This window comes from Balaenoptera ricei, chromosome 12 (genome assembly GCF_028023285.1).
Source record: "Balaenoptera ricei isolate mBalRic1 chromosome 12, mBalRic1.hap2, whole genome shotgun sequence".
Lineage (NCBI taxonomy): Eukaryota > Metazoa > Chordata > Mammalia > Artiodactyla > Balaenopteridae > Balaenoptera > Balaenoptera ricei.
Genome location: NC_082650.1, coordinates 25,214,242 through 25,286,330, shown reverse-complemented (window position 1 = coordinate 25,286,330; position 72,089 = coordinate 25,214,242). Strand labels below are relative to the sequence as shown.

The following is a 72,089-nucleotide window of genomic DNA, read 5'->3' as shown; positions in this document are numbered from 1 at the left end:
TGGAAGCTTGGAGTCTTAACCACTGGACTGCCAGGGAAGTCCCTAGAATTACTAGTTCTAAGACTAAAACTTGTCTTATAGTTCATCTGTTCCAATGTATTTTTTATTTTTGGAAATCTCCTGCAAAGGACCTGGCTTACTCAGTCCATGAATGAAGAATCATTTGAAAAATTTCAAGATTTACTAAGCTAAAGATGTTTGGAAGATAGCTGTTTAGAAAGCAAATGCAAGGGTCTTTTTTATTTGGAATAGCAGACCAAAGTGAACCGCAAATCAGTAGAACAGTGATGCGGTAGTGGACACACCTGGGCTCTGATGTCATGAGACGCCAAGTTTGGCTCCTGGGATGTTGAGGCTGTCTCAGCTCTTCCTTCCTCACTTGCAAACATGTGGAAAGTACTGCCTCCTGGCTTGTTTTTAAGGCTAAACTGGATAAATATTTATGAAAGTAGATGTTATATAGTTCAATTTTTTTTAACAGTTGTAAAATTGTGAGAACTTTCTTTCACTGACCTTAAAAAGGTAAAGAGAAAAAGAATTATTTTGCATTTAAATAGGTATTTCTTTATTCTGTCAATTCTAATGATTTTTAAATATCTCAGATTCCCAGCATAATCTGGCTTAATTTGGCCATTTGGTTTAAAAAATGTATCCATTTCTAGAAAGCACTCCTGCTTTCTAGAACTCAGTCTGCTATATTCTTTGAAGCATATGATAGAAATATATGCTCCGTTGTTGTTCAAAAGGAATTCAGCATATTAGTAACCTATAAGAGAACTAATCTACAGTGTTGAAAATATATCCCTTTCGAAATTTGTTTAGAGGAAGAAAATGTTAATTACTTGAAGTGAACAAATCTCTTTTATGAAGTTATGGTTATAAAAACCCAAAGCAGAGGACATGATGATTTATCCATCACAAATGAGGAAGGAAAGTTAGAAATGCATAGACTAATGCTGTGTGTGCCCGTGCGCGTGCGTGTGTATGTGTGAGTGAGACTGTATTTTCCTGATGGTCTTCTTTTAGTTTGAGCCTGGAGGAAAGCAAATATCAAAGCACTTTTCTACTGTGCCCAGGGCAGCCTATCAGAGGAAGAAAAACAACAGAAGATAAGATCTTAACTAGAGTAATGAGGGCAAGTACTTGCTTTTAACCTCAGAAGCAGGGGAAGTGGTAGAGTTTCAAGGTGTTGTTTGCGAAGTCTGTAGTTTTGCCTGAAGCTGGAGTGATGCAGATGTCTCCCAAGGCCTCTCTGTTTATATGTGACAAATTTTAACATCAAGTTTATTGGGCTAAAAATTAAACAAAAAGAAATGCCATTCCCTAATATTTTCAGGGAAAAAAATTCTTGGAAAAGTTATTTCCCTATGTCTCTCATTCCCAAAGCCTTTCACCTGCTTGATTTTAGGCTAGGGAGATCACAGAAATTGGAACAATATAAGCAATTGAGGGATGACGGTTGAGTCTAGTTAGAGAAGGTATCACATTGTACTTGGGGGTGACATGCCTTTAAATCTTAACTATATACACTACGTACTGTGAATGTAAGTTGGAATAATGGGTTATGCTATTTACTTTGATCCAAAGGCATTGTTGGATATATAAGTATGTATCTTATTTCACCTCACTTAATTCTCTACTCTTCAGACCTAGGATATCTTAAATTGTCACTTTATCTACTCAAGGGTTTCTCCACAAATTATAACATAGAATCTTCCAGAGAGCAAAACTATGATCAATCGAGAGAAATTATAAGGAAGCAAGATTCACCTTAACATATACAAAGGAACTTTCTGGGAAACAAAAATCTCCAATAATGTAGTAGCCTGCCTTAGCTCACTGTCATGGGAGGAGTTCAAGTTAAGGCTAAACGATGAAGCAAGTTTAGAGTCAGTCTAAGGCTAAATGATCATCTGCTTCAGGACTTGGTAGAAGGAATTCCAGGGCTCAAGAGGAGGTCAGATTGCAAGGTCTCTTCCCAATGTAAGATTGTATGACTTTGGATAAAATAAATCTGACACAGAATACTTTGGTTCCTGCCACCTTTCTGATTTTAGATGATAAGTATTTGTGAATGATGATGATCAAGTATTTATGAATAAGGCACTAACTTAAAAGTGACAGAATGGAGAGTATGGCCTATTTGCAAGCTGGAGCCCCTCTTGCTATTTTGGGGGCTCCTTAGAGAACTTTGTTAGTAGTTTTAAAAACTGAAATATCACCTATCTTTAGTGTCTTGTCTCCCTTTTACGAGTATTCCCTTGGTCCTCTTACATATTACCTGCCAATGTGTTCTTCTGTTTCATGTTTTACCTGTTCATTATGTTCAATTATACCCGATTACAGGGTCCTTTCATGGAGGATTGATTTCCATGGCAGACTCGAGTGAAATCACATACATCATTTCACCAATCATTTCACAGCAGACATTAGGGTCTATCATTGGCGCTTTAGGTGAAAAATATATTGCATAAAACAAAATTTATTTCTTTTAACTTATTAGAAGCTATTTCAAAACTGATAGCAAAGTTTATTCCTTACCAAAAAAGGGGAGGCTGCAGATAAAATAGAGTCCTCCTCCCCAGGGCCTGGGCATTGCACATGTTAAGACAACAGCTGGCCTGGGGTATATTAATAAACAGCCATTGTCCTTGCACCTGGCTGGGGATCAGTCTGAGACTATAACCAGTGCAGCTGCAGAGGTTCTTGTCAGATTTCTCTGAGCCAGAGAAATGAGAAAAATAATCATTTTAGAAATATGTAACATATTGGCCCTCATGAAATACCTCTGATACTCAGGAAGGATAAATGAAGTATATAGTAGAATAAAATTATTTAGAACAGCCTCCAAACTTTTTAGTCTATTTTTCTACTATCTTAAGAATAAAGAACATTGATTGTAAAGAAAATCAAAGTAGAAGAGGTATTAGGGTAAGAGGGAAATGTGGGGCTAAGCACTGCTATTTGAATGTGTATAAATGCTGTGTGAGTCACCTATTCCAAATAAAATAGGGATGCGGTTATGAAAAAAGAAAAAGTATGGAAAAGATTATTTTGAGAAGAAACAAAATTAAACTTGTACGGAAGACCTATTACATACCCCGGATAAAAAGATGTTACTGAATTTCTTCCACTCCCTTCCTTCTCTCCCCTTTCATTTTACTCCATCTCTTTCTACTTCCCTTTTCATTCCCTTTCCCTTCCCTCTCCTTTGCTTTCGCAAAGATTTCCTAAACACTATTGGTCAAATCTATAAAGTTGAGGAGAACGCAGCTCTCATATAGCTGCCGCTGTACTCAGAGAGTCAGTGTCTGCGTAAATATCAATAATTCAAAATACAAGTGAGAACAGATCCAAGGCGGAAGTGAATTACAGAAAAGGGTGGCGGGTATTGAGGGCTGGGAGAGATTGAGCCCTGCCAGAAGTCAGGGAAGGTCATACAGGGGAAATGGTGGTGGGAATAGAAAGGAAGGAGGTCTACTTGTGAGAGACCGGAGAGGCGGAATCTACAGGATCTGGACACTCAGTGGATGAAGCGGGGAGAGTGAGGTGGACACAAAGATGGCTGCAGGCTTTCAATGATTTTTATTGGTTCGCCACAGAGTTAGGAAAATACACAGGATGGATGCGCCTGCCATCTCAGGGCCGCCTCTATTCTCGCCCCACTCCAGCTGTGAAGTAGGATCAAACACGACTTTTGGTTCCCCCAAAGAAAATCCACCCCAGAAGCCAGTGTTGAGAGGCTGGTATTTTACATGAGGTTTTATATTGTGATATATGCGTATATGGAGACTGGGGCGGTTGGTTACAGGGCAAAACATTTCCTTGAAGAGGCGAGTCTCCTTCCTCAAATCTCTTTTCTCCCCCAGATCTCTCCCTCTCCCTCCCGCCAGCTGAGGCTCGCTAGCTCCCGTGTTTCCTCTTCCCTCCCTTTCATAACACCTCCAGCTTCCTCCCCTTCTAGTTTCCTTCCCCGCCCACCTTTCCCCTCTCTCTGCTTAGAAATATATCTCACGCCCACGGCTCCTCACCCATCACTTAATACTGTCTCCAAGTGTCTGTAGTACCGAGGATGACTTCATTTGTGCTCAGCAGACAAAAGATTCTTAAGCTGAATGATCCACCCTCTTTACAGGGTGGCAGATGGATTTGAAATACTCGGTTTTTATTTCTGTCACGCACAAAATGTTGTCAACCTTAGTATCTAAAGCACTGCTGGGTGAAGATCTTAAATATTGTTTTGTAATCTCAGCAGCTAATCACAGGTACTGAGAGATAGAGAATCAATGCAAATGGTTCTCAGTGCTCTTTGACTGGTGGTGGGCAAGTAGATTTCTCCTCTGTGCCAATCATTTTCGTTTTGTGCATTTTTATCTGCGGAGATTTAACATTATCCTTTGTTATCTGGTGTTAGTCTCAATCACCGTGCTATGGAGACCCTTCTGTCACTCTCTTGGCTGGTTCACCCAGGCTGCCCTGTACCTGTTGATGAGGAAGCTGGTCGTGGTACAAAGAGCTGGAAAATGCCACTTCCCTTTCACACCTGTTTGAATACTGAAGAAAAATACTGCCTTCATAAAACCAACCATAGAAGCATTTACATTCTTTTTGCTTTTCTTTCCCTTCGAGACAAATCTTGTCACCCCTTTTCATTGACTGGATTAGCAATTTAAGACTCTTTGATACCAGATGTGTGAATTATGTTGACAACCTCTTTTTCTGTTTGCTCTTTCTTTTTCTATTATCAGGTAGAAATCTAACTCCTGACCATATCATTTTTTAAAAATGCAGTTTAACATGGAATCAGAACTCATCTCCCAAGAACTCCCTTTGTTTTGTGGTCTTGGGTTTGCGGGGGAGCCTACTATAAACTTGATATAAGTCTAACCTCTCATCGATTCTATGGGCACCCACCCCTCCGGTTAGTAGACTCTGTTTTTCCCTCAATTTATTATTCATTATATTTAATCTTAAAGGTGAGCTGAGATATGAACACTGTACATGTAGAGAAAATGAGAATCTTTCAATTGAAAGTGTCTTTTGATTTTTTAATGTGAATTTTGCCATGGTGAGAATGCCCTTTTAAAACAATATTGCATCCATAATAAAAATTCGAGTTTTAAGAAGGTTAGGTGTTTGCAACAAAACTTGCATATTTCCTTTGGAAATTGAATAGAAGTTCCCAGAATCTCTCCTCAATGATGACATCTGCTCCAGCAGATTTTTTTGTTTTTTTGGTTTTTTTTTTATTTGGTTGCACCAGGTCTTAGTTTCGGCAGCGGGACTCCTTAGGAGCGGCATGGGGGCTCCTTAGTTGTGGCGTGAGGGCTCCTTAGTTGTGGCATGCTAACTCTTAGTTGCAGCATGCATGTAGGATCTAGTTTCCTGACCAGGGATCAAACCCTGGCCCCCTGCATTAGGAGCACAGAGTCTTATCCACTGCGCCACCAGGGAAGTCCCATTCTCCAACAGTTTGAACAAGAAATTGCAGTTGTGTCCCCTCTGTTCTCCCACAGAACTTTATGCATATTTCTATCACATTATAATGAATTTTTCTGCTTAAGCAAACCCATGTAAAATTGCTTTTACTGAACTGGACTTTGATGATAAGACATCAGCTCACACTGAGATGTGCTATAAGAAATAGCCCCACTCCTTCGCTATAAGGATATTATTGAGGATGCTCTTCAGGATATCAATAGTATTGCATTTGTAGGATCCTTGGGGGTTTGTTTGTTTGGCCTTATATCAGGACTAGCTATATTTTTCTTGAGCAGTTGGTCCGCTTTTATCTGGTGGAACCTGTGGATTGTGTAACTGACCATGTTTCTTCTTTTACAGAGATTGCTAAAAAGCTTAGAGCCAAATTCCTAGTGGATCCTTAGCAAATACATGTAGGCCTTCATTGTATTTATTTTGTGTATTAGTCCACCTCTATTGTATGATCCCATCATTGCTTTCCCTTTGCCTTATCTTTCTCATTTTCTTCTAATATACTTCATTTTCTTATGTTACACATCTCTTTGCTCTCTGTAAGTCCTTTTGAAGAAAGACATGAGAATAAGGATGTTATCTGTGGCTTTCTCTCACCAGGCTCTGAACTCCATGAGAGTGGACGGGGTTTGTTTCTTCATCACTGCAGTTGGATCTGGCACATACCTTCATTATATGCTCAGTAAATATTTTGAAAATAAACCAAATGCAGTTGTCATTATAAAATAGAAAAGAATCAGCTGGTAATTTGATCCACGCCTGTTTTCTCTTCTGTGGTAAGACAAAGGGAAAAGACTGTAAATCAAATTGTCACCTATAGACAAGAAGTCAGAAGATATCCCATATGTGAGTTAAAGGTAAATAGATGGAGCAAATCTGAAGTTCCTCCTGTTTAACCTGTTCATGCTATGGTCATGACACCTTCGTGACTTATAAATGAATGGTTCTTGCTATCCATCTATTACAGAGCTTTGCATAAAATTGGTACCAGAAAAATACATGTTGAGTAGTTAAATCTACTTCTTTGGATACTAGGTTGGGAAATAGAGTCACCTAGAAGGCTGGGCAGGAAATGTCTGGCACTTGTTTCATCTCAGACTGAAACCTAAAAATGTCTTGAGAAACCATTGAACCCAGGATTGTTGGCTTAATCCAGAGTTGGTACAAAAGACATCTAGCTCACTGGGCAGCATCTTTTAATGGCAAAATGCCCAGTGTTAACTAGAGCTTTCAAATCTTGATTAATAGTAAATTAATTTTGTTCTTTAAAAGCAAACAAACCAATAGGGTAAATATTGGGTTCTTTTTTACCCTTATGGGCTTTTCCAGAATAGAATGTGCTACCAATTTATTTGTGGGTATTGAAATTCATGGTATCCATCTAAACCAAATAAAATATTGATGAGATTGCCTTTCTTTAAGGTTAAAGATTTTTGTCTTTAGGGCCTATGATTTCTTCCTTCAAAATGTCTATCACGTACATCCTTTCCTCTGGTTTCCCTGTTGACCTCCTAATCCCAAACTCTCATGATCTCATCCCCAAAATGATACATTAGATTTTCTGCTGGCTTCCGAGTCACCACTTTTTCTATCCTATCAGTCCTGAATGTTACTGTCAGACTATTCTTCCAAAAATACTGTTTTCATTGCATTATTTTTTAATCTAGTAACTTGCAATAACTTCTTATACCCACACAAATCAACTTCAAACTCTTGGGCAAAGAAAGCATTGCTTCTTATAATCTTCTCCCATTCTGGCTTCCAGCTGTGTACACCAGAGTGCACTCTGTTGCAATCTTTGCATCCGCGTGTGTCCCTGGTTTTGACTGTCTCTTTAAGGTACCCGTATTTGCACACAACAGGAAGTAGAGTGTGGTTTGTTCTTGGATGAGACTAAAGTTGTGTGCTGAAAACAGTTTATCCTTGACCTAGAACCAGCACTGCTTTTAGAAAAAAAACTTGTTTACAGTTAAGAAAGTAGAATGTTAAATAGCATTTACAGTTAAAAGGAGGGCCTTTGAGTAGCAACAGTGAATATAAACTTCAAATGCTCCTGCTAATAAAAATAATAGCTATTGTTTATTGAGAGCTTACTATGTGCTAGGCACTACACAAAAATTATCTGTCTTAACTCTGAAATAGATACCATTATGATCCCTATTTCACAAATATGTTGCCGAAGGTCACACAGCTAGTAAGCCAAGCCTGAAACCCAGGAAGTTTGGCTCTGTGCATAGTCTCCTAACCACACAGCTATAATAACACTTAATAGAACCTAAATCCAGTGTCCACCCTGAAACCTGAAGAATGGGTGCTCTAGGAAATAACAAAGAATGTTTTGGGCTTATGTGCTAGAAGAAATTCCATCTATCTGGAAAACAATTTTTTTTTTTTCTGGGGAGTTCCCTGGTGGTCCAGTGGTTAGGACCGCTCTTTGACTGCCAGGGGCCAGGGTTCAACCCCTGGTCAGGGAACTAAGATCCTGCAAGCCAAGTGGCCAAAAAATAATTTTTTTTTCTGAACAAAAGCATGCCTTAGCATGGGCCCAAAGCCGGCCTAGGTGGTTGTCTCCCCACCCCTGCTTCCACTTTGGCCTGGATCCTCTAGTTATTGTTCAGAAGTTACATTTCACAGTTTAGGGAGAGCAATGTTTTGTTCCGAATCAGACCACTCGCCTCAGGACTACAGATTTGAGAGTGCTGCGGCGTTACTTTGGAGTGGAGTCCATGCTGTGATCCTCTGTGGGAGCCTCTTGACTAAACCCAGTTTGACAGTTTTAATGGTGTAAAAAATGGCGCAAGCCAAAAGGACTGGAATCAATGTCTCGGCATTTAAAGAAGCTTCTGATAGAAATGTGATCACAGACAGTATATAAGTAGAGACCCCTGACTAGTTGGTCAGTGGAACACGGGAAAGCCCCTGCCTAGAATTCAGATATAAAAGGACGTTTTACATGTGTTGCCTCAGTTGCCTATGACAGTGTAACCAAGTCCTACTGATTCACAGAGCCAACTGTCACACCTCTTTGTAGCCTTGTGTTCAGTGGCTTATGTTGGTAGCCTAAACTTGGCCATGGTAGGAGCATTTATCTTGGGCAGGTGCAAACACTGCAAGTCAGGATTCCTTCCCTTCCCCTCCTCAGTGGTTTAACAAGAGCATAGCATTGAAACTACCCCAAGAGTTGCTTAGAACAGCAGCTATGTACTATTTCTCACAATTCTGTGGGTTGACTGGGCTCATCTGGATGATCTGCTCTATATGGTGAAGCTGTGGTGCCTCATATGGCTGCATTCAGCTAGGATAGGATTTCTCAACCTTGGCACTACGTTTGGGGCCTCATATGGCTGCATTCAGCTAGGATAGGATTTCTCAACCTTGGCACTACGTTTGGGGCTGGGATAATTCTTTGTTGTGGAGGCTCTCCTGTGCATTGCAGGATTAGCCACATCCTTGGCCTCTATCTACCAGATGCTAGAAGTGACAACCAAAAATGCCCCCGGGGGCAAAACTGCTCAGGCTGAGAACCATTGAGCTAGGAGCTTGGCTGAGGCTGGAAGACAGCTTCTTATCTTCCAGCTGTCCAAGATCCTTTGTTAAGGAAAAGTGTATTCCTGAAACTTGTTTAAGATGGTTAGGCGGACTTTCTTCAGGGGGACTACTACAAGGGGAGAGAGATTGGGCTCAACTCCAAACACAACAAGAAAAACTAGGAATTTATAGCCGCAGAGCTGGGTGGTGGTCAGTGGATGGAAAATTACTGAGAGAAAACATCAGGGGTAGCGAGAGTCTGGCTAAACCAACTCGATAGGATTCTTGCTGAGGGCAGGCCAGGGCAATGAGATACCAAGGGTGGGATATTTTTGATAAACTGACTCAGCAGGATTCTTACTAAAACTGGACTAAGCTGACCAAGGACAGAGCCCAAGATTAGGGCCTAATCAACAAGAGGACTCTGAGGAGTCTGATTCAAGTTTGGTCAAGCAGAGCGTCTTTGTCACTTCCTCCACTGGACTCTCATCATTCCACAGTCCAGCTCAAGCTCCTTCACAGCATAATGTCTGGCTTGAAGAGAGTATGAGCAGACGCTGGGATGGGAACTGGAGTAACATCAGTTTTGCTACATATTTAATTGGTCAAAGCAAGTCACAAGGCCAAGTCAGACTCAAGGGGAGGGGAAATAGACTTCGCCCCTTGAAGAGAGGAGTAGCAAACTTGTGGTCATCTTCAATACATGCAGTACCATTCTACATTCAAGTACTCAGAATGAATATTCTGCAGAAGGAAAGGAAATCTTGAGAGAGAATTCTGTTCACTATCAAGCAAAATTAACTACAGAAACATACATAACAACCCTTATAACTGGACTAAAGGTGAAACCGATTCTTCATGTGATGGCAAAGAAAAGAACTGTTATCATACTCAGAGGGTACAGGAGATTTATTTTCAGATTCTAGAGTATTTATTAGAGCAAAAGTTCTGAACAAAAGTTGGACGCTACTTCTGGTTGTAATATTGGTAAAGATGTCTTCCCATTGGAAAAAAAAGTAGTCCTTAGTAGGTTGTGGACACTAATTTTTTTGTTCTTCGATGGAATAATGATAGCATAAATACATTTCTGAAAATGGAAGCAGTATCGTGAATGTTCAGCTGTTTTACATAATTTAGAATTAGTACTTAATGCATCCTTATCATTATAACAGCTGGAGTTTATAGAGTTTTTAAAGATCTTTCCCAAGACATTTTCCAAAGAACTGGTTGCATACAAGAGGGATCCATTGTCTACCTCTCATTTCAATTTTCACCATTGTATCTATTCGCTTGAACGCTAATGCTAGAAGTAGGTATTTTTTGCTCAAAGGCACTGTTTTCCCAAAAAACTATTTAGTAGAACTCTAGTTTTACAGGATGTTAATGGTATTACATGTAAAGGAATTTATAGGTTGTATAAACTTGGGAAATTCTAAGTTAGGAGTAAGCAGGTTTCTTTACTGCTGGACTTCTTAGGGTCTTTACTATAGTAATGTATATCATGACTCATAAAATATGCAGTGTTTCTTAGACTTATTTAACCATAGAAATAGAGGCACATCTTACGTAAGCACTGTTCATCAGGATACCCTTGGTAGAAATTGTTCTAAGTGGAAATAAAGGAGGAAGAGGAATCTTGAGAGAGAATTCTATTTCAGATCAATCAAAATTAACTCTGGAAACAGGCACGCAGTGACCTTAGCACTTAAAAAAGTTGTGTCCTTGAAGCAGGCATTCGGATCCAATAATGTACTATCCTGTGTGTTTGTTCTAAACATCAGTAGTGTTTTGAATAAGACGACTGAAACAGTTTAAACAAAAATCATTTTGCAAAAGTTTTAAATTTGTGAAATTTAGTCATCAAAGATTGATTAGTTGAAACAGTAATTTAAAAAGAAAGAACCAGAACAAGTCTGTACCTTTTCTCACTCTTATTGTCATATTGCAAATAAAAATTGTTTATATTTACAGTGTACAGAGACCGATGTTTGGATATACGTATACATTATGAAGTGATTACCACAATCCACCCCTCTTGTCTTATAAACTAAACTTGAAGCCCTTAGGAATTAGAATTTGGATTGCAAGCAATATATTAACATACTTGTGGGCAACTTCTCAGATGGTTTTCAATGATCCCCATCTCCTGGTATTCATGTCCGTGTGTGATCCTCTCCCCCTGAGTGTGGGCTGAACCTGGGACTTGCTTTTAAGGAACAGAGTGCAGCAAAGATGATGGATGTTACTTCTGAGATTAAGTTGCAGGAGACTGGCTTCTGTCTTGCTTACTCTCTCCTGCTGTCTCACTTGCTCACTCGGATGAAGCCGCTGCCCTCTGTGGGGACTCACATGACAAGGAAATGAGGGAGGCCTCGGGCCAGCAGCCTTGAGGAATTGAATCCTGCCAACAACCTCAGGAGCGATCCTCCCCGCAGATGAGATTTGACTTGACAGGACTGCATCCCCGCTGATACCTGGACTGGAGCCTCGTGAGAGACTCTGAGCCTGAGGACCCAGCTAAGCCATGCCTAGATTCCTGATGCAGAAACTGTGAAATAATGCATGCTGCTTGTTCTGAGCTGCTAAATTGTGGGGTAATTTGGTAGGCAGCAATAGAACTAGTGCAGTATTAAAAGAGGTATTTAGAGAAGACCAATGCTGTATTATTTAAGTCAAACCTTGTAGACAGTTGAAGGAAAGACAAAAGCATAGTGGTGAAATCGTGCTTTAGAGTGGCAGTGTAGAAAAATACCGATTTAATTGGGAAGAAACATAGAGGATCTTGAAGATGAAATCTAGGTGATGAAAGAGTCTTGGAATTTTCAGTGCCAGTTTGGGAGGAGATATAAGGTGTAGAAAGTGATATTAGCATGGTCACTGCAGTTGCTGAAGAAGATATGGCTGTCATAGGGCTCCTTGTTATACAAAGCTAGTCTCCTTTGGATTAAATATTACACTAGCTATGGGAGAAGGATGTTATGTCTACCAAGAACATAGTAATATGGTTTTAGAAGGCTCTTTCTTCCCCCCCTTGACCTCTGGTTTGAACTATTCTTTTCTGGTGTTCTTCTATATGTTCTTTTATTCCACAAATATGTGTCGAACACTTACTATCCGCGGGGCACTGTTTTAGGCACTGAGGATTCAACAGAGAAATCCTCACCCTCTTGAAATCTACATTCTAGTGAGGAAAGGCAGTAAACAAAGTAAATAAACATTAAAATATATCATAAAGTAATAAAAATAAAAAATATGTAGTATGGTAATTAAGTACTATTGGGGAAAAAGAAAACAAGGAAAGGAAAGAGGGAGGGTGAGTTCTAGCTTTCTTAGCAGTTATCAAGGTCTGGACCACAACCAGCTGTGTGTCCACTGCTGCACTGGGCCCACTGTGATCTGAGTGTTCCAGCTCCGCCTGACGGACACTAGAGTGTCTACAGCTTCCTCTCCCCTTTGTATGCTCCATACTTATTCTTGCTTTCATGGCTTTTTAAAAGTCTGCTCTTCAAGGCTTTCCCATGAAGCCTTCTTTGACAATGCTAGCCTCTGCTAACCTATCTCCTGGGGACCTGAGGGGACCACTGTATGAGAAAAGAAGTGTTTCCGTTCAGGTTAATAGGTGATTAATTTTTTTTTGTTTCATATGTGTTTATTGTACTTGCAAGCAAAGCACTCTTGATGGTAGGCTTATCGGAGGAAATATAAAAGATGAGATATGGTGCCTATCTTCAGAGAATTTAAAATATAATGGGAGAGAGAAAATGCTCTCCCTGTGGTGAGAAGACCTTGGAAAGAGAGCCTGTATAAAATCAGATACTTCATGGTATGGTATAGCAAGTGACTTTCAGACTTTTTTGTTGTCATTGTTCATTTGTCTGCACCCACAATGAGAAATGGACTTTACATCATGACTCAGTATATATATATATATATATATATATATATTTGTTTGGGTTTGTGTGTGTGTGAAACTAAATTTTACAAAATAATATGTATGTTTTACAAAACAATACTTAATTTCTAAATGCAATGCATTCTGATATTTTCTATTCTATTCCAATTTACAAAAAATCCTGATAGAAACCCTCTGAATCGATTTTGAAACCTGTCAGGAGAATATGACCCACAGTTTGGAAAACATTGGTGGAGCCAGGTGGTAGGCACACAGAGGTGGAAAATGAGAGTATGGGGTGGTATGAGTCCACGGGAATCTGTCTTGCAAAAGATTATACTTGATCTATTCCTTGAAAGGAGCATGCTGTTTAGATTATTGGGGTCCAAGACAGTGTTAATGCTGAGTTGGGACAACAGTATGAGCAAAGAAGTCACTGAAGTGGAGTAAGCAACCAGTACAGGGGTCACTGAGAGCAGAATTCTGATCTTTTATGTGACTGTTTTTGTATATTATGGAAATAATGTAAAAGTCAAACTAAAGGCCTGAACAGAGATTTTGAGGGTACATATTTGAGAAAAAATTACTGTTGATAATTGGGAATGATCTAATAGAGCAGATCTATGGCATTTAATAATCCATATTATTATTTATATTAGTATTCCATTTTTGTCAAAGTTCTTTGTAATCACAATCATCATTATTCCTCAAAGTAAACCTGTGGGCAAGGGAGAAGCTATTTTCAGAGGAAGAAACTGGTGCAAAGAGATAATATACATTGTTCAAGGTATATTTACTTAAAGTGATGTTAGCAGATCAAGCTAACTCTGGCCCAGATGAGTTAGTTCACTCTGAGAGTTCAGAAGACAGGGACAAATTTCAAACAAAAAAACCAAACAGAACAAGAACATTGAAACAATGACCACTTATTCTCATCCAGCCCTGAAGATTAGCTTGTTCCTTTTCTCCAGGGTGTAAATTGTTTACTTTCGGTGACCTTAATTTGTTGCCGTGTTTTATTTAATTTTGCAAAGACCTGGGTGATGGAGCGAGTGATGGTGTTTGGAGAAAGGAAACCTTGGGTAGAGGTACGATTTTTCTGAAGTTTATTTCAGAGCACATGAGTTGATCAGGGAAATTAAAGAAAGAGAAGCCAAGTGTGGCTCTACAGAGCTCAGTGACTTCCTCGGTTTTCCTAGAGTTCTTCCCCCGGAAGCATCTGAGGGGAGGGCTTTGTGTCATCTCTGCCATCTTGTGCTTTTTAGCCTGGTTCTCTCTTTCTTTTCTTTCTTTCCTTCCTCTGTCCCTCTCTCCCTCCTCCCTCTCTTTCTCCTTCAGAAATGGTGGGGAAAAGGGAAAGATAAAAGGGCTAGAACAGTAGGATTCCTGTGAAATTCCACATGTTGTATGCAAAGTAGAAAATGGAATCCTTTAACTGTACCTAAGTTTTGTTTTTAGCATCTTGAATTTAGTACACTTTTTTTGTTGTTGCAATAAAATCAGAACTATTGCCTGTGTGTCAAATTTGACTAAGGCTAAAAATAGACTAGCAAGGTTGGGCATGGAAGAAGTGGCCCGCTTCTCCTTCCTCCTTTTCATTTTGTTTCAGTTTGAATGAGAAGGAGGTGGCTCACACAATGAACAAGAACAGCAACTGGCTGGGTGTCTGTGTGCTTTGAGCCAGTTATGATATTTTTGTGGGAAAGTTTCCAATTCTGAAGTCTCAGTTATGTAGAGGTGGGAGGCAGCTGGTGGGAATGGCTGTCTGCAGGGTACATGCACGATTACTCTGATTCAATATGGCATGACAGCAACGCGCTTATTCAAGAAAAGAATTATCTCAATTTTCCTGTACTTTAAAGCTTCTTCATCCTCACCATTAAAGAAAAAACCCAAAACTCAAAACACTTAAAGAAAAAAAAAGTCAAAGCCAAAGTTACCAAAATATTTTGAGATCTCTCAGCCATGTCTAGTGAGGGATATCAGTAATGAAATTAATCTAAGTCCAGTGGCCCACATTAACTCACTACCTTCCTCCACAGCACCAATACCCTCCCCTTGAAGTCTTCCTTTCATTAACTACCATCATCCTTTCCTCCAGTATTCAGAATTTCTTAACTCTCTCCTTCATCCCTCACGTCCAAGTGGCCACTAAATCCTGCTGCATCTACCTTCAAAGCATTTGTCCATTTACTTATTCATGTATTTGTCATGCATTTATTAAATGCCTACTGTGTACCATGCACCGCATTAGGTACCATGGATACAGTGACAACTAAGACAGACAGCTTCTGCCATCACAGAGCTTATAGTCTAGTGGGGGCCCAGACAAGAGACAAGTAAATAGGCAATTTCAATACTGTGTGTGCAAGCTCTTGTGGTGGGCGAGGTACAGGGAGCACATGGGGATGAATCTAACTTTGGGGTATCAGAGAAGGCTTCCTAGAGAATTGATGATTTAGCTGAGACTTTAAGGTTCAGAAAAATGTATCCAGAAGAAGAATGCTTTAGGCATCCTCCATTCAACAAAATTTTATTGAACACTAACTGTGGGTCAGGCTTTATGCTAGACTCGGCAGAATTAGAAAGATAGACAATCCCGGCTCTCCTAGTGCTTAGGGGAGTTGGGGTGGGGGAGAAATAGACATGAAAGTATAGGCACAAAATATCTATTTTAACTATGAGGTGGCCCTCTAAAGAGTCACTTTCCTCAAACAAAATTAGGGAATTAAAAGATTCATCACTTGCCTAATGAAAAGTCCAACCACCAATTGCTCCTGGGTATCCAGTGCTCTTTCCTGTAGCTCCAGGCTCTGGAACAGACTCTGCTATAAATGCCCAGAGTTCCCAGTCAGAGTCTCCCCATTAGGTGGGCACAGGGCGGGTACCTCGCTGTCTACCTCTTTATGCTTCAGAACACAGCCGAAGATTCTTTACTGGAGAGCTGGGTCAATTAAAGAAGATCACACTATATAGGAAGGGAGAACTGTAAACTGTCAGCTAACATAGTTTTCGCTCCATAGTTTATGGGGAAAGTACTTAATTTATACACTCAACCAATATATGCTAGCTGTCCCCTGAGGTGCCCAAGACACATAAAATCTCCTACCTATGGAGCTTTCATTTGAGAAGCAGATAGACAGGAAATAATTAAACTTATACTTTGACAACATAATTAGAGATGGATGAGGTGATACTTCTGATAGCTCTTCTGGGGAGGTGTGTCAGTTATATCATCATGAAGGAAGTGATATGTTTCAGCTGAGACCTGAGGGTTGGGAAAGAGCTGGTTGTCCATAAAGCAGAAAAAGAGTTGCAGAAAAAGAGACCATGTGAAACTCTTCCCAGGGTCCCCTGCCCCTTAAGTCACTACCTTATCACAGGTGTCACCTTCTAATCTCCACCTGCTCACAACAGTGGCCACCTATCTTTCAGGACAACTCAGTCCTATCCAAGGGGATTGGGTTTCCCCTCCAGGCACTACCTGCTTCTTGGTCCCAGGCGATGTTTAGTAACATCCCTGAATGGTGGGTCCTGTCTGCGTGAGCGGTTTCACCACTAGGCTGTGACGGCCTTCCATTCACGGACTCCGCTGTCCTTTCCCATTGTCTAGGAACTCAACTCTATTTCTTTAATTTCTGAATCTACGATTGTTTCTGAATTGCAAAGCCTTTCGATGGATGATTAATTAGAAAACCTCTGTTTTCCATTCCTGTTCTGGTCGCCCGCCTATTTTTCCCAGACCATATTGTTCTAAGCCTCAATTGCATGAAGGTCAGGAGGCCCGCGACTAACTCCAGATGCCATTGAATTGGCGTTCGGGGCCATTTCAGGAAGATCGGTCCGCAGGCGCCGGGGTGCAGCAGGGGCCCGGGAGTGAGGGCGCCCCGATGACGTCACTCCAAGGTGGCCGGCTCAGCGCGGGGCGTGACGTCACGCGGGCGGGCCGGGCTACCGTGAGGTCACCTGGTGGGCGCGGCCAGGCTGAATCCCCAGTGTCGTCACGGGAGGGGGCGGGGCCAGAGCGTGTCAGCGAAGCCGAATCAAAACAAGCCCGAGACCCGCCTTTTCCCTCCGGCTCGGGAGCGTCTAGCTTGCGCCCCGAGCCCGCGGCGCCCGCGCGGCTGCGAGCCTCGGGTGGCCGCGCGCCGGCTCCAGGAAGCCGGGGAGGGCGCGGCGGCCGGGATGGCGCGGCGCGGGCCGCGCGGCTAGACGGGCGCCAGAGGAGCCGCCGGCCCGCGCCCTCCGTTCTCGGCCTCCCGGACCGGGCGCCGCGCCGCTGGGAGCCGCCTTCGCCGACGCGGGGCACCTGGACACTCGCGAGATGCCCAACCCCAAAAACAGTAAAGGCGGCCGCAAAAACAAGCGCGCCAACAGCAGCGGGGACGAGCAGGAAAATGGAGCCGGCGCCCTGGCAGCGGCGGGCGCGGCGGGCGCGGCGGCCGGGGGGGCCCTGGCGGCGGCGGCCGGCTGCGGAGCGGCGGCGGCGGGCGTGCCGGGCACCGGGGGCGCGGCGGGCGCGGGAGGCGCGGGGCCCGGCGCCGCGGCCGCCGCGGCCGCCGCGGGGGCTGCAGCCGCTGGCGACGCCAAGAACGGTAAGACGGGGCCGGAGTGGCGAGCGCCAACTTCCTCGCCGACGGGGACGGCGCGTCGGCGGGGCCCTGGGTGGCGCGGGCGATGCGTGGACAATGCGAGAGTCAGGAAGTGCTCACCCCGCCCCTCCGCCCCGCCGCGGCTGCCCCTTCCCGGTCCCCACGCCCGGCGGCGGCGATCGATCGGCGGCCCCGGCTCGGTGTCTGCGCGGCGCACAGGTCGCGCGCCCCGTGCAGCCTGCTCCCCAGACTCCGAGGGGCTCCTGGGTGCCCGGCTGCGGCGGCGCTCCGCTCGGGCCCTGCCCGTCGTGCCCGCGCTGGCAAAGCCGAGCGTGTGCCCCGGACCGGGGAGAGGAAGGAAGGGAGGAAGGAAGGAAGGGAGGAAGGAAGGAAGGAAGGGAGGAAGAAAAAAAAGAGCTGCCCAAGTTGAGAAGAATGGTCCGATTGAAAACTTAGGCACCAGTTCCTTCTTGCCTCTGCTCCCCTCACCCACCCGCCTTCCCCTCCCCAGAGTGAAGGAGAGCCTCAAATCCCAGAAAACCAAGGCTTGCTGTGTCGATTGCCACAGGTGAAGAGGCCCCAAGACATTTTTACTGTAGGGTGTGTGTGTGTGTGTGTGTGTGTGTGTGTGTGTGTGTGTGTCGCTGGGGGCGGGAGTGTGATCTTTAATTCTCTTGCTCGCTTGAGGAAGGAAGAGAATCTGAACTTGACTTCCGTTCTCAGCCAGGAGTTAAAAAAAAAAAAAATCATCCTCTATTTAATTCTGCTTCACATTTTTAGAAGGAAGCCTAATAATCTTAGGTAGTGCCTGAATACACCTTTTGAGGGTGCATTTAAGGAATAGTGAAGATGTGACAGGAATGCCGTTGTCACTGCAGAGACATAATTTTAGTTATAGGGCAAACACTTTTTCGGGCAAACACTTTTTCGGACTTGGACTGTTCTTTGAATTCCTCTGGTCAGGCAGTTTTTCAGGACAGGGAATATAGGTGTATTTTAATGAAGGGAGATTAGGTTCTTTATATCTGGCTTTTAACTTGTAGGTTTCAGCTTTTGAAGCCATTCTTTACGTAGATCACTCACTTTTTAAACAGGTTACCTGCACTTAGAAGAACCTGACAGTGATCTGAACAGAGGAGATTAAAGGTAGCCTATTAGGAACAGAACCTTAGGCCCCATTGGCTGTGTCTCTGCAATTTTGAAATAGGAAGTTTTTGTGTTTTTTTCCCCCAGGAACAAACATCCCATTTGTGAATGTTTGAAAATACAACTTTTGGCCAGACTGTCTTCTCCATGTTCTTTTGTTTTCCTCGCTCTAAACTTCATTTTGGTATTGATGTGGCAAAAGGAAAGAAGACAGACTCCTGGCTCAGCCATTTAGAGTTTTGTCATCTTGGGAAGGACAGCTTTTCTGAGCCTCAATGTCCTCACCTGTAAAATTGGGAAGAAGAATTATATACTGATTGCATTGGCTCCCTCATAAGGTTATTGTGAGGCTCAGAGTGTCCCTTCCCTACCCAGTCCCCAGTACTTGTTTTAAAGGCTTGTTACATTTGTAACAAGCTTAGTAAAGTTTCTCAAGAAAAGTAAGTGATCAGTGAATGATAGCTATCGTTCACTCATTCAAAAGATATTAAACATTTACTGTGTTACAAGTGCTGTGTTAAGCATTAAAGGAGAGGTGGCAATCAAGAGAGGACATCTGCATGGGACATCTGCATTATCAGTGAATGATAGCTATCGTTCACTCATTCAAAAGATATTAAACATTTACTGTGTTACAAGTGCTGTGTTAAGCATTAAAGGAGAGGTGGCAATCAAGAGAGGACATCTGCATGGGTCTGGTATTCCCAGGGTGTTTCTGGCTTACCCTGCTATTTTATTGTCCGAGTGGAAGCTTCAGGTTGACTGTTTCCTCTTCTTCTTTCTCCAAAAGATTAGGCCACTCTAAGGTGGTGTGAGGAAATGTTTTTCTCGGGCTGGTGGTATCTCCTCATTCGTAAACATTAAGCTACGGTTATGGTGTCCCTATTACTGCTCTCCTCTGAAGTGGCAATCTAAGGTATATTTAGCAGTTCTGTATATATCTGTGTGAAGGTATGTATTTCTGATTTGGAGCTTGTTTTATTAAATGAATGGGGGGGGGAGGAAGAAATGGGGCAAACACTGCAGTAATTACAGTTAGAGAAGGTACAAACTTGAGTTATGTTAGAGCAGTGAGTTGAATTTTATGTTGCCAAATTCTTGGTTCTGACCTGGTGTGAAGTCTCAGTGAATGATGCACCTTAATTTGAAGAACCTCTCACTGCAGTTGATAATTGAACATGGATGCTGAGGCCTCCTGTGTGCAAAATTGGTAAATAAGGAAATTATAAATGCTTTTTTCTGTTTTTTTTTTTTTTGCCATTTAAAGATGTGCTTTACAATGTAGGGGTGGGAGAGGTGCCATTGGTGAATTTTTAAAGGAAGGGGCAACTGATATGTGCAAACTCTCAGAATCAGCTGATAAGGCCCACTTATTTTTAAATTTAAAAATGACATTAATCAACTATTATGGTATTTCTAAGTATATTTCAATTTTTTATTTAGCTGTGATATTAGATTTTGGGATTATAAATATTACAAATCAAACAGTTATTCCAAGGGTGTAGTAAATCTACACTCTATTAATCTTTTAAACGGTTTGTTCTCACTGTTCGAGTCAGTTGTGATCTACATCTGCAAACATGCAAACTTAATGACTTCACCTGAAGTTAATAGTGTTTGTTTGTAGCTGTATGGAGTTTATAGAGTGGTTTTATGTCTTGTGGTTCTTGGGCAGCATGAACACCAGGGTAGGATAATATTAGTTCTTAGTTTTTCACTGTTAGTCAGTAGTTATAAATAACTACTGATTCTATAAAAAAAAAGGTTTGCTAGTTAGGGAAAGCTTGGGGAAGCCAGGGCGAGGTTGTAGTTGAAGGAGTTGAACTAGTTGCAGTTGTGCTTCTTGGGTAAGTTGCATGTCAATTGTAGGGACTTTATAGCCCTAAAAAGAAATTTATTAGTATTTTTAGAAATGAAGCTTTATTTTAGATATGCAGGTTTATTTTATTTTGAGATATGAAGGTTTATGAAGATTTCTGTGGGGACTGGAGTAAAAGCGCTGTCCTCTTCCTATATAGTAAACATCTGTCTGCACATATTGCAACATTTTGATTGTAGGTGGACAAGATTTGCCAGTCATTATTTTTAGGATCTAGTAATCATGCAGTGGGTTATACCCACGTACTTTCATTCTGGAATTCTGGTTCCATTAGGCCACTGCTTTTTTGCTTGAGGCCTAAAAATATATGAATCTTGGTCATAGTATCTACTTCTTAATGGGACTGGATCCCAAGTCCTTTTATAAATTCCTGTTTTATGGATGACCATGGTTCACCACTCCACTCATTCCTGACTGCCACCAGAACCCCTGGGCTGCTGAGTTTGCCTTCATTCATTCAACAGTTCTTTGTAGTAGATGGAATTAGTTTACCCGGTGATTGACCTTGCATTCAGTAGACTTGGCTCCTCAAATTACTTGCTCTGTGATCTGGGGCAAGTCATTTGACTTCTCTGAGCCTCCGTTTCTGCATATTTAAAATGGGATTATAGTACCTACCCATACATATGTAATAAGATATCTATATCTATTATGTATTATTTATATATACATATATATATATATACACACACATATATATACATATATACACACATATATATACACACACACAGTGACTGACTTATATGATATGAGCTTACTAAGGGTTAGCCACTTGTCTTAGATTCTGGAAATAGTGTTTGAGACAAAGATTTACCTGCCAGAGGTTTACTGAACGTGCTCTTGGAATCGTTACTAGTGGGGGAGTGAGGGAAGCAGGACTGGGCAGAGGGAGGGGTTGAACTGTGATGCAGTGATTACAGGTAGCTCTGGAGCTAGGATGGTCCTGCAGAGTTACCTTACCTTGAGGCATGAGGGCGGGACCTCCTCCCCCTCCCCCGCCATTGACTGGTGAGTGACCTGGGGGTTGGCATCTCTTAGCTGGAGAAGAGGGAGTGACCTGGGGGTTGGCCTCCATGCAGAGGGAACTGAGAGCCCTCAGCTGTGAGTGAAGGAGAGCTGCTGGTCATATGAGATTCTTCACTCAGACCACTAGTGCCGTTCACCTAAAATGCAGGCGTGGGATAAATAGTTCTCAGGAATGACTAAATCTTCGCAGAACAGGCCAGGAGGTAACCATCATAATACAGTAACATTGTTTTGATGGAAAAATGTGTTCTGAATTTCATACGTCTGCTTACAAATAGATTTTTGGAGTGCCACCTCTTCCCCGTCAACACGAATTGTATTTTTCTCATACTTAGGCCACCAAACACACTTTTATAGTCCTAGGTTTGTATTATATTTTAAATAGTTTCTCTTTTTAGGTGTTTACTTAAATGTTTACTACATTTATTTATTTTTAAAGTTTATTTATTTTATTTATTTACTTATGGCTGCGTCGGGTCTTCGTTGCTGCGCGCGGGCTTTCTCTAGTTGCAGCGAGCCGGGGCTACTCTTCGTTGGGTTGTGGTGCGCGGGCTTCTCATTGCCGTGGCTTCTCTTGTTTCAGAGCACGGGCTCTAGGCGCGAGGGTTTTAGTAGTTGTGGTGCGCCAGCTCAGTAGTTGTGGCGCATGGGCTTAGTTGCTCCGCGGCATGTGGGATCTTCCCGGACCAGGGCTCAAACCCGTGTCCCCTGCGTTGGCAGGCGGATTCTTAACCAGGGAAGTCCCTCTTTACTACATTTAAATTACCTATAACCATCAGAAGGAAAATGCAGAATGTTTGCTTGCTGTTTATTTTAAAATCAAGGAATATTTATTTGAGGGTCTAAGGTATGTAGAACACCATTGTCCTCTTGGAATTTTCTTACCTTATTTAAAAGTTACTTTTTTATGTCTTTAAAAATGTCTGCTGGTTTTAGACCTTGTCTTTTGAAATCCACCTTTGTAATGGAGATTGGTAGAAAATATTGCCTCATCCATCAAAGCTTCATGGTGTGTACTTTGTATATTATAGTAAGAACCATTCCATGCTCTGCTAATGGTGTCTTATGCACAGTCCTTACTCTTTCTCTTTTTACTTGTTGCAGGACCTGAGCCTTAAATTCTAGAGCCCAAACCTTCAATGTCAGCTTTCCTATAAGTCCAAGAATATATATCATTCCATAGAGAACTGAAAACAGGAGATAAAGTGGGAAATATCTTGCAGCTTAATCCTCCTATGAACTTACTCCAGGCTGTTAGCTATGTACAATTTAAAGAGTTTGAAGGTATCAAAAGGAAGACTTCAGGGAAAAAGGTCTGTCTTGATTGATTTTGATCACCAACTCCTTGGAATTTTTAAGGAGTTGATTTAATTAAAAATATTTCGTTATTTTATTATTTTGCCAGTAATAGAATAGGTGTAGTGGAAAAAAATTTTTTTTAAAATAGAGAAGGTAGGCAAAGTTCTCTTTGACTTTCTAGTCAAGCATGTAATCCTACCACTTAGATCACCATTGTGATACATATTCTTATAGCCTTTAAAATTTTTTTCTTACAGACTTTTAAAAGTACATATACAGTTTTCAGGAAAAAAAAAAAGAAGATCAGATCATATATTTTATGATCTGCTTTTAACATGTATAATATTTTGTGGACATTTTAGCAGAGCGGTAAATACAGGTGCATCACTATTTTTAATGATTGCCTAATATGCCATCTTATGTCTGCATCTTGGATAAACTGATCATTCTGCTGTTGTTTGATCTTTAAGTTCTTAGTTGTACATCTCTGGGCATTATTCAGTTACTTCTTTAAGATAAATTCTTACCTGTAGACTTGCTATGTCAAAGAATATGCACATTTTTATGACTTTTAATAAATACATGCTTACAGATTGCCCTATGGAAAGGTTGTGGCCAGAGTGCCCTTTCCCCACAGCCTCTTCAGTTCCTAGTTCTTATTGTTTTAAAGGCATGCTGGAGAATTGCTGATACTCCCAAATGTATCAGCAGTAGGAAGGCCCCATTTGGATCAAGAGCCTGGAGCAGATGCTGCCACGCTTTTCTAAGGCCGCATTTATTTCCCCTGTGCTCTTTAGTGATTTGCTGGCTCACAAGGATTCAACAAAATACCTAATAATGGTGAATGCCATTTTAGCAACTGGTGATAGTGAAGGTGAAAGCATAAGCCTTTGAAATTCTGTCTGCACCATTATTCTAATCTTAAGAAGTAAGGCCTAGAATTTTTAAAGTTTTAGTCAAAAAGCATGCTGTTTGGGCTTCCCTGTTGGCGCAGTGGTTGAGAGTCTGCCTGCCAATGCAGGGGACACGGGTTCGAGCCCTGGTCTGGGAAGATCCCACATGCTGCAGAGCAACTGGGCCCGTGAGCCACAATTACTGAGCCTGCGCGTCTGGAGCCTGTGCTCCGCAACAAGAGAGGCCGCGATAGTGAAGGGCCCGCGCACCGCGATGAAGAGGGGCCCCCGCTTGCCGCAACTAGAGAAAGCCCTCGCACAGAAACGAAGACCCAACACAGCCAAAAAATAAAAATTAAATAAAAATTAAAAAAAAAATAATAGTACCTACTGCAGGGGTGGTTCTGAGGGTCAAATGAGTTAAAAATGTAAAATACTTAGAACAGGATGATAATAACCATCCGCACTCAGTTAGTGTGTTAGGAAATGATTTAAAAAAAAAAAAAAAAAAAAAAGCATGCTGTTTGAATAGACCTAGGTGTAGCCCAAGGTGCCACAATTTACTGGCAGAGTGACTTTCGGGCAAGTGACTTAACCTCTCAGCCTCCATTTTCTAAATGCAGCCCTTTGGAATGTTTTTGCAGATTAAGAAAAACAGTGTATATGAAAGATCTTGGCATAGGGTCTGGCAGATATGGACACTATCAACAATATCTTTTATAAGTTTTATGATTTGTTCAGCCTTATCCAATTACAAAGCTTGTTAAACTATTCTGTTGAAAACAGACACTGAGAGACAGTAAGATGGTTTCTGTATTAATATAGAAAAAGACTGTGGTATCATACAGGTTCTTATTCAGGCATTGATTTGACTATACAGGGTTTTCTCTTCTTCCCTCATCATCTCTCTCTGATCATAGTTTACCTTGAAAAATCAGATGATTTAGCCAAAAGAAAAAAGTTAAAAACATAGTGTGAAAACATAGTTTCCTCTTCCTTTCTTCATTCATTTATTTATCCATCTCATATGTTTTGAGCGCCTGCTATTTGTCAGGCACTGTGTCAGGCTCTGGCATTACAAGGACAGAAGAATTGGGCCCGGGGGCTTACCGTCTAGTTGGGAGTCTTTATGGAAATAAGTGCAAGTAGGTTATTGTGTGTACTACACAAGGGCAGCTGTGGAATAAAGAACAGGAGCTTGTGAGGTGGTCACATATTGGATTAAAGCTGGGGATTGTGTCTGAGGACAGGGGCAAGTGAACTGAGCACGTGGACGTGAAGGGTAGCTCAGAGGAGGCGAGGCACTGAGGGTGTTCTTTTGGGATGAGCCGGGGCTTAATATTATTGAGAAGTGAACAAAAGACCCTCCTCTCTCCCCAGGTAACAACTTGAAAGTTCATTCATTAGCTTGTGCTTTCGTTTGCTCATTCACTATTTTGTTCATCTACGCACTCATGCATTTACTAAACATTTATTATGTGCCTACTGTCTTCTATGACTGAAAGTGTAACGTCGAATTATACTTGGAGGCCTCAGAATCTGCACCCCCCTGGGCTTATGGTGGAGCTGGGACAGAGACATACAAACATTGGGAGGCGTGATAATGTGCTATGGGTGCCCAGTGGAAGAAAGGATTCGTTTCCTGGAAGAGGGGACATTTGAGCTGAGTGCTGCAGGAAGAGACGCAGTTAGCTCTGAAAGCAGAGGAAGGGTGTTTCAGCAGGAGGTGGTGGGAAAGAGCCTTGAGTTCTGGTTGCTGCCAGGAGTCTGTGGCTGGTTTGAGGTACGGTGGTAGGACACGGGACTGGAAAGGGAGTGGGGCCAGACAGTCAAATCTGGATGTTTCGTCACCAGTGCAGAACCAATCCCTGAGGTTTATAAGCAAAGGCATGGTCAGCTGAGCCTGCGAAGGGGGATAATCATACGTTGTTGGCAAGCTTGTAAAGTTATTGTATATTTTAACAGAATGGGTATCTTTTGGCAATCTTTCTTTTAATACAGCTAATCAAGGTTTGGTGGTACAACCTGTTGCGGACTGTTGATTGTGATTTTTCAGTAAAGTAGTGGGCACACTGCACACACTGCCTTTCTGCATAGCAAATGAAAGTGTCACAGCACTCAAGGCTGCTGTTTGGAAAGTCTGTCTTAATTTGTGGGCACCAGCATCCTGATGCTTTGCGAGCCATGGGAGGTTAGCTAATTGAGGTGAACTTCAGAGAACCTAACGCCAAGGGAGGGCTTGGGGCCATCTGAACAGAAGGACTTTCTCTGGAGGGAGGGGTTGTCCCTATAGTTTATTTTTCATATCTTGGTAGAAAAGTATCTGTCTCTGGTCCAGGTTCGACTAATTATCTTTGTCATTTTATTTTTATCCTCATCGAATCAGTTTTAAAACGATAAACTCTGGTGAGGGGGGGATGTCATTGTTTTCTACAAAGTGACTATGTGTTTTAAATCTGTGTGTTTCAGAAGGCTTCCAGTTCTCAGTGGTTGGTGAAATAGTAGCTTGCTTTATTTAATCAACAGGATGCTTTAGCTTGATTGTATTTGAGAGGTTTTTATAAGCTGGCAAAAAATAAGTAGCATTTCTAATACTTAATAATTATATGTTCTGATTTATCAGAAGTAGAAAGGAAAAACAAATTATTTCTGCTAAATTATACTTAGGAGGATAATACTTGAAAACAATCTAAGAGTTAGAAACGAAAGATATTAAGAGGAAATTTAAAGAAGAGTGAAGGAAGAGGAAAACTTAAAAAGGAAGTGTTAACTGTTAATCTTATAACTGTTTAGAATAATTAATAAGAACGTTAGCGTGGTTCTCATATGCACACATAGTGCAGTGTATTTCACTGATTTAAATTGTGAGGGAGGAAAAACTTTTCCTCTACCCTCTTAGGTTTATGGATTTGGGGCCTGCAAATTAAACTGACAGAAGACAGAGCAGCAAGAGAAAAGACAGATTTACTCACAGAAGAAATGTGACTCAAAGGGGTGGTTATAATTTGTGGCTTATATACCGTCTTAATAGGTGAAGGGGAGGGGAGAAGGGCACTTCTAGGAAAATGAGTGGCTTCTTAGTAAGAGTAGGAGAGGGGGAGAAAGGACACTTATAGAAAACAAATGACTTTTTGAAAAGATAAATGGGCCCTAAGAGAACAGATGGGCGATGATAGTTTTGTGACAATGTCTTTTTAGGTGTGGTGTGGAGAGTTATCTCTGGTGGTAAAAGTCAGTCTTCCCAGGTCGCTTTTTGGGAGGGGATTTATGACAATTGAGTTCTTTTGAGAGGCTCTGCTTTTAGGCAGATAAGAGATTTCAGGAACTCAAATGCCTTAAGCTCAAAATAATTTTTAGGCCACACTGGTATATTCTGGACCCCTTCAAAATTTGTTGCAGTTCAGTATCACCCCTGTAATAGCAGTTACAGATAGTCAGGTAGCAAAAGATAGTGTCATAAATCCGGATTTCTATTTTTCATTTTATTGGAAATTATTAGAAATAGATGGCTTTAAGGCATATGCCTTTATAAAACTGATAGAATGACTGTAGGCAAAAGTTAGCAGGGTATCAAGTTGCTCCTATAAGTGAGGGAGACATTTGTCAAATTTAAAATGGATGTTTTTCCCAGGGGTTAACATAGGTTTGATATCTTAGATCATGTCCCTTCAAGTTATAAAAGCATCTCAGGAGAGTCTTTTGACGCTAGTGTTGAAACTAAATCACAAACTGTTTTAGGTTTCTAAATGAGCACTCCTGAATGTGATGATTATGTCAATATAATATTTAGTAGAACTGTAGTATTACAACATAACTTCTTATTAAAGTGACATATTACTTGTTATGCCTGACAAACCTCAGTGTCTGGGCAGAAACGGAGACTGGGGAATGGGGGGAATCAAGGTCTGGCTATTTTTGATTGGCAGCAGGTGCAGTCTGTAATCTGAGAGGCTGAGCTGGGATGCCTGGTGACTGTTGTTAAGGAACAGACACAGTGCTGCCAGAAGCCATGGAGAGAGCCTGGCACTGGGAAACGGGAAGCATCCTTCCGTGGTAGAGGCAGAAGCGAGCACGTCTGATACACAGGGCAGCTCCAAGAATTCTTCTGTTTCCAACTCCTCAGATCTGTTCTTATTGGGCAGTGCTTACATGTTGGAGTTAACGTTAGCCCTATAATGATGTGGTTCCACTGTATTAGGCATTTCGTTTTACAAATGCCGACGATGTGTCGCAGTTCAGTAGGAAATTAGGTAAGGTACCTGGATGGTAGGTGTGTTGGGGCTGCAGAACCCATGGACCCATAGGAAGGAGGAGAAGCCGTTGCCAGCGGCAGGAACAGTGATGATGCTGACCCCCTTTATGGGGTGCTGACTGGAAGCCAAGCGGGACACCCAGCCGTCTGCGGTCTGCATTGGAGGATGGGGGCATTCAGCTCCACGGACAGCCTCCTGCCCTTTTTGCGGAAAAGGCACACTCGTGTCAGCGAGATGTGCCTGACCCCGCTGTGGCCGTTGGATCCTATGTGATACTGGCTCCATCTTGACTGATACGCAGACATGTGTATGAATGATGAACAAGTTTTTAAGTAGAGGGCTTAAATTTAGTATAAAAACATTAAGGAGGCACTAGGGCTATTTAAGTTACTTTTAGAAGGCCTCATGCTTATCGTTCTGGTACTTGAACTGAAACTAAATTTGTGAAACAAGAAAACACTTGACCAAGGAAGCACTTAGCTGACACGTCGTTCGCTCCTGTTAATCTGATCCTTCTCATGATGACACAAGGACTTCCTGGTCTTGGGATTGTGGCGATAGTGAACATTTGAACTGACACTTCCTGTTCTTAATGGATCACAGTTCATAGCGAGGATGCGATTATCTTCTTTAGGCTACAGTCCTAGAAGTGAGGTCACTGGTCAGCAGGCATGTGACTTTCAAGGCTTTGATACGTGTTGCCAAACCACTTTCCAGAAAGGGTTTCCCTGTTTCCACTAATGCTGGCCCTGCATGGAGTGCTTCTTTCTTCACACCCTTCCACAGGGATTTTGATAACCATTTTCACCTTTGCCAATCAGATAGATGAAAAATCACATCTCGCTGTACTTTTTATCTGCATTTATTGGATTGCCAGCCGAATGAATGTCTTTTTATATGTATGTGGTTCATTTGTATTTTTTCCGTTCGTGATTTTTGTCCATTTTACTAATGGGATAGTTGTATTCTCATTGATCTAAACAAGGTCTTTTTATATTCAGGATACTTTTTGACATATGTTTCCCCTGGCTTATTGTTTATCTTTTTGCCTTGTTTAAGGTGTTGCTGGTTAGACATGTTACAATTTTGTATGATCACAGAACATCCACATAGAGATAGAACCTCAAGAGAAAGGGGAGAGTGGGGAAAGTTGTCTGTGAAATTACTTATCGGAAAAGCAGTTTGGGCCTGGCATCGGGGTAGTGACTGAGTTCATTTGGGTATCAGTGCACAGTAATGCTGTTACATTTGTGAGGGTCTGTTTCCTTTTTGTACGTAATTTGCAAAGCTCTGTTTCACGGAATTGATTACGGTTCCTGCCGCCCTCCTTGACCTTCTCCCTGACCACTCCTGTCTGGTTGACAGCTGAAGTTCCTGTGCTCAACACCTGTCATTTCCTGCGCATTCCTAAAATCCCCTGCGGTTTTTATTCGAGCCAGTTCCAAGGACTTTGAAACTGGTAGATAAAGGCTTGTTATTTACTTATCGCCTCTGCTACAAACTGAGGCCTCTTAAGGCTAAATTACCCATAACTTCCTTGTGATAATAAACTTAAATGCTGAATCATAGGAAAGTTCTCATTTTTGTCTTTCTGGCACTTGCGCTGAAATTACATTTCTGTGTTAATAAAATGAGAACATAGTACTGAATTGAACCAAGAGTTTATTTGCACCCTGTGTGTCACGCTGATCCAGTCTGCCCTGTGCTTCTCAAATGTCTGTGGCTTGGAAGAGGTTCCCAAATGCATTGCTTGTTTAAAGAGTGTGAGATTTGAGAGACACAGGTCATAGCTTGAGGTCTGCCATTTTGCAAGGCTGATGAACCTTTCTGACCCCAACTATTCTTATCTGTGGAAAACGAGGATAACATGTTATTGTTTGTGACTAACCCTTTGCAAAAAAACCATAGATCTGTTTGAAAAAGCAAATGGTTGTGTCATGATTTGGGGTTTTTTAGCGTTTTCTAGTTGGGTTTTTGGTTTTTAGTTTGTCATGTGGTGGTGTGCCTGCTTCCCTTAGTGATGAATGCACACTCCGATTTGTTGAAAGAACCCAGGGCCAACCTGGGCTTTGCCCCACAGAGTTTGCAGTGAATGTTACTCTTCTAAAATCCTTACTCTGCTTCCTTCGGGGAGCCTTTGGTTTCTCTACAAGTTCAGGTCTGGGAGCTCTCGCTATGTGGATTTTCCCAGAGAATATGCAGTGCTCACCTGCTGGGCTCAGGGCAAGCCCAACCCCTTGAGGGAGCTCCTTCTAGAGTTTGTGACCCCACTGTGGGGAAGGACTGTGGAGGCTGAAGCCTTGGGAAGGATGCTTTCACCAGCCTGAGGATAGCTGACTCGTGTATGGTTTTGTTGTAATCTGTGAATCATCTGTCCCCAGGTTTCATTTTAACCGCAGACTGTACTGTGATTTTAACCATTTGATTAACAGAGCCTTACTTTTGGCCTGTTGTACTTCATGATTTACACTGGTGTACCTGTATCTGTAATTACACTTTCTTTAGTTTGTATCTCCATTCACTTCAGGCCTTTCTGCTATTTATCTGCCTCTAGGGTCCTATGGAGTAGGAGTTTGTGTTGTAAAAGCATGTGGAATGCTTACTTACAACTTTCAGTTGTTTCCCTACCTCCCTTTCACATTTTGCATTTTAAATAAGTTTAAAGAATTGTGAATGTACCAAACCGTATTATGGATTTTATCAAAATAACTTCTACAGGCACATGATACTGGGTATGTATCTGTATCAGTGTGTTTATGTAAATGTATGGATGTGGTTTTTTAAATCATTGTTTTTCTTGAGATTTGGTTGATTAAAAACAAGCCTCATCTTTGAGATAGTCGGATTTGAAATTTTTGACTTTGTAATATATCAGTTTTCCTCATAATTTATTTTTTAATGTTCCATGAGATATGTGATCTAAAGATGACTTGGAAGAATTTTTAAAGAATTAATTTGAAATGTTTTTCTCTTGACAGACTTGGAAATACTGTTTAGAATTCATATGGAATATAATCATATATACATTTGTATATATTTATATATTTTAATAGAACAGTATTTAACTGGACAAATTCTCTTATGGCAAAAGACAAATTTCTGGATATTTTTGGTAACTATTTTATAAATCAGTTTAGAAATGAATAGTTTAGAAATGAATTTTTTTTTTTTTTATAAATTTATTTATTTTATTTTAGTTTTGGCTGCGTTGGGTCTTCGTTGCTGCGCGCAGGCTTTCTTTAGTTGCAGCGAGCTGGGGCTACTCTTTGTTGAGGTGCATGGGCTTCTCATTGAGGTGGCTTCTCTTGTTGCGGAGCACAGGCTCTAGACGCGTGGGCTCAGTAGTTGTGGCTTGCGGGCTCTAGAGTGCAGGCTCAGTAGTTGTGGTGCATGGGCTTAGTTGCTCCGTGGCATGTGGGATCTTCCCGGACCAGGGCTCGAACCTGTGTCCCCTGCCTTGGCAGGCGGATTCTTAACCACTGTACCACCAGGAAAGTGTAGAAATGAATAGTTTTGAGTCTTTGAAAATAGTCATACTATGAAATTGTATCTGTGTTCCACAAAAGTTAGTAATTGGAAAAGGAATGAATGTCTAGTTATAATGACATCATTGGCTTAATGTATCACTGGGCTCTAAACTTCTAGCTTCCTCTGCAGTGGGAACTTTTATGGCTTACTCTCCTGAAAACAAGTCATATTATAGCAGCTGTGTTGAGTGTGTACATGTGGTGAACTACTGGGCTTGGACATAGACATAATTTATTCTTGAGTCTCGTTTTCACTTTTACTGAGGTCTGTATAAGACTTAGACACGCCCTCTCCTTTGACAAGTCTTTCCTTGTTGCAACAGATTCTATAAGTTGCTTGTTGGTTGCTGATGCATCATTTCAGAAATAGGCTGAGTGGTGTGGCCCACAGGCAAAAGCTTTGTCTTTTCTCCCTAGATCCCAGCAGAGTGACGGCCAGGGTGGGAAGGATTGCTGTAAAGCAGGGGTCCCCAACCCCCGGGCCGCGGACTGGTGTCGGTCCCGGCCTGTTAGGAACCGGGCCGCGCAGCAGGAGGTGAGTGGTGGATGAGTGAGCGAAGCTTCACCTGCCGCTCCCCATCGCTCCCCATCACTCGTATTATCTCCTGAACCATCCCCCCCACCGTCTATGGAAAAATTGTCTTCCAGGAAACTGGTCCCTGGTGCCAAAAAGGTTGGGGACCGCTGCTATAAAGTATTTTCCCAGGTTTATTTTGATGGGAAGGCAGGGGAGCTGAAAGAGTGTATCTTTCCGGGAGTTCAGCAGGACAGAAAAGGCATGTGGAAAACAAAGGAGTGTAAGGATTTAGTTTAGTTTAGGGTACAGATAGAGTACAGAAATGAATTTAACCATGTTGTGCTGGGGGTTTATTGATTTAAATACAGTAGTTACCCTAAAAATCTTCTTGGGGGTTGGCATGTTGACCCAAACAGGGGTCAGGAGAAGCAGGTTGAGCTTCTGTTTCTCAGCATCAGTGCTCTTTCTGCTGCCCTATTCGATAGTCTCCATACTAATAGAGTGCCGTTTCTTTACATTCTTTCCAAGAAAAGTTGCTTTATTCTCATTAAGAAACGAGTAAGCCTTTGCTCATGGCTTATTTATTTATTTATTTATTTTGAAATTAACAATTCTGTTAGCTAGAGTAGATTTACCTCTTTGTCTATCTTTGTTTTTAAGGAGTGCAAAGATTGGGAAACCTTTATATTGTAATTGGGTTTAAGCACTTGCTTTTTTTAATAAATGTATTTCATTTATTTTATTTTTGGCTGTGTTGGGTCTTCATTTCTGCATGTGGGCTTTCTCTAGTTGCGGCGAGCGGGGACTACTCTTCATTGCGGTGCACGGGCTTCTCATTGCCGTGGCTTCTCTTGTTGCGGAGCATGGGCTCTAGGCACGTGGGCTTCAGTAGTTGTGGCTCGTGGGCCCCAGAGCACAGGCTCAGTAGTTGTGGCGCATGGGCTTAGCTGCTCCACGGCATGTGGGATCTTCCCGGACCAGGGCTCGAACCCGTGTCCCCTGCATTGGCAGGCTGATTCTTAACCACTGTGCCACCAGGGAAGCCCTAAGCACTTGCTTCTTTAACTTGACTTTCTGTAGACCTAGTTTTTAAATAATTCTGAGGATTAATATGGACATTGACCATATGGAATAAACTTTTGTGTAACCAGATCATAGTAAGCAGTTCTATAATTTTGAATGAGACACTATTCCAAATTATAGAACTGCTTACTATGACCTGATTACACAAAGCTGTTGGTCACTGCCTCCTCTCCTTATTAACTGGCTCTGTGTTCTTTATTGATCTGTGTGCATTGTGGGTGGGAATGGAAGAGGGAAGGCCCCTTACCAGCTGAATGACTTGGGCAGATCACTAAAGGATCCTCTTTTGGGCTCAGGATGTGTTTGTAGAATCTGAACCAAGGGATTGTCTTATTTCTATTCTGATATTTTGGTATTTTTAAGAGACATTCAGGGAAAACTATGAAACCATTATCTTTATCCTGATATTCAGCCTAAACCAGACATATTTTGGGTCCATGTCCTTTTAGGTCTTGACATGGCCTTTGGTAGACAAGAAAAAATATGAATTTTCTACTTTAAAGTCACTATTTATACAGATTTCTTACTGATGTCAGAGTGTTGGGGCCAGAATGGAAATTAAAAAATGGGTAAAATAGAAGCCTGTAGCTTTCTATTTAGTTTGAACTTGAGGCTGGGTAGGCTTGTGAGTTTTAATTGAACGTAAGAAAAGAGTGAATCTAGGAGAATAAACCCAGTATATTAAGAGAATGTTAAAACCCCAAGTTGTTAAATATAGTTGAAGAGCACATTGTTGTTTTGTTTTTTGGTTGCGGGAGAATGTGAGGCTTCCATGTTTATTTGGATAGATTTGTCTGAGTTTGTCTGTGTGAAAAGCCTTGTGTTTAAATCGTACTCAAAGCATAAAAACATGTTTAACTGAATGTAATCTCCATGTACTCAACTTGCTACCCTCTTTGGAACAGTCTCACACACTAAAATAACATAAGGGAGGATAAACTAAATCAGAGGTTAAGACAGATATGCTTAAGTGAGCTTTACTATAGCTCCTATACTAATTAAAACAAGTTGACAAAATATTTTGAAAGTATTAGCTTCCCTTTTGTACAGGACTTAGTGTCTCTTAAAAATTTTTAGTAGAGAAAGATCTCAAAATATTTGAGAACATTTATTTTAAAACTTTTTTAGTTTTCACTTCAAAGAATACTCACCAGTTAGTCAAGAAATTATTTTTAACCCCCTGGTGAGTTTGAGGTGTGGTGTGGGCACAGTGGTCCGGGTCCACTCCTCCCCCTTCTGATCTGCACTCGGCACTGCCCCTCAGGGAGGGATGGCAGCTGAAGCAGAGGCTTGGGGCGAGGGCCTGGTGGGTGAGCAGGTGGGAGATCCAGCCTGGGGACCTAGTTGTGGAGCTCCTTGATCATAGCCAGAGGATATGGGGCTTCAGTCTGGGAGTTTCCGAGGTTCCTGAATGTGTGTATGATGTCGTCAAAGTGTAATTTTTATTTTTTTATTTTTATTTTATTTTTTTCACACACACACACACACTGTATTTTATTTTTACAAGAGATAAATAGACTGACACCAAGCATTGTACATGGATGACCACAACAAAAGCAACAATGATTGCAATTACCAAACATGAAACACACTCATACTATGTCATAATATTGACATTCAGTCCAGTAATCCTCCACTGTAACAGCTCCTTTACTTTGCAGTGAAAATTGATTTGTATATTCTTTGCCTCTGAGTCCTTGTTGGATTTTTTTTTTTTTAATTCAGACAGAAAGTCACAAAAATTATACTCATCCTCATCAGTTCACTCAGTCCCATGTAATTAATTTTTTTTTTTCATCTTGATCTTTTGTTAGCACTTTTATGAGTTCATCAGTTTTTCATTAGAGTTCTGAAAATGCTTATTCAATCAGTTCAGCAGTACAGTCAGTTACCAGAAACCTGTACTTGTCAGAGTCTTTTCCATGAATTTCTTAAAGATGAAACCCTTTTATAGGAACATATTTGCAAAAGCATCAGAGTACACCCAGAACTGTCTGTAAATGACAAAAGACTTAAAAATGACCACAGTTAAAAATTTGATGAAAGTTCATAATAATGCAGTTGACAAGAAAATTAGTTATTTCTGAGATATACATTTTAAGGTAATAACTAGGATTATGACTTATAACATTATACCAGAACATAAAAGATTTTTAGAAATTTCATGTAATGTCTGAAACATTTATGTTAACATATTTCCATACAAATAACCCAATGAAAGTTTAGTATTAGTTGTTTTGTTTGTTTGTTTTTTTATACTGCAGGTTCTTATTAGGCATCAATTTTATACACATCTGTGTATACATGTCAATCCCAATTGCCCAATTCAGCACACCACCATCCCCACCCCACCGCAGTTTTCCCCCCTTGGTGTCCATATGTCCGTTCTCTACATCTGTGTCTCAACTTCTGCCCTGCAAATGCAGGAGAAGGCTGATTTGAAGGTGGTGATAAAACTTTTTTGCTTGTGTATCCTCTAAAAGAATTTGAGAAAACAAACTTTCTTTTGCATATTAATACTGTCACACCCAGTTTTTTTTAAAGGTTTAAGTAAATGCAGAGGATACAGTCTCTGGTTTGTTGTAAATGGTGTCATTTTAATGTATTTAAACAGAATCCAAATATCATAGTTTATTGTAAATGGTGTCATTTTAATGTATTTAAACAGAATCCAAATATCATAGTAACTTGCTAACCATTATCAGCCATTTAAAAGATAATGGTCAGAAATTTTACATTTTTTCTTTTTTTAAATAAATTTATTTATTTATTAATTTATTGGCTGCGTTGGGTCTTCGTTGCTGTGCGCGGGCTTTCTCTAGTTGTGGCAAGCGGGGGCTTGCAGAGCACGGGCTCTAGGCACACGGGCTTCAGTAGTTGCAGCACACGGGCTCAGTAGTTGTGGCTCACGGGCTCTAGAGCACAGGCTCAGTAGTTGTGGCACACAGGCTTAGTTGCTCTGCGACATGTAGGATTTTCCCAGGCCAGGGCTTGAACCCATGTCTCCTGCATTGGCAGGCGGATTCTTAACCACTGCACCACCAGGGAAGTCCCTACATTTTTTTCTTTATTTTTAAATTCTTACCCAGAATCTGTCTGATCTGAAGAAAGAGTATCGTCCTGCTTGAAACTCTCTTATTGATCATCTTATCATTTTTCTGTAACAAAATATGTATTTAAACTTAAATCTATATTAAGAAGCACTTCTGGAATGACAGAAGAAGGACATCTATAAATCTGCCTTTCCATAGAAACAATGAGAACACTGGCAAAAATGATCAAAATCAACTTTTCAAAATTCTAGAAATTAACTAAAGGCTTGCAATAATCCTAGGAGTGTTTATTCGGGGAAATGATTGAATTGTAGTAAGAACAGTGAATTTTGTTTTCTTTTAACTTGCTTTATTCCCATTCCTTCTCCCTAGCTCTGTGGTAGCTTTATTTTTTAAAATTTATATATATATTTGAAGTATAGTTGATTTACAATGTTGTTTTAGTTTCAGATATACAGCAGAGTGATACCTGAATCACTCTGCTGTGTATATGTGTGTGTGTTTGTGTCTGTGTGTGTGTATATATATACACACACACACACACGTATGTATGTGTATATATGTATATACTTTTCAGATTCTTTTCCATTATAGGTTGTTACAAGATAGTGAATATAGTTCCCTGTGCTATTCAGTAGGACCTTGTTGTTTATTTTTTATATAGTAGTATGCGTGGTAGCTTTTTTTTTTTTTAAATATCTTTATTGGAGTATAATTGCTTTACAATGGTGTGTTAGTTTCTGCTTTACAACAAAGTGAATCAGTTATACATATACATATGTTCCCATATCTCTTCCCTCTTGCATCTCCCTCCCTCCCACCCTCCCTATCCCACCCCTCTAGGTGGTCACAAAGCACCGAGCTGATCTCCCTGTGCTATGCGGCTGCTTCCCACTAGCTATCTATTTTACATTTGGTAGTGTATATATGTCCATGACACTCTCTCACCCTGTCACATCTCACCCCTCCCCCTCCCCATATCCTCAAGTCCATTCTCTAGTAGGTCTGTGTCTTTATTCCCGTCTTGCCACTAGGTTCTTCATGACCTTTTTTTTTTTCCTTAGATTCCATATATATGTGTTAGCATACTGTATTTGTTTTTGTCTTTCTGACTTACTTCACTCTGTATGACAGACTCTAACTCCATCCACCTCACTACAAATACCTCCATTTCATTTCTTTTTATGGCTGAGTAATATTCCATTGTATATATGTGCCACATCTTCTTTATCCATTCATCCGATGATGGACACTTAGGTTGCTTCCATGTCCTGGCTATTGTAAACAGAGCTGCAATGAACATTTTGGTACATGACTCTTTTTGAATTATGGTTTTCTCAGGGTATATGCCCAGTAGTGGGATTGCTGGGTCGTATGGTAGTTCTATTTTTAGTTTTTTAAGGAACCTCCATATTGTTCTCCATAGTGGCTGTATCAATTTACATTCCCACCAACGTGGTAGCTTTAAAACAAGCAACCTAGTAGTCACTAGAGGGGGAAGAACAGGTTTGGAGCTTCCCCAAAAGCCCTAGCCCCAGGGAACTCTCACCATTTGACCTGTCTGGAAGGTCCCTGGTAAAGCCTCATTCACAGGGCTGGTCTTTATTTGACCTGGCTCAGAGGTCACCCAGTGTTCGAAGCCCTCTTAGGATGTCTGCTGAAAACACTCAGCAGCAATTCTTTATCATTGCAACTGCCTGCAGCAGTGATACCAGTTGGAGCAAACAAGAAATGGGTCAAAAAACTTAAAGAGAATGTGTTGGAAGTAGGAGGTCCATAAGGGGCTTTGAGAAGCTCTGATGTATTCCTGGTGCTCTAGAAGACTGTGCACATGGCAGCGCTCAGAGCATGTCCAGGAAAGACCTGAGGAGGCCCTCATTCTCACCTCTGGCTGACCTTGAGGCTCTGAGTAAGCAGAGAGTAAAGGCTAAGTAAGGTTGTAAACTGTTGAAGCATTGAAGGCTTGCCCAACACACACACACAACCCCCTGGCGAAGGATGGGACACTTATTGGTTTAGGGCATTTAAGGAAGTCTCTGTCCAGTTTATTAGCTAGACCACTAAGCTAACTGAGCAGAAACTTCAGTGGCTACACGTGACGAAAAAATAGAGACTTTACAGAATTAAACATCACTAAACAAACAGCAGTAACAACAACAGAAGCGTATCCTGCAAGTAGAGAGAATCTGATTTTGAGTGCCACTTTATGTTATTTAAAGTGTCCAGTTTTCAACAAAAAAGTATAAGATACTCAAAGACATAGGAAAGTATGGCTTACAAATTTATTCAACACTTGCAGCCCCTATGTTAAGCTCTGAACTGGGCACATAACAGGTGTTCAAAAACGTTATTTGAATTGACTTGTAATTAGCTGATTTTCAGAGACCCCATGTATTTTCTTTCTTCTGTAGTAAGTGTTTAACCCTAAGACAAACCCTGGTGTTTTTATTACGTCTTCTAAAACAGGGTCTTTATTAAACGATAGCTATTAAAAGAAGCCATACATTTGCCCAAATGAGTGTTTATTAGTATCCTGGAAAATTTGAAGGCTCTTTCTTTAGGTAATTATGTATAATAAACCTGCTAAGAAAACTGATTTATTCAGAGACCAGATCACTTAGAAATATTTCCTATATGAAGTTTATCTGTATAGTTTGAGTTTTTACAGCATTTTGAGAATATAACTATTGTACTGTTTTGCAGATGTCCAGATCTCTAGAGACCTGTAGTCAAGTACTCATATTATCCTGTATTTGACTTCTTTATAGTAAAGATTCAGAAGATTTTAGTGTGTCAGACCTAGTAAACTGGTGTTAAGTCTACTTATCAGGATATGCTGATTAAAAAAATCTGGCCTCAAATCCATAATATTTGCAGATGATAAACCTTTACCATTTTCATGATCAATTGCGGTAATGGAAGAAATTCAGGGTTGTCATGCGCTGTATTGATGTTCCCTGATTCATTCCAGGAGCAGGAGGAAAGCGGAAATGCTGATGGCATCACATCTGTGCACAGAGTGGAACAATATATTCCTGGTTCCAAATACTCATTTGTGTATATTTTTCTATATTTTTCATCATTCTTTTTTATGCCAGTGTCTGTAAAAAAGATGAAGCAAACCTGCTGGACCCACAAGCTTCAAAACCCCGTGTCACTGCAAGGAGAAGATGCTCACTGAATTTGCTTTGATGCCAAGCAGGGGGGCAAGGGATGATTAATATCTTAGAGAATGTGGTCAGAATTCCAAAAGGTGATGACAGATTCCTGCCGTGGCTAATGCCAAGCTGGCCAGTATTCAAAGAGTGACATGAGTAAGGGCAACCCATAAAGCAAACAGTTGTTTACTGGCAATTGTAATTGCCAAAAGGATGGGTTTACAGTGGATCTCGAGGTTCAAATTTAACTGTTAAAGAACTTGGTTAGCAAAAGCAAGGGTCTTTTGTCGTTGTTCACTGTGGAAATAATATTGCATCTAGAGTAGACGTGTGTGTGTACACGTGCATGTGTATGAAATTACATTGATGAGGTGATATCCAGTTATTCATAGATACACTCATGTACACATATATATGATCGCATGTGCCTTATTTCACTTGGCACCTGTTATAAACTTATTTTTTCTTATATTCTTATATATGAGTACATGTATCTATGATTAGTTTACCAATGAATATGACTTTTATTATTAAAAAAAGTTGTCATTATAATTGCTAATGCCATTAATAAAAGCGAGATGACTACAGTAATCTGCTATTCTTGCTATTAAGTTTTTACATTGGTGTTTTTTCAGTAGCCATCCTAGGAAGATGGAGTTGGTTGGATTCTTGTAGTTGTCAGTGGTGATGTGACCCTGCAGCAGGTTCAGATTGTGTGGCCACATCTGTAATACTTGCAACTTCTCAGTTCATTGCTCTTTTTTCTGCCTCTCCCCTTAGAGCTAGTCTCTGCAGTGAACATGGGATTCTCCTTTTCATATTTTCCAGAAATGAATTCCTGGGTTTGCTAGGTGAGGGGGGAGAAGGGGAGGAGGGGAGGTAAAGGGGCTGCTGTTGGGAAGAGCTAAGTGGAGACAAGACTGGGCCCACATGAGGATGACAATGCCCGCAAGAGTCTAGGCCTTGTGGGTTAGAGCCCAGGAGCGAGACCCCCCCCCCACTCCACACACCCCCAGAAGAAGACAAGGCGGGGTGGAGTTGGGAGGAGTCTGAGCCCACTTCACCATGTCTAATTTCATCAGTGAGGCTGGGAGCAGGTGATGGGGGAGGCACCTGCACGGTCCAGGTGGGGCAAGGAGGCCAGAGGGGCCAGGTTGGCTGGCAGAGCCGAGCGGCAGGAACCAGCCCGAGGTGTGTCTGAGAGAAGCCAGGTGGGCTGGGAACAGTAGAGGCCTGGGTATGAATAGCAGAGTGGGAAGCTGGGCCCAGGGGAAGTGGGTGAGAGGCGTGGGCTGTGGGATGGGGGAGAGGCACGGAGCGGGTGAGCAGAGCGGCTCCAGGACCCACCGCTTGTGCCGCAGGCAAGGCAGAAGGGGGCAGCCTTTCCTGACGGCGCTGTGTTTGTGGGGCTCCCGGGGTCGTGGGTCAGCACCGGCCTCCCCTCTCACCTTGCACCCTGCTCTGGCCGACTTTGGAAAGTGAGAAGGGAGGGGAGCACCTGGGCCCCCGTCAAGTCCAAATTTTGATACGTATTAGGCAAAGCTGATTTGAAAGTTATGAGGAGACGTGGGGAATGGATTTCAGTTTTGATCATTTATAGCCTCCTTCTTCTAAAAATAAAGTGGCTTTCAAAAATACATGTAATACTATAAGAAATAATAAATAAGTGAGAATATTAGTAATAGAGGTGATACTGTTGGGAAAAATAATGGATGTCTTGAGGCGTTACAAGAGGTAGGTCACAAACGTGGCTTTTGGATTTCCAGCACACAGAGGAAAGAGGCAGGCAGAAGAGGTGGCCTGCGCTACAGTGTCCATCAGATTAGCAAATGAAGCAAAACAAAAGCAGCGACTTATAAGATGTTATAAAATACTGAGCAATGTCCATGACAATGTCCTTTCATAAATAAATTTATTAGGCCTGCTCACGTCATTCAAAACAGCCTGTCCAGGGAATAAAACAATGTGGTCCAAGTAACCAACTCTGGGACACCTGGCTTAACTAAGGGATAGCTTCTATCTAGCACAGGACTCACACACCCAAATGCATCCAGGGTCCTGGCATATGAGTAGGTATATGAATGGGGCTGGAGTGGAGGCCTGGATGACCCAGAGAGGGCATGATACATCTAAAAGGCATTTACACTTCATAACAAAAAACGCTGTACTGGTTTAATAAGACACTGCAGGCCAGACCACCCCACTGGAACTCTGATCTAGAGGAATGTGTGGACATCATCTATGGACTCTTTTTTAAAAATTGTTTCTCTCAGTTGAGCTTTTGGCAGATATTGAACAGCAGTGAGTTAATGGATCGTATTCTTTGACAGGTACCTGGTCTGCAGGTAACCCATGTTGCCAGTTAATCATGCGGCCATATGTTTTACCCGTTGGACAGACTGGGGGGAGGTGAAGCCATTTGTCTTTTAAGCCGATGGCTTTGGGAATCCAGAGGCAAGGGGAGCGGCCAACTCCACCGTGGCCTTTGGTCTCCAGGCACCATTCTGGGGGCACCAAGAGAGAAGTAGGTCAACGTTTTGGGCACACTGTGCTTATAACTTAGGTGGTAAAATGGGAATTACATATGAAAAATATGATTTAGGAGTTTTGATTATGGCCATATTTTGAATATTTGTGCAGGTAAAGGGGAGGCCATTGACAAGGATAATCAAAATCAGGTTCTAGAGTGTTTCAGAGAAGCAAGGAAAATGCTTTAAATTTGGATTATAGTACTCGAGGATGGCGTGAGGTCTTTTCTGGAGTCTTTAACAGTGGGATAGTTTAACAACTGGGCAGTCTCTTTGCAGTTATATATATGCACACATACAGGCACACATGCATACACTAGTGCACGTACACATATACTTAATCTGGAGTTCTGTTCCCATCCTATGGTATTGTGGTTTGGTTCCGAGAGCTCTTGGACCGACCTCTCCTTCAGGGTGAGTGCATGCAGTACATGAAATGCTAGGGTGCTGTGTAGTTCTCCGTGATACAGCACCCTCAAGATCTAAATCTCCAAGCAGGAGAAAAGGCAGCCTGCTAATTTATTTCCTAGTACAGTGTGATCCCATTATATGCGAATTGAATTATGCAAATTTCAACTAATGACACATAAATAATAATAAAAGCTTCACATTATATGGAAAATTTCAACAGACACATTCCCCCAAGTTATGCATCAAGCCATCTCATATTTTCAAAGCCAGCAGGTCAACTGAATTATAAAAATGCTTTGTTACCCAATGTCATTACCTTTTCTTTTAAAGAGAAATACCTACTAACCCTTGGCAATATTATGTGAACTCTTGTTGTTTATAGAACTTTTTCATGGATTTTGGTGACATTTGTGTTATTATTTTAAAATTAACTTTATAATTTAAACCTTTATTATAGCTTTCAAAATACCCCAGTATGCTAATACTGGTACTGAAAAACATCCTGAAAATCTGTAACTTTGGAACAGAAATGTGATAAAACACTATGATATGCCTTGCTGTCAATTTATGAGGTACAACTGAGAAATATTAGAGATAATGCTGATATTAAAAAGCACCAGTAAAGCAAAAATACAGCACAACAGCTGCAGATTTATGCATTCTGAGGATGCGTTTCCCCATACTCTACCCCCAGACTAGGGGATAATCAGTCTTGAGTTACGTAAGTTCTTTAGGAACACATCTCATGAATCAAACACAGCCATGCCTTTTATGAATCCCTGTTATCCAGGCTTGGAAAAGATTGTTTAGGTTGAAAAACACACATAGCAGGATACCTATTTGTTTGACACTGAGGAGAAAATCTTTAAGGGGTTAGAAGAAGTAAATTTTCCTTCTTCTTTAAAACGTGTCCGTAGATATTTAGTGAATTATTTTACGCACACCACCCTGCTTTGTTTGTTGTAGGGAAGCAGAACATTGCTTGCACTTCTTTACAGATGGAGAAAGGAGGACGGTCACTTGCTGGTTGTAGCTTTGCTCTAAACACATTCAGAGTCCTTTGGTTTTGACATCAGGTAATATAAAGTGATAAAGCTTTTAATAATAATTGCTTATGTTTAAGTGGTGCTCATTATGTGCTGGACACTGTTCAGACTGCCTTCACACCTCCTTTGGTTTTCACGGCAACCCTTTCAGGTAGGTGCTCACTCTCATTTCTGCCATTTTAACAGGTGAGAAGATAGAAGCGCAGGGAGGTTAAGTGACTAGTCCAGGGTCTTAAAACTACTAAGTTTAGAGTTGAGAGTCAGTGCAGGCTGGCTGGCTGGCTCCGGAGTCCGTACCCTCAGTCACCACGCTCTGGCCTCTCAGGAAGCTCAGCGATGAGGATCCTCTGGTCAGAACCGTCATAGCCCGAGGGGAACTTGCTCTGCAAACAAGGGGATGTGTTCCCATGTAAGAAGAATTACTGTACGGAACAGATCCCTGTCGTAAAATAGTTGTTCAGAAACCCTAAAGTTTGCCCTTGGTACCTGGATGCTGAAGGAGGGTAGAATAGATTATGGTAAGTCTGAGGAAGTGAGGGTGAGGGCCAGGCTCTGCCCCAGAGAGAATTCTGTGCTGAGTCTAGAAGGCCTGCTGCGACTCAGGGGCGGAGCAGTGGGCTGTGCTCCCCAGTGGCCACCTTCCTCCCCTCTCCCTCCTCCAGCACCCAGTCACTGCAGAGTCCTAAATCCGACCGGGCCATACTTGCCTTCAACGAGACGTTTGTTAGGCACGATACAATCTTCATGGTGGTGGGTTTACAATGATGAAAATGACCGAGTCCCTACCTTAGGCTTTGTCTAGAAAGCCTCATGTGACTTCAGAAGCCCCTCCTCGCCCCTCCACCCCGCCAAACTCCCCATCTTCTTGTGATGCCTGAAACTATTGTAAGAGTGGTGAAAACAGTAAATTTCACAATTAAGAAGCTGAAAATGGCAGTGTCTGGTTTGGGGGGTTCCTGTTAGCATGAATGAGTTTGTCAAGAGCTTTGGGTTTGTTGGGCAGCCAGTGTAAATGACTACAGTCAGGTCCTTCCCTTTTACTAGGTGGGGGAGGACCGAGGCCTGAGTGGGGAGGAAGGATACAGGATGACAAAGAGAGTGACAGACTTTGCCCAAGTGACGTCAGCCTCATTATCTTACTGTCCAGAGTTGAAACTACTTGAGATTTTTGCCTAGAATGAGGTAAGCCGTGATTATTTTCACTTGGGCAGGGAGAAATAGAAGCTGATCACGGAATATTTGACAGTGAAGCCGTAGAAACAGGTACTGGAGTGTTCCTATACATTTTTTTAAAACCATGCTGACTTTGTATAAAGGAACCTTTTCTCATTTTGCTTGTTGGTCAATCTGTCACAGCTCAGACTAATGTCCCAGGGGAGGTGTGTAACACAGGCCCTCACTGAATGTGGGATTCCCTTCTTTCCACTTTCCCCTTAAAGGTTTGGTTGTATCAGGTGTTTGTATTCCATTTATACCTTTGTGGGACTACTATTCTTAAGAGCTAGGGATTTTGTAAATTTAGAAACAGCTTTCAGGAAACAATCAAATACATTTCTATAATATGGCTAATTTGTTATAGGTGTGGTTTTTGAATGCCACCAGTCCTGTTTTTTACAGTTAAAAAAATGTTTCCTATATGTTTCAGTAAATTGTAAGACTTAGGAATTTGAAAAAGAGGCATGACATTATTCATTTACTTACTTTCTAAACACCTAGTGTGTGAAATGTGAAAATACTTTTAAAAGAAATATCAAGTCCGTCTCAGCATTTAAAATTTAAAATTTGGGTATCGTGAATGCAAGGGTACTGCTAGGTCATTCTTTAAATTTGATTTCCTTAGTCCTGGGTTAATATCACTTTGGTGATTGCCATTACATTACAGAGTCACTGCCTTTGAGGCTGTTCCTCTGAAGGATTAAAGATAAAAGCAACTGAACTTTGTTTAATTGACTGATTAACATTTTAAGATACTAAAGGTGTCTACATTTCAGGTGACTACAGTTAATTTACCCAGTATACATACCACTCTTCTACTTCTTTGCAGTGTGCTTCCCTACACTAGTCTTTCTGCCTAGGGTTACAGCCCTCTCTCTCCCTTCTGCTCTGCTTGTCATGTGTGGGTTTCATGTGCCAGTGTCTTTCCAATGCACCTTTATTCAGCGCTGGATGTGTGCAAGGCATGAGCCCAGTGGTGCCAGGAGCATAAAGCTGAGTAATAGGCATCCTTTCCTGAGTCATCACCCGGTGGGGACCAACCACAGTGGGGACTCAAGTAAGGTTCAGTCCAGAACCTTCCTGGGGGTGGGGAGATCAGGATGCAAGGGAAGAGGGGAGTCCTGGCATCTAGAGATGGGCCTTGAAGAATGGGAGGAAGGGGAAGAAGTTTACTACGTGCCAGTCCCTGCTCTCAGCACCACCTGTGTATCAGTATATTTCATCCTTTTAAGAGCCATATAAGGTACATTCAGTTGTTATCTGCATTTTATACAGAGGAAGCTGACACACAGAGAAGTAAAGTAACTTGTTCACGAGCACACAGCTCATCAGTGGTACTGCTGGGGTTCTAAGTGAGGTAGTCTGGTTGCAGAGTCCATGCTGTGAATTGCTACACTGGACGGTTGGGGTTTGGAGAAGTGAAGATTAAGCATTGTGACACCCGGGAGGTAGATGGGGAAGCCACGGTGATCATGGGGGTAGACAGTTCGGTTTGGGCCATTTTGCTAAGTTCCTGGAATCCGACACTGAAGGGGATGATTGTAACATAGCCATAGGCTTTGTGGGTCCCATCATCTCTGCCGCTTCGTTTGGTGGCATGTTGTATTACATGAGGCAAGTCTGTCTTCTTTTCTCTGTGACATTCAGGATAACCTAAATCCCGTGATAGTGTTTCGAGGGCCCTTTTGGAGCTACCATCTGAACTTGTTGGTTCAGAGCTCCGTCATATTTCCTAGTTCACTGGAGTGATTCATTTTTTTTGTTTGTTTTTATAAAGTGAATGGTGTGGGTTTTTAAAAAAATTTCATTTTATTTATTTTATTTTTGGCTGCACTGGGTCTTTGTTGCTGTGCACGGGCTTTTCTCTAGTTGTGGCGAGCGGGGGCTACTCTTCATTGCGGTGCTCGGACTTCTCATTGCGGTGGCTTCTCTTGTTGCGGAGCGCAGGCTCTAGGCGCACGGGCTCAGTAGTTGTGGCTCGCGGGCTCTAGGGCGCAGGCTCAGTAGTTATGGCGCACGGGCTTAGTTGCTCCACAGCATGTGGGATCTTCCCGGACCAGGGCTCGAACCCGTGTTCCCTGCATTGGCAGGCGGAATCTTAACCGCTGCGCCACCAGGGAAGCCCCAGGAGTGATTCATTTTTAAAAGAACCCTGAAACTGCCTTTCATTACACCCACGTCTCAGGAAGACCTCATACTACACTGTTACAAGTACTGACATACGGCTAATTGCACTGTGAAGGATTTGGACTTTTTGAAGCTTACTGGTATGTTTTTCAGCAGATAACGGATAATCAGAAAATAAATTCCCTTGGTACAACATCACACCAGAAGAAAATGGTGAATGTTTTCGAACCCTGTCTGGTGTTATTCCAGTAGTAGAAATCTCCACACCAGAAACACCGTACCTTTGGCGTGAATGGGCTAAGGTGGGATGGTAGCTTTGATCTCACACTTGGCCGTGGGTTGGAATCCCACAGCCCGCTAGCTGACTTTCTCTCTCTCCCTCTCTCTGTGTTTCTCCCCAGAAGCCCCTTGTGCCACGCCGCTGATCTGCAGCTTCGGGAGGCCGGTCGACCTGGAGAAGGACGACTACCAGAAGGTGGTGTGCAACAACGAGCACTGCCCTCACAGCACCTGGATGCACCTGCAGTGCTTCTACGCATGGGAGAGCAGCATCCTGGTGCAGTTCAACTGCATCGGCCGGGCCCGCAGCTGGAACGAGAAGCAGTGCCGCCAGAACATGTGGACCAAGAAGGGCTACGACCTGGCCTTCCGCTTCTGCTCCTGCCGCTGCGGCCAGGGCCACTTGAAGAAGGACACGGACTGGTACCAGGTGAAGCGGATGCAGGATGAGAAAAAGAAGAAGTCGGGGTCGGAGAGGAACACCGGGAGGCCCCCCGGTGAGGCGGTGGAGGAGGCCAAGAAGTGCCGGCCGCCCACCAAGCCCCAGAAAGGCCTGAGCCACGACCTGCCCCGCCGGCACTCCATGGACCGGCAGAACTCCCAGGAGAAGGGCGGGGGCGCCGCAGCCTACGGGGCGCGCTCCCCCTGCGGCTCCCCGGGCCAGTCCCCGCCCACCGGCTACTCCATCCTCTCCCCCGCCCACTTCAGCGGCCCCCGCTCCTCCAGGTACCTCGGGGAGTTCCTGAAGAACGCCATCCACCTGGAACCTCACAAAAAGGCCCTGGCGGGGGGCCACGTGTTCCGAAACGCCCACTTTGACTACAGTCCGGCCGGGTTGTCAGTTCACAGGGGGGGCCACTTCGACGCGCCCGTGCAGTTCCTGCGGCGCCTGGACCTGTCCGAGCTCCTCACGCACATCCCCCGGCACAAGCTGAACACTTTCCACGTGCGGGTGGAGGACGACGCCCAGATGGGCCAGGGCGAGGATCTGCGGAAGTTCATCCTCGCGGCCCTCAGCGCCAGCCACAGGAACGTGGTGAACTGCGCCCTGTGCCACCGGGCGCTCCCGGTGTTCGAGCAGTTCCCGCTGGTGGACGGAACTCTGTTCTTAAGCCCCTCGAGGCACGATGAGATCGAATACGATGTTCCCTGTCACCTTCAAGGTACAGGTGTTCACTCACCTTGCCTGTTTTCTGTTTGTGAGAAGTGAAAAGCCAACAAGAAGGGATGGCTCTGTTCGGGCTTAATTTTAACCGATGATGTGTTTTTGTTCTAGTCAGGAGCTAGCTAACTTTTGAATATTTCAGCCCTGCCCATTGAGGTGGTGGAGGTGGTGTCCTTTCCTCTGATGTCACACTATACCGAGTACAGTGGTCCTGGTGGGTAATTTTATGTTTCTGTCTTGCTGTAATTTGAAGAGAGGATTCAGGTGTATAGTTTTTCGTAATTGGGAGGAACTTTAGAGAAGGAATTGCATAAAAATGTTTCACTTGCTATAAAATAGTTGCCTTTGAAACCTATGTTAATGTGCTCAGCAAGCTGTGTATTCTCTTTGATCCTTGTAAACGTAACACAGTGAGGGAAGGGTCAATGTGTTTTTAGATTAGTTGAATTAATCTTGAAATGTATGAAAGGTGAGACTTTCTTGATAGCAGCAAAAGGAAAATGAAAGCTCAGATATTACCCTGGTGGTGAGGCGTGGGGAGCTTCTTATTATTAGTGCTGTGGATGACATACAAAGACTGGGACATTTCAGCCAGCAAATGAATAACAGGGGGTGGGTCAGTTGACAGAGAAATCTGTCAATTCATGTAAAACTACTGAATTTATATAAATATGGGATCCGTGACATATAACCCGTTTATAACTTTAAAAGTGTGCTTTAAAAAGCCTATAGTAAAAATGATATATCCCCACCTATCTTCTTCCCACCCACCCCTGCTGTCTCACTTCTCAGAGTGAGACACTTTCAAATCTTAACTGATTCTTCAGGTTTTTACCATCATAATTTTAAAACTGCTATCTTCATTCTCCGATTTTAGATATTACCTCTAGATTTACTTTTAAGGTGGATGATGGTTCATGCTTTCTTGCATCTTCCCCTTTCTCTCAGGATAATCCATCACAATTCTTAGTTAAATCCTTAATGATTTTGTTATTATGAGTATATAAATATTTAGTGCTGAGCCAAGAAGTATAGATGTATTTCCTATTTAGAGAACTGTATGTTCTGGGACTCCTTTTGTTTTTATCAAAGTTCATAATTGCTTCACATTTTCATTTGCTTAGCCTTTTTTTTGAAGCTTTGGCTGGTGGTTCTAACTCTCCAGCAGCTCTACAAACCACCCTTCAAAAACATGTCCACATACCTGTCAAACGTTTTTTTTTTTTAAACATCTTTATTGGAGTATAATTGCTTTACAATGGTGTGTTAGTTTCTGCTTTATAACAAAGTGAATCAGTTATACATATACGTATGTTCCCATATCTCTTCCCTCTTGCGTCTCCCTCCCTCCCACCCTCCCCATCCCACCCCTCTAGGTGGTCACAAAGCACCGAGCTGATCTCCCTGTGCTATGCGGCTGCTTCCCACTAGCTATCTATTTTACATTTGGTAGTGTATATATGTCCATGCCACTCTCTCACCCTGTCACATCTTACCCCTCCCCCTCCCCATATCCTCAAGTCCATTCTCTAGTAGGTCTGTGTCTTTATTCCCGTCTTGCCACTAGGTTCTTCATGACCTTTTTTTTTTTTTCCCTTAGATTCCATATATATGTGTTAGCATACGGTATTTGTTTTTCTCTTTCTGACTTACTTCACTCTGTATGACAGACTCTAACTCCATCCACCTCACTACAAATACCTCCATTTCATTTCTTTTTATGGCTGAGTAATATTCCATTGTGTATATGTGCCACATCTTCTTTATCCATTCATCCGATGATGGACACTTAGGTTGCTTCCATGTCCTGGCTATTGTAAATAGAGCTGCAATAAATGTCAAACAATTTTATGAATTTTTTTCTAGAAATTTCCTTCATGGAGCCTTTCATCTTCCTACTCCTGTCTGTCCTGCTGCACTTAATGCCTACTGTACTACATAGCTGTCCTTCTAGGAATTCTTTCATCTCTTTCCTATTTTTTATCTTCTGTTTCTTAGATCCCATACTTTGTTTTTTCTTGGTAAATTTCCTCAGTTTGTTAAGAAGCATCCCCTAGGAGCTTTCTGAGAAAGGAAGCATGGGAATAGATGTTTTGAGATTTTGAAAGTCTAGTAGTATCTTGATTCTATCTTCACACTTCCAAGTTATAATTATTTTCCCTTTGGAATAGTTTTCCCTTTGGAATATTTTCCCGTAGTCTTCCAAGTTATAATTATTTTCCCTTTAGAATTTTGAAGGCATTACTTCACTGTCTCCTGTCTTCCAATGTTGCTACTGAGAAATCTAATATTATTCTTATTCCTGGCCCTTTATTTCCCCTTCCCATCCTCCAAAGGTTTTTAGATTTTCTCTAGTATTCTGAAGTTTCACCATGATGTCTTTTTTTCCATTTGTTGGGCAGGATGCTTTCTTGGTTTTTTGATTTTGTAAACTTATAGTCTTCAATTTGGGGAAATTTTCTTTTGATTTATTTCTTTGATGATTTCCTCCCATTTTCATTTTCTTTCTTTCTTTCTTTCTTCCTTCCTTCCTTCCTTCCCTCCCTCCCTCCTTTCTTTCTTTCTTTCTTTCTTTCGTTCTTTCCTTCCTTCTTTCTTTCTTTCTTTCTTCTCTGTAGAACAGTTAATCAGATGTTGGACCTCTTAGATTGATCCTTTTTTTTTTTTTGAGGAGGGGGGAGATCCTTTATTATGTATATTTTTGGCCCTGTTCATCTCTTTATCTTTATACTGCTTTCTGGAAGATTTCTCTGATTTTATATTCCAGTATTTTTACTGAGTTTAAGATTTTCTGTTGTCTATTATATTTGTAATTTCCAAAAGTTCTTTTTAATAGCATCCTGTTCTTGTTTCATGCATGCTATTTCTGTTTCATCTTTCTCAGCAGGGAAAGGGAGCTGAATTTGCGAGGAGTGTTCTCATTCATTTTCTAGAGTTTTGCCTACCGTCCTGTGTCTTTTAGCCTTTGTTATAGGGCAAGCCACTCTAAAACTTAGTGCTGTAAAACAGTGATGGTTTATAATTTCTCGCAATTCTATGAGTTGGTTGGTTAGGATGGCCTCTCACACATGTCTAGCAGTTGGCAGTCTGGTTGGCCTTGGGAACCTCAGCTAGAATGGCTTATCCCTGTTTATATATCCTTTCATCTGCTGGTAGACTAGCCTGGACTTTTTCACATGGTGTTCTCAGGATAGCATTAAAGATGGTGAGAATGGAGCTGCATGGCCTCTCTCTCTTGAGGCTTAAGCTTGGGACCGAGTAACATCACTTCCATCACATTCTATTCCTCAAAAAAATAAGTTGTAAGGCTATCCCAGATTCAGGGGATGAATCAACAGACTCTGCTTCTTGATGAAAAAAGTTGTATAGTTGTATAGTTCTAATGTGTGGTTATTTAGTGATTTGTTATACCCCGCTCTTTCCCTTTCAGCACCTCATCTCAACCTCCCCTGTGCTTCTTGTCCAGTTTCAGAGCTAAACCATTTATTATTTCTCCATCTAATTTCCGATCTCATATTCAGGGTTGCAAGCACCTCACAGTTTCATGGAAGATAGAATTTGTATTTTGTTCCTTGTACTTTATACTGTGTGGGGATAATTTTAGGGGGAAGTAGATGGAAACATCTTCACCTCACCATTTTATGACTGGAAATAATTCTTTATGAAGATGAATGAGGGTACAGGGGTACAGGGTACATGAGAAGAGAGTTGTCCTTTTTCTATTCATGATGGACAAATCCTTTTCATTTAATCTGTTCACCAACCAATCAAACTTATGAATTGCATACTTGTCCTGGGTACTATCAGTCCTTGCCACTCATCAGTCTATAATCTTAGGATATAAGATGCATTTACAAAAGTGTAACTAACTTTACCAGGCCTAAGGCACTAGTACCACCTTTGGAACTGGTATCACCTGGATATTATGTACGTGAAGCAACCTATCATTTCCAAAGAGGAAGGGGACACTTTGGCCTGGGTAGTCAAAGGAGGTAATGTGAAGGCAGATGTCAAGAGGGGCATTGGACTTTGATAAGTACACGGTCTAACTACACTGGGGGTTTGTTGATAAGGAGTAATGTAAGCAAAGGAATAGTTGTTCATAAAAAGGTCAGGAGACAGTGAGAGAACCGAAGAGCACCATCTGGTTGGAGCAGAGGTTCTAGAGTAGGAAATGAGTAAGGTAGGTGGAGAACAGATTGTGGGTGTCCTTTCAAGCCATAACAGAGAGCTTTGCCATATTGATGAATTGAAGGGTTTAACAATTTTTTTTTTTAAAGCCAACGGTTGCTTGGGGGAAAAGTTGTTTGAAAGGGGTGGAAGCTATACAGTTGAAACTTAAATCTGTATTCTAGATGCAAGGAGAAGAGAGACAGCTGGGTGGTGATGGTGGGGATTGAAAGGTGGGAACAGCTGTAAGAGATTATATTAAAGGAAAGATCACAGCTTTGGAGACAGCTTTACTGTACGGGATAAAGATGTGTCCTTGTTGGCTCACTTTGGCTCTAGACCAGGTAAACGGTATTGTCACGAACAGGAGTAGAGAATGTTGAGGAAGGGACCTGATCTTAGAGGAAAGAAGGTGGGGTACTTGTGTGTATTGGGTTTGAAGAGATGTTGGGACTTTTGTGTGGAGGTGTCTTTCACAGGCGCTATTAGAAATAAACATTTAGGATGAACACTGAAGCTTATTTTATAAAATTAGTGGCTAAAAGAGTGGAAGAGGCCTTGAATGGGGAGAAAAGAGAAAGAAAAGGAGGAGTATATGACAGAGCCCAGGACCAGATCTTAAGGGTACCCATCAGAGTGGATGGAGAAAGGTAAAAATTAGACAGGCCTAAGAATTCTGTGTATGTGTGTGTGTGTGTGTACACACCTAAGTACATACACACATTATCCAAATAGATAATGGATGCGTTAGGTGTGCACTACAGAAGTCTTGAGAAGTTTAACTGTTGATGATAAAGTCTGAGAATCTGGTTGTTGTATCAGCACCAGACAAGTCAATGCCATAAGTGGGGCCTTGTCGTATGTCCATGTTTTTATTGCCACATCTCGAAGTTCATGCCATCTTTTTTTTATAACAAGCCAGTGCCAATAATTTCTTCCATCACGGAGTTCCAACCATGTATTCCTTAAAGCATTTTCAGTTCCAGTAGGAAGGCACGTTCCAGGCCACAGGATTCCAGGCTGCAGTTGATTATACGCTGCTGAAATAATGTGTAATTTCCAGTGGTGGACCGTGTGGCTTGTCATTCCCTTGCCCTGGGCCCTTTCCCCCTCAGTGCCCTCCCCAGCCTCCAGCTCCAGCCTCTCCTCCCTGATTTTTCCAGAAGAAGATGTTTTTGTTTGGTTTTAATAATCTATTAAGGTTGATTGAGTTAGGAATTTCTTTTGGTACAATAGTTCTTTACCACTTAGAACCATTGGTAATTATTCTCTCAGAAATCTGCTTTTTGTTTGAACTCACAACCCTAGAATTTAGAAATTTTAAATTCTTAGTATTGAGGACAATATATAATAGTAACTGAAACAAATTCCCAGCCAGGAATTCCCGTGATGTAGCCTGGAGATTAAGAGTCAGACAAGTCTGGACTTTGCTATTTATTATCTTTTTGAACTCGGGCAAGCTATTCCAGCTCTCTAAGCTTCAGTTCCTCCTATCTGAAGTGGGAATAACAGTAACGCCTACTTTAGAGGGTCGTTGTGAGGGTTAAATGAAATGATTCACATAGCCTCCTAGCACAGTGTCAGATCCTTGGTAAGCACTCAGTGAAAGTTCCCTGTCAACTTCATCATCATGGTCATTGCTACCAACATGTGACTTCTCTGTCTGTCCCTGTCCCCACCCTTCCTAGCAGCCACCTTGATGTCTTTGAATGTTTGAGATCTGCAGTGTTTGAGAACTCCGTCTAGGATGGAGATTGGAAATGAAGCCTTTTCCAGTGGCTGCTAGATATTGAACTGACATCCTGAAATGCCCCAGGCCACTCTGAGTGTGAGATTGTTTTATTTTCAGTGCCCTACAGCAGAGGTGGGCAGTATTGCAGGAAGCTCTTGTCACCCTTCCCATTTTTTGGCATAGAGGCCTCCAAGGTTATAACGTCTTCGGCTGTTAATATATCCCATCCATTCATGTAACATACAATTATGGAGTGCTTTCTGCGTTCCAGATATTGTGCAAGACACTGAACCTTCAAGGAGGGCATAGTTCCTGCCCTCAAGGAGGGGGAGAGAGAGTCTTGTAAGTGAATGAAATGAAAGGTTTCCCTATAAGTACTGTATACCCCTTTCTAATGGGTAAGGAGCAGGCTGGTCCTTAACCACTGAAAATACGAAGAGCATGGTCTGGCTGATGGCAACCAGCAGCACATTCTGAATAAGAAGTCACTCAGGAGTATGTGTTCTGCTGCTGGTAGTTTTTTAGCACAGTGGAACCCCCGATCCCCACATAGAGAGCAGAATTATTGTTGTTACACATTGCCCAGACAGATGCTGGACATTCCCGCTCTTCCCCGATTTGAGCCTGAACCCTTCCATATCAACTAGGGTGACATCTTTCCTTTACAAGCATTAGATATTGATAAATAGTGGAGGAATGGGCTTATGACTTTCAAGAGCCCAGTAAATAACAAGACATTGAACTCCTTTGGAAAAAAAAAAAGCACAACTAAGATATAATTCTGGTTCCTAAATTGGATGTGGTGATGGATGAGCAATTTTGGAGACAAGAACAGTTAACATAGTAATTTTGACTATGGTATAATTCTGGGCTACCAATACCAAGACAGACTTTGGACTTTTTCATGATGGGACTTGTTGATGGATGAGAGCCCATGAACACAGACCAACATTGCTGGTTCAGCCTCCATAATCCACAGTAGATCTCTGAGCAGGAAGTCCTGCATGATCACAGGCTGCTTTTGAGCATCTGTGGCTTGGTCATTTTGAGTTTGGATGTCCGTATTATAAACCTGGCAGCACTTTTCGGAAAAATGAATTGAAGCCGGTATTTAATAAGATTGAACTTAAAGTATGTGTCCCATTGACAATAGTTAGTAATCCATCATTATTGTAAAAGGACAACTTGGGGATATATGATAAATATCATCTATTTCGCTTTTTATATTTATTCAAATGATAAAGTTTTGCTTATAACTGATAGATGAGCCATTGTTTTAATCCCCTTTGGTGACAAAAGGTGATTTCTTGGCCAGCCACTCTCAGCATCGTGTCTTCTGTGTACAGGGAGGCTCATGCATCTGTACGCAGTGTGCGTGGACTGCCTGGAAGGGGTTCACAAGATCATCTGCATCAAGTGTAAGTCGCGGTGGGATGGCAGCTGGCACCAGCTGGGCACCATGTACACCTATGACATCCTGGCCGCCTCTCCATGTTGTCAGGTTGGTATTTACCCCACAGAGCGAGTAGTGGGTGCTATCAGGCTTCTGTCCCCAAGTGAATGCAGAGGAGTTAGAGGCAGCTCTGCGGTTACGTTGGAGGAGGTGGGAGGGTGTGGAGAACGTGCTTCAGGCGTGAGCAGCCATGGGGCTCCCCGAAGTCCAGCAGTGATGGTTGATTTACTGCAGCGTGGTGCTGCTGTTACTGGAATACTAGGCAGTCATTAAAAGGGATCTTGTAATTATGTGGGAAATATTTTCAGTATTTTAAGTCAAAAAAGCCGCCTTTAAATGGCAGAATAATATGCTTCCATTTGTAAAAAGTGAACATGGAAAGGAACCTGCTAGCCTATTACCAGAGGTTGTCTCTGGGCGGTGGGATGCTGAGTGGTTCCTTTAGTTTTCTTTTTGCTTACTTATATTTTTTAATGTTTTATATGATTAACGTAGTTTCTAGTAAGAAAAAGTTGTCATTTAAAAGGAAAGAAGAAAGTTTCACTTTCTTTAATAGACAGGATTTTCTTTTTGTTTCGTTTCTGTGCGACAGTGCAATTATCCAGGAACTGCCTGCCCTGTCAGGTGTTTGAGGTTGACTTGAAAGATTTGTAGTCCTTAAAGCTCTGCTAAGGAGGGGCATATTCTGATGCTAAGAAAGCATCTGAACTTTAGCTGTCATGAGGAAAAGAGGGAAGTATTAACATTGGAAAATGCCTTACATAAGTCCATAGAAACACAGGAGACAAAACAAAATCCTTGGAAGTATCTTGATTTATTTCCAAGTGCTTTGGAAAAGAAAACACTTGCTGTATAATTCTTTGATATTCATGGATTGGAGAGATATTTTCCTTCCCTCTTAAGTGGCTAAGTCTTTAATATAAATAACTGATAAACATTTCATTAGTTTTATTACACAGTTTTATATCTTTAGCATTATGGTTTGACTTTTATAAAGAGAATATCCTTACCATTAGCAGTTTATTCAGAAGATAAGCTGCGTTGGTTGAATTAAAAGGTTGGCACAGTTGGTGTTTCAGCTATGCTGTGTCTGTACTAGTGATCTTAGAAGAGAAGTATGGTCGTGAGAGACCTGAATGGCCATCTGTAGCCTGTCGTTTGATTCCAGATAGGGTTGACTCCTTTTACGCTATTCTCATACATGGACCACATTTCCATTTGAAACTTAGCCTTGGAAGTGAGATATCATTGTCTTTTAGTTATTCACTGTAGCATTTTATAATACCCACTGTTCCTTGATGCCAGCTCTTGAAATGAGGGGAACAAAAGGAAGGGACTCCTCTCTCCCACACACACCAGACAGGGTTATCTTTTAAAGAAATAAGGAAGTGAAAGAATGTGTGGGCCTATAACTCATAGAGTGTTAGCACTGGAAAAGACTCTTATTTTCCACATACAGTGGAGGCCTAAACAATTAGAATGTTTCTCCCAGGTCTACCCGCACGTGTCCCAGCCATGGCCACAACCTCTGTCACTCCCAGTCTGGTGCTCTTTCTACTCCACCACTGAAAGGCACTGGGGTTATTTCCTCATCTTCAGGGAGAAAAGCAGAATGGCATCCTGCCACACCCAGCCTGCTGTTCCTCACTGTATATTTCTTCCTTAAAACAATTTAAGCCCAAACACTTCTTTTCTGGCCCCTTACTGAAATGGAAAACAGGTTTGATTACTTTTGGCTTAAAAAAAATCAATTAACTATATTCACTGAGAAGGTACAAGTGTTAAACACTATTAAGGCATCAAGGAGTGTCTTCCAATAAGACTTCGAGGCCAAAATAAGCAGGAATTCATTATTAGAAAGGAATAATAGGTTAAAGAGACTGGTTAAAGAGAGAGGTTTGCTTAGAATCTCACTTTTAATATTGTTCGGAGAGATTAGTCAGTTAAAAGGGAGTTTATCTCAGGTTACAGAAAGGTAGTCCATGTAATGGCTAAGAGGGTAGGCTCTGGAGTAAGCTACTGTGGTTCAGATCTCAGCCTTTCTGCTTTATCACCATGTGCCTCAGTTCCATCATCTAAAATTCATGTACTACTACCTACCTACAGGAGCATTTTGAGGACAAAATGAGATTATACTTCTCTATTACCTTTTTAGAATGAGTCTGAATTGAGAGTCTGTTATAATTTCTGGTTATTCACTGAAGTCCTTGGACCTGTTGCTGAGAGCTTGGGTCTTGTGCTGTTAGAGGGAGGCTGGGGCATGAAGAAAGGTACAGTGTGCTTGCAGGTTCCAGAAGCCTCAGGGTAAGCGTGGCCCTTATTCCTGGATCCTCAATTTTACTGAAGTATTTCAGGGAAATTTTATTTTTACCCCAAAGAAAACAGAAATGTAGTAACGAGTAGAATGAAAACTGTCTATGGATTTTAAAAATAAACAAAAAAAGTCTTCAAAGAAATTTTATGCAGTTTGGATGAGGGAAGTTGGTTTCAGTCACTTCTTAAAATCCAGGGGGCAGAGATTTCCAATTGTTAGGGGAACTTTACCGGAGAAGTTTAGGCAGTACAAGTTGAGAATTTTCTTCCCACCAGTAGGAGTAATTACTAGCAGTGCTGCACGTTGGGAGAGAAGAGTCATTCATCTTTCAGGCTGATGGGTGAATATTTGAGTGTATATCTCATGCTTATCTGATGCTCTGCATACCCTGTTTTGGGTAAGAAAAGGGATGCTTTACTAAACTCTTGATCAGGTTCCCAGGTAGAGCAGTCTCACGTTTTGGTTGGTCTGACGTGGGCAGCGCTGTGAGGTGGAGGGGTACTGTGGCTCACGGCATCTTGTGTTCCCCCCCCAGGCCCGCCTGAACTGTAAGCATTGCGGGAAGCCAGTGATCGACGTGCGGATTGGGATGCAGTACTTCTCCGAGTACAGCAACGTCCAGCAGTGTCCACACTGTGGCAACCTGGACTACCATTTCGTGAAGCCATTTTCCTCCTTCAAAGTCCTCGAAGCTTATTGATGAAAGCTTTGCTTTAGTAATAGCTATTTTATTGACATTATTACTTTATTACATATCTTTTCTAGGGAAGCCTTCTGTGACATTCATTTCTTTTCTAATTGAAAGGAGAGTTCCTTTGTGTATGTGTGCCACTAAAAGGGGGGCTGCCCCTTGCCTTCTCTTGACTCCCAAGTGTTAGCCTGTGGTCACGACCAGAGCCCAGCCGGTACTCCTGTGAGCTTGGAGGAGCAGTTAACTATCACTAAGAGTCTCTCGGGCAGCTTTTAGGGTGGTGGGGAGGATGGGGTGAATTTAGGAAAGGGATTATGTGGTCATAAACTGAGAGCATGGTAGGAGTTGGGAAGAAACTCTTACTAAAATGTTAACTGTCTAAAGGCCCACTTTTAGATCTCCTCCGGGCCTTGGGAAAAACATGTGACAAGTGAATGTAATCTGTGCCTGGAGAGCTGCTGGTGTGTTTGTCCACCTTGGTTTGGCGTTCCGCAGTGCATGCTGGCCTGCAGTTTCCCCTCACTGACAGATCATTGGAAGGTGGACATGAGCCCTGATTCTATCCCTGTTGTAGTTTAACAGCCAGTTTTCATACTGAAAATAATATCCAAATTATAAGGCATATGAAAGTATATATTTTTAGGTAAGCTGACCTATAACAAAGAGAATATGCTAAATGAATTTGGAAATGATGCAGACTGACTCAAGAGGGCAAAAAGGCAGAACGCTGTCATTTGAACTGTGTCTTTGAAGTTGGTCAAACAGGCTCTTAAGGAGAATCCAAGAATAACATGATTTGAGCGGTACTGATTTATATGGGTTGCACTGTCGAAGTGCCATTTGATGTCAGATCCTTCACACAGGTAAATCTCACAGCCACAGACCCTAACTGGTGAGTTTCAGAACCAATTGCCACACTTGTCTTCCCCCCAAATTGCTTATGGCTGCATTTTACCCCTTTAATGCTGCGTTTCCCAAATCAAAGATTTTGCCCTAAGAAGAAAAGGAAAAAATTATTTGTGAGCCTTTGAGGAATAGAATAATTTTAGTATTTCTTTTTAAAGTGTTTCATTTTGGAAAATCACTGATTATAATACATAACAATATGTTTGAAAATAGATTATTCTGAAGATCTCCATGGTACCTTACCATTGGTGAAGAAGATGATAATTTACGGAACTTGATTGGTCAGAGCAATGAGCTTTCCAAAATCCCAGCCTTCTGTTTATTAGAGCTTTCTGATTTAAGTAGACTGACACCCCATACCTTTAGAGAACTGGAATTGGAATATAATTTCTCAAAAATGAATTTGATAATTTACACATATATGCTAAAAGAATGTTGAAAATATGATCCTTTTATGGGTAGCTAAATTTGGGGTTATGTGAACGTTTTCTATTATTTAGTTTATACCGTTTATTTTTTTCTCAGAAAAACAGTTGTTTTTCCTCTCAGAAGTGTTTAGGCATCATTGCAAGTGAGTTTCAGCTCTGCTACATGGAATATTTGATGTTTTGTTTGAAAGAACACAGCTGACTGTGAGGGACTGACTAATATTCTTTATCTTTCGGTTTGCATGATTGTAATTCGGCTGACCACATCCAGTTTGATGTTTGATGATCTGAAGAATATCACAGTGAGGGGAAATGCTGAATACCTGTAAGAAGCAGCAAATTGTCATTGGTCTCACAGTATTGGAGGCAGGGAAAAGAGGTCTCTAGGACACATCCCTTGCAAATTTGTCTTTAATACACAAAGCTGTAACTGAACTAGCTGTTTCGCTCTTGATTCTCTCATGTACCCAGTTATAAAAATTGGTGAGTTTCTCTTGTCTTCAGAGTACCATTGGATTTTATTTCTGCATTTAAAATGAATAGTAAAATATTTGTAATGCTGTTCTTTAACCCACCAAAATTTCTGAAGAGAAACCTGCTTGTATTGTTGTTCTGAAGCTTCAAGTTTACATAGAGATCACATTCAGCAAGCTCCTCAGCCTAAAACTTCTGCACGTGTAGTGTCTGATGCATTCACTATTTTCTCCTTATATTGTTGTCTACTCCGAGAAATAAGTATGAGGAAGTTTCACTGTAAGTGAGTAAAATTTGCTTTTGGCATTTATTTTGATGATTAAGTTAGGATTCTATGGATGCTGAATTGATATAAAAGGAGAGGCATAGGTATCATATCCGAGAGTATCTTTTGCCTTTAAGGCATTGCATTCTTGTCTAAAATGGAAAATTTGGCTGATTTGAGAATAAAATGTAATTGAGTATGCAACCATGTGAAGAATAAATTTTATTTTGGAATCTGCTGACCTTAATATTTTCTCCACACTTTCTCAAAGTACTTTGCTCTGAGTACCTTGATAGGAATTGGAATATATCAGAAAAGATGATTATTTTTGTTGTGGTTTGGATATTAAAGTATATTAGTCACCCAAGAGATCCACTTTCTGTTTTTCTGATAAATAGTGTTCAGTAACATGAACCTACTCGTAAGTGATTAATAAGTGATTTTTATCTACTTTAACTTGTTTTATTTTTAAGAGTTATACCTTGAACAAATAAAATTACCTGCTTTAGTTTAATGGGAAGACTGTTTCTGATCATCTCATCTTCTTCTCTTCAGGCCAGCTCAGTTCTTCACTCTCTTCTGGTTGCACTTGAAGCAGTTGATATACTGGGTTTACACCTTAAAAGATAGACATCTGCTGTGAAGTTAGGGAGTGGGGTGAATTATCCCATTGTAATTAAGAAAGAGCTTTCCCCAAACAGTCTTTAATTCCCAGTTTTTGTAAAAGAAGCTCATTCATTTTCTGAGTAAAAAGTATTTTCGAATCTGTCTGGGGGGAAATTAACTCATCAGGAAAATATTATTAGGTGTTTAAATCCTAAAACTAACAGATAAACTGATACGTAACTTATTAGATCACCCAAACTAACTTGCTGAAATCTTTTGTTTTGTCCTGTAAGATCAATGCTTAACATGCAGTCTCTCCTCCCGTGCCCAGGTCAGTAACTCCAGGTTGCTCTTCTCTTTAGTCTCATGGTAGCAGCTGTTGGGTAATTTTAGTCGGAGGTTGGGGAGGAGGTGAGGAGAAAGTGCTCTTGTTCAGTGTTTTGTTTCCTATAAAAGGATGCTGCCTAACCCAGCTCATCTCTGTGTCCTGTTGACTTTATTATTATTCCAGGTAATTGCAAGAAAATATAATGAATGGGCATCATTAACACCAGCTCAAAAACATATTCTTATCAGTGAAGATTTCTTGTCAAATGTCTTGGATTGCACTTTTGTTGAGGGAAGACAGTGTAAATAGTTAAAGAATGTTGATAAAATTGAAACATTTGGTTATGGAATTGTGTGGTGTTAGAAGGTTTCTGTTTGTGAAATGTATGTATTAAAAATAATAAAATTTCAGAAACTAACATTGTATTCTCTCTTTAGTGTGTCACTTTATTTTTTGCTGGGATTCCAGGTTTTTGAACTTGGGATTGTTTGATAAGAAAAGATAGTAGAGAAGACATTCTGACAGTTTGATCTCTATTCAGGTAGCCATTTCAAAGTCACTACTGCAGCTAATAAAAACTACGAACTTTTTATGCTGTTTGAAAGTGATGTACCACATGTAAATTCCCTTTGCAACAAAATAGCATTCTGTATAACAAAGTTGGTTCCATGTGGATAATCCACAATTATTGTTCTGGTTATAGGGAATTCTATTGACTAAGTAGATAATCCTATTCTACAATTTGTTGTTGTTGCTTCTAGGCCTGTAACAATTTTCATAATGAAAAGACTGGATTATATCCTTCTTCATTATAAGAAAATGAGAACTGAGTTGCTGTTAAACTTCTTGCTGACTTGCACTGTGATCTAGTTAAGCTTATCTTTCAAATTTCCTCATCCCCTTCATTTCAGATATTATACGCAGCCAATGGATTGAAATCCACAGAGTCATAAGAACACAGGAAACGTGGGTGAAGAAAGAGTCTCCAGTGGATTCACAGCCTGTCTTACCATTATTTACTACAGACATCTGAGGCGTAAATTTTATTTCATTTAAAGCCGTAATGACTTGGGATGTTACACTTGTGATAGTGTTATTTATATCAACAAAATTCCTTTGCAATTGAAAGGAAAATACAGTTCTTACTATAATAGAAAGAAAAAAACCAAAGTTAAACAGTGATTATTAAGAATTAAGTTTAATGGAAGAAAATCTTATTTGTTCTTAGTGGTTTCCATTTCTTTAAACCTTGCTTATATTGTTTTGACTTCAGTTTAGCAGCAATTAGATTGCTAATTATATAGGCTATTTCTCTAGTAAAGAGTTAAATTTTGGAAGAAAAAAAAAAGCTTTTCTTGAGCTTTTGTTCTTTTCATGTTCTTTCAGCTCTCTATACACAGGATAAATGTTATCTACTGAATGTGAAATATCTTTGAATATAGTAAAGTGTTGTATAGATGTACTAGAAATAATGTATTTTTAAAGAATACTTTTCTTCTAATGGCAGCCTTTAGCATTGTGATAATCACTTTATATAAGCTCGATTTGGTATTGCTAAGCCTCAGGGACAGCAAAAACATTGTAAAAATAAGCAAAGTACTTTGTCTCATGGTGTTCAGTAAAAACACTGATTACATTTGTCAGTGTCCAAATGGAATCTGCCCTTATAGCACTGTTTCCTGGTGATGGACACCATGCCAAGTGGTTCTGATACACTTGTTTGAAAGTTTAGATCATATCTTAAAAGTCAAATTTGGAACTATCTAATTGCATTCCTCACAAGCCTCAAAGTATTATAGAAAACTCATAGCCATAAAGTCATAGAATTAGAGATACCAGAATTTAGAGCAGGGACTGTGGTTTTTGTCGTATTCACATAGTGTGTGTGTGTGTGTATGTGTATATATATTTTTTTAATTGAAGTATAGTTGATTTATAGCATTATATTAGTTTCAGGTGTGCTTTATACTCCATTTAAAATTATTGTAAAATATTGGCTGTATTCCCTGTGCTATACCATATATCCTTGTAGTTTATATATTTTATACATAGTAGTTTGTACCTCTTAATCCCTTCCCGCATCTTGCCCCGCCCCCCTCCCTCTCCCCGCTGGTAACCACTAGTTTGTTCTCTGTTTTGTTACATTCATTTGTGTGTTTAAATCGTATTGACTATTGTACTCGTTTTAGAGTTAAACTGAAGCCCAGAGAACTTAAATCTACATAAATAAGTCCGTGTAGTTCACAGCTGACTGGACATTAAGTCTGGATTCCTTCTCCTAGTCCTCAAAATGACATCAGTGGGTGGGTACTTTGTTTTTGGTTGAGAACTTTGGGTTTGTTTTTACAAGGCGCTGGATGTGAAAGGTACAGTAGCCCTTGCTTCAGCAGCCCAGGTGGAAGTAATTCTGAGAGGCCTTGCTGAGACCCTTGCATGAGGGTGACGAGCACATTTGAAAGCATCCCGTTTTTAGAAAGAAGAAAACAAATGGGAACACTTCTAACTTCTAAAAGGGAGAAATAATATTTGAAATTAATAGTTGTGTCTTTTACCTCATTTTTTGTGGCATTCATTTGTTGACTTCTGTTCCCTTTTGTTAAGATCAATCATTGCTTGAGGAGAACTGCGTCTGAGTGTAAGGTGACATTTTAACAGTCTACACTAAGAATCCATCATTCTATTCACTTTGGGATCTGACTTTGAGATGTTTCTGGATTCAACCCCGTCAGGCGGTCGGATCTGACAGCTTTGGTCTACCCAATTGGGGCAGGGTTTTCCTTTTCAAACTTTTCAAACAGTTGCCCTTGGTGTGTTTCACTTTGAGTTTCTCTTCAGTACTCTTCTGTCTGAAGCTCTTGTATTTCAGACTTTGAGTTGCTAAACCTGGTCACTGTTTATTTGTAGTGCTGGTTACATGTCTGAGACAATTAAAATTTTTCATGGTGTAGGGGTTATCTCTTGAGATAATAATTAGTGATATTCCTAGTTATTGCAAAACCATGGGTTGGCAATCAGTGCCTTACACTTTCTTGTTATTTGCATCACATTAACGAATCACATATTTTTCTGAAACTCTGATGACACGGCAAGTGGTTGATGAAGAAAGTAAAGCCAGGGGAAGCCCCTAGGCTAGGGTTTGTCTGAAGCTCCAGAGCCTCATGGCTCTAAGAAGAAAGTAGTTTGGGCTGAGAGTGAGACGGTGGCAGTCCCGGGGGGCTATTGTGAATAATTCAAAAAGCTTAACGGAGATCAGAACGTTGCCTGCCACAAGGCTGCACAGAATATCTAAAAGGTCAGTTTATTTTTGGCAGGAGTTGTAGCAACCTTGGTTATCTCATACTGCTCAGAAACACTGGCAGTAGTATATGCCTTTGATGAATAATATATGAGAACATAAATGAATTAATACCTAATAAATGTTGTTTATTTTACAGACATAACCTTTCAAAACAAGATAGAGTTATATTAGGTGGGGGTGGTCTTTGGTGATGGCAGAGTTGGGAAAAAGCCATTTTTTAAAAGTGTCTGCTTTTCCTAATCATTTTCCTTTTACCTGTTGTGATATCTCTGTTTTATCTTTTTTGTACCTGCCCATCTCTCTTTCCTATCTTATCCTTTCTCCTGCCTCTCCTGTTGCATCAAGTTTCTTAACCATTGGAATACGATAAAAGCCACCTGACAAACCTAGACATGAGTTGGTCGGTAAATCAAAAAAGTTAGTTAGGGACTTCCCTGGCAATCCAGTGGTTAAGACTTCGCCTTCCAATGCAGGGGGTGCGGGTTTGATCACTGGTCGGGGAGCTGAGATCCCACGTGCCTTGGGGCCAAAAAAACCAAAACATAAAACAGAAGCAATATTGTAACAAATTCAATAAAGACTTTAAAAATGGTCCACATCAAAAAAAAAAAACTTAAAATAAAAAGAGTAGATTCCTCCAGTTGGCACAGACATAGACAAGTTGATCAATGGAAGGATAGAGTCCAGAAGTAAACCACACTTACATATATGGGTTAATTTTTGACAGAGGTGTAAAAAGAATTCGGTTAAGAGAGAATAATGTAACAAATGGAGCTGGAAAATTTGATAACCATATGTGAAAAACAAAACAACCAAACCTGGATCCATACTCATACCTTATTAAAAAAAAATTAACTAAAAGTGGATCATAGATCTAAATGTAAAATCTAAAAAAATGGATAAATTGAATTTTATTAAAATTAAGAGCTTCTCCAAAGACATTGTTAGGAAAATAAAAAGACAAGCCACAGACTGGAAGAAAAGGACTTGTATCCAGAAAATAATGAAAAACTCCCCAAATGTAGTAACAAAACAAATGACCCATTTTTAAAAAAGTGCAACATATTTGAACACTTTGCCAAAAAAATGAAGGTGACAAATGCATGATAAGGTACTCAACATCATTAGTTATTAGGGAAATGCAAGTTAAAACCACAATGAAATACCACTATACACCCATTGGAATGACTTTAAAAAAAATACCAATTGCTGGCAAAGATGTAAGCAAAGTAAGAAACACTCATACACTGCTGATGGAAAACAGTTTGGCAGTTTCTTAAAAAGTTAAACATATACCTATTTTGTGTCCCAGCTATTCCTCTTCTCTGTATTTACCCAAGAGAAGTGAAAGCATGTCCACAAAAAGACTTGTTTATGAATGTTTCTGGCAGCTTTATTTGTAATAGCCCCAAACAGAAACAACACAAATGTCTATCAACAGGAGAATGGATGAACAAAATATGGGATATCTATACTGTAGAATACTACTCAGCAATAAAAGGGAACAAACTATCGATACATGCAACAGGGATGAGTCACAAAATAATTACACTAAAGAGGAAGAAGCCAGGATGGGGGTGGGAAGTATATACTACATGATTCCATTTATGTGGAACTTTAGGAAAGGCAAATGAACCGTATTGGCAGATCAGTTTTGCCTGGGGATGGGCAGAGGAATATTAATGGGGGCGGGGGGTAGAGAAAATGATTACAAAGGGGCATGAGGAAATTTTGGGGGTGAAAAATGTGTTCATAATCTTGATTATGATGATGGTTTCTTATATATATGTCAAAACTTACTGTATACTTTAAATATGTGTAGTTTATTACATTAATTATACCCCTCCATAAAGAAGTGCCACCCCCAATGACTTACGTACCATAAACATTTTATTTAAATCAGGAATACACATTCATTGGACAGATTTGGTTCTTTTGTTAGTTTTCATGTGTGATTCCTGCACTTGTAGGGCCATGCTGCCTTTCTTGCAAAATCTCCTTTTGTGATGCATTATCTAAGAAACCTCCCATCTCGTTCTCTTCAAAATGGAATAAGAACTTAAAAACGTATGAGAAACAATGTAAATTTACCAACTCTCTAGACTTTGGGGATTTCTGTCCCCTAATCTTTTTTTTTTTTTTTTTTTAAAGATTTATTGATTGATTGATTGCTATGTTGGGTCTTCGTTTCTGTGCTAGGGCTTTCTCTAGTTGTGGCAAGCGGGGGCCACTCTTCATCGCGGTGCGCGGGCCTCTCACCGTCGCAGCCTCTCTTGTTGCGGAGCACAGGCTCCAGACGCGCAGGCTCAGTAGTTGTGGCTCACGGGCCTAGTTGCTCCGCGGCATGTGGGATCTTCCCAGACCAGGGCACGAACCCTTGTCCCCTGCATTAGCAGGCAGATTCTCGACCACTGCGCCACCAGGGAAGCCCTGTCCCCTAATCTTTTACTGTATTATCTCCTATGTTTAACTCAACAATGTTTTTGTGTGTATATGATTTGTCCTATCATTCCAAAGCATCCTACTGAGTTACTGAAATAGTATTTTCTTTATATAATTATATGTCAGTGGTTTATGTACTATTTTTATTAAATTACATTATTGCAGTGCCAAGTATAACTGGCATAAACAAGTTTGGGAACAAACATGACTAACTTTTGGTAAGCACACAGCTTTGCAGGGGGAAACTGTATGCAGACCCTGCCTAATAGAAGCTACCGGATGGTAGTATCCACTGTACTGAAAGCATTCATCACAGTGCAGTTTTACAAAATGAACTGGAGTCAGTGCATTTGCTGGATTGGCTAAGGAAAAGTTGGTTGAGGAAGATTCTACTGCTCAAGCATGCTAATGCTGACTTTCCTCAGCTGTAAATATTAAGAGTCTCTGCCCGGGGATAGGGGTATTATTAAGGTTTAAGTGAAGTAATGTAAATAAAGGGCTTAGTGCAATAAGGTCCTTAGCACTTATCCTGGCATGTAGTAAGTGCTAAAAATGTGCCTAATTTTGATCATGTATGTTATTTCAGAAAACATCTTTATAATATTAGGGCAGGAAGGACCTTAGAGATTGACTCAACCCGTTTATTTTACAGATGAGGAAAGTGGCTCAACAACACACACATTGGCAAGTAGGGCTGAAGGTCGCGCACATCGCCAACAAGTTGATAATCTCAGGACGCTTCCCAGGAGGCTTCTTCCTAAGGGGCTCCTGAAAATCTAGAGAGTTCTCTAATACCAGGGGAGGAATTGCACGCTTTATGTCAGACTCATAAAAGAGCTTCTTTTGAGAGCAGCCTTACTTGTTCAGAAGGCAGATCATCTTCAATAGCTGTGAACATCTTTTAAAAACATTTGCTGAATTCTACTTTTGAAGTGTCGGCATTCCTTCACACAGCTGAAATCAGTGGGTGTGTGAAGCGAGCTAAAACCAGGCATCAGTGAGCCGCGAAGGGAGTGAGGAGGTTGTGGGACTAATAAACAGATGAAATCTGATTTAATAAGGTGGGTTAGAAATTTCATGAAAGCCACGTTTGGTTTTTCCCACTTGGGTGTAGCTTCAAACTAAGACCTACGCTTTCTTGGGCTGGAAAATGATCCATTTTTTCCCCTTCCTTGTGAAAACAAACCGGCCTACCAGTTGTGCTATAGGGATTGTATTTTTCATCTGAAGTATGCCCATGGAGGCTGGCATCCACACTCCAGACTTGGTGCAGTGAACATCACTTGCAAATGCTAACACTTGGAATGTGACGGAAACAGATCATGGTCACCCTGTGCTGGCCAGGACGATGCCCTTCGGTATTGGTGTTTGCCTCTACTGGCCTGATCCAGCTTGAGGGATCAAAGTTGCAGTGCACCTGCTGAAAAGCTGCAGGGTCGTTAAACCCTGACAGGCATCTGAACTCACTCAGCCAACCAGGGCCAGTGACGTGGCTTCGGAGGCAGGAAGCCTGGGTTTAAATTGTGCCTCTTACACACTCAGGCACATCATTTAACCTTTCGAATTGTGCTTTCTGTTACAACAGGAAAACGTAAATACCAACTTTCTAACGTTCTTAGAGTGAGGTTTAATGAATTAATAGCTTCATGAATTTATAAACTCTTTAATGGGAAATAGACACGAGGTTATTAAAGTGAGCAAGTCAGTAATGACTCCATTTGCTTCTGCTTTAAAAAAAAAATGAAATTAGAACACTCCCTAACACCATACACAAAAATAAACTCAAAATGGATTAAAGACCTAAATGTAAGGCCAGACACTATAAAACTCTTATAGGAAAACATAGGCAGAACACTCTATGACATAAATCACAGCAAGATCCTTTTTGACCCACCTCCTAGAGAAATGGAAATAAACACAAAAATAAACAAATGGGACCTAATGAAACTTAAAAGCTTTTGCACAGCAAAGGAAACCATAAACAAGATGAAAAGACAACCCTCAGAATGGGCGAAAATATTTGCAAATGAAGCAACTGACAAAGGATTAATCTCCAAAATTTACAAGCAGTTCAGGCAGCTCAATATCAAAAAAACAAACAACCCAATCCAAAAATGGGCAGAAAACCTAAATAGACATTTCTCCAAAGAAGATATACAGATTGCCAACAAACACATGAAAGAATGCTCAACATCACTAATCATTAGAGAAATGCAAATCAAAACTACAATGAGGTATCACCTCACACCAGTCAGTATGGCCATCATCAAAAAATCTACAAACAATAAATGCTGGAGAGGGTGTGGAGAAAAGGGAACCTTCCTGCACTGTTGGTGGGAATGTAAATTGATACAGCCACTACGGAGAACAGTATGGAGGTTCCTTAAAAAACTAAAAATAGAACTACCATATGACCCAGCAATCCCACTACTGGGCATATACCCTGAGAAAACCATCATTCAAAAAGAGTCATGTGCCACAGTGTTCATTGCAGCTCTATTTACAATAGCCAGGACATGGAAGCAACCTAAGTGTCCATCGACAGATGAATGGATGAAGAAGATGTGGCACACATGTACAATGGAATATTACTCAGCCATAAAAAGAAACAAAATTGCGTTATTTGTAGTGAGGTGGACGGACCTAGAGTCTGTCATACAGAGTGAAGTAAGTCAGAAAGAGAAAAACAAATACCGTATGCTAACACATATATGGAACCAAAAAAAAAAAAAAAAAAGAGGTCATGAAGAACCTAGGGGCAGGACAGGAGTAAAGACGCAGATGTAGAGAATGGACTTGAGGACACGGGGAGGGGGAAGGGTAAGCTGGGACGAAGTGAGAGAGTGTCATGGACATATATACACTACCAAATGTAAAATAGATAGCTAGTGGGAAGCAGCTGCATAGCACGTGGAGATCAGCTCAGTGTTTTGTGTCCACCCAGAGGGGTGGGTGGGAGACGCAAGAGGGAGGAGATATGGGGATATGTGTATATGTATAGGTGATTCACTTTGTTATAAAGTAGAAACTAACACACCATTGTAAAGCAATTATACTCCAATAAAGATGTCAAAAAAAAAAAAAAATAGCATCTGGGACTTTTCTGGTGGTCCAGTGGTTAAGACTCCGTGCTTCCACTTCAGGGGTGCAGGTTTGATCCCTGGTCAGGGAACTAATATCTCGGATGCCGCGGGCCAAAAAAAAAAAAAGCATCTATCCCTGCCTTTAATTTTTGGTGTTAAACATCTGTGACTTTCTCACTAAAATAAATCTTTCACATGTCATGCTTGACACGCTAAATGCTAGTCAATTCAGCATTTATTGAGCACATACTATGTGCAGGAGTAGGAGCCAAAAGGAGTCATGATTATTTGTTCAGAAGGCTGATCACCTTCAATAGCTGTGAACATCTTTTAAAAACTCTGCTGAATTCTACTTTTGAAATGGTGGCATTCTGTGAGAGGTGACAAGACTCCTCGAGGTATGTACAACTAAAATACATCTTGTTCAAAATTACTGTGTTCATCTGTGATTACCCTAACACCAAAATGAAACTGTAAATGTAGATCCTTTTTAAAATAATGAAGTTCTAACAAAGTGTTTGACTTACAAGGTTTGCATTTTTCAATTAAGAAGAATTTTATTAGATTGAAAAAATTCTGAAAGAGAAATTTCACTCCTGGCATGTCTCTCATTTACATTTTTGTCAGGTTTATTAATGCATATGTAGCACTTTGTGTGCAGGGAAGCAAGAGCTTTTTGAAGAATTGTGTTGGAATCGCAGTCATTTTCCAGATGTCTTTAATCTGGTGTCTGTGTAGGCAGGATATAGGCTCTGGTTCTTACTCTTTTGAAATTGGGATTTTAACATTAAGCATTTATATGATGCTTAGTGTAAGAAGTACTAATGTTTTATTATAGCTTTCGGGGTAAAAACATTGCAAAGGAGGTGACAGGCATATTGTTTCTGTTGCTAAAAAGTTTATGATTTCTCTCAAAGCTGATGTGCATATTTGGATTTGCATTAGTTGAAAGTTTTAAGAAAATATCTCTAGCAAATCCTCTAAGCTATGGAAGAAAGTGTATTCAAAATTGCTAAAATTCAAAAGAGATGATTTTATCTAAGAAGAATGATGTTTAAGATAGTCAAGTTGAAGTTTTTTCTTTTAGAACTTCTATTTTGAGATTGGAACAAGTACTTTGGTACTACTAGTTTTCTTGGTTTACATATAATTTTAATTAACAAGATACTAATTATGAATGTAAAGATTTCAAAATTTATCAGTAAACCCCAAAGAAAGGAAATCAGAAATGTCTTGAAGTAAATGGTCTGCTTGTGGAGATGTGCTCATTTTGAAAGTATACACTTCCGGGTCAGATTTCTAATGTGGACCAAGGAAGTAAGCTTTCAACTCTTCAAAAACAATACTGTCTCTGCAGCTGTCAGGGGGTGCAGGAGCGGGGAGGGCAGAGCCAGATGAAAACAGAGCTTTATAGGATTGCAGGGTCAGCATTTAGCAAGGATGCTCTTATTGTTATGAAGTTGCCCAGATGTGGGGTACAGAGGTGGTGCTAGACTGTTGTGCTCTGGAAACCATGTGATAGGATTCCAGCAGATACCACTCTGATTATGCCCTGAGGGCCGGGCCTATGTTTTCAACATCTTGTATTCATAATGCCCAGGACAGAGCCTTACCCATCAGCTAAATGAACAGTTGAAGGTACTAGCAGCTCTGCATGCCAGAGACACGGAAGAGCTAGTTGTGGGAGAATTCAAAGAGTTTTTCTTTTCACATGTTATACCATAGCATACATTATCCTGTGTTCCCTGGTTTTGTGTTTTTGACGCCTGCTCCTTTGGGGATTCCT

The 72,089-nt window shown here is 41.1% G+C and overlaps 1 protein-coding gene across 1 annotated transcript; it reads left to right on the top strand.

The window, feature by feature from the left end:
• Positions 1-16,945: 16,945 nt before the first annotated feature.
• On the top strand, positions 16,946-61,862 carry HECA (hdc homolog, cell cycle regulator). The gene is made up of 4 exons (XM_059941093.1): positions 16,946-17,508; positions 47,071-48,111; positions 55,362-55,516; positions 58,318-61,862. Exons 1-4 carry the CDS (start codon positions 17,238-17,240, stop codon positions 58,480-58,482), a joined length of 1,632 nt encoding a protein of 543 aa, XP_059797076.1. The 5' UTR covers positions 16,946-17,237; the 3' UTR covers positions 58,483-61,862.
• Positions 61,863-72,089: the final 10,227 nt, after the last annotated feature.

Bases quoted from the DNA above. Each gene is read 5' to 3' on its own strand.
- HECA (XM_059941093.1), top strand. From the start codon at position 17,238: ATGCCCAACCCCAAAAACAGTAAAGGCGGCCGCAAAAACAAGCGCGCC. The intron at 17,509-47,070 runs GTAAGACGGGGC...GTTTCTCCCCAG, and splicing joins CGCTGGCGACGCCAAGAACG to AAGCCCCTTGTGCCACGCCG. The intron at 55,517-58,317 runs GTTGGTATTTAC...TTCCCCCCCCAG, and splicing joins CCGCCTCTCCATGTTGTCAG to GCCCGCCTGAACTGTAAGCA.